General features: G+C 45.5%; 1 protein-coding gene across 1 annotated transcript; it reads left to right on the top strand.

Annotated features, from left to right (window-relative positions):
• The first annotated feature begins 37,235 nt into the window (after positions 1-37,235).
• On the top strand, positions 37,236-68,544 carry LOC150015292 (maestro heat-like repeat-containing protein family member 7). The gene is made up of 19 exons (XM_090268288.1): positions 37,236-37,273; positions 37,582-37,711; positions 39,531-39,626; positions 40,105-40,209; positions 40,437-40,572; positions 43,377-43,489; positions 43,831-44,007; positions 44,325-44,479; positions 46,613-46,751; positions 48,805-48,995; positions 53,671-53,808; positions 55,630-55,744; positions 59,822-59,962; positions 60,633-60,815; positions 61,425-61,583; positions 61,844-61,966; positions 65,595-65,697; positions 67,725-67,787; positions 68,336-68,544. The coding sequence occupies exons 1-19, from the start codon at positions 37,251-37,253 to the stop codon at positions 68,542-68,544; spliced, it is 2,499 nt and encodes an 832-aa protein (XP_090124414.1). The 5' UTR covers positions 37,236-37,250.
• The last annotated feature ends 3,184 nt before the right edge of the window (positions 68,545-71,728 follow it).

Raw genomic sequence — 71,728 nt, 5'->3', positions numbered from 1 at the left:
ATGGAGTCTCATATATGGTACCAGCTTGCTGGCTCTGTGGGAGGAGGTTTTAGAAAAGAGACAATGGCTTCTGCTTGCCTTGATGCCAGACACTTCAGTTTCTCCCTGTGTATGACTGGTGCCTTTCAAAATGCTACTCTGCTGCTGGATCTCAGAAGGAGTTAGTCTGAGTAGGTGAGTCAGTGTGCAAGTTCTTTAAGAGGAACTGCTTGGGGCTCTAACAGTTTCTTCCACCGACTCAATCCCCACTGGTTTTTGAAGCCAGAAGTGAGGATTTATCTTCCTGGGTTGGGGGGGTCTGGTATGGGGCTGGGACTCCTCCCTCCTGAGATACCTTTCTGAATTTTTATCCACCACACGTGGGTGAGAGACCAGTCCGTTTCACAGTCTGCACCCCTCCTACCCAACTCGACGGATGTAATTTCTGCAATTCCATAGTTGTCAGATTTCTATTCAACTCAATTTCTGACAGTTCTGGCTGATGGTTGTTCTATATTTTAGTTGTAATTTTGATGTAGTTGTGCAAAAAGGTGAGCCATGTCTGCCTACACCACCATCTTGACAGAATTCTGATGCTATTTTAGATTCACAGCAAAATGCAAAGACAGTAGAGAGTTCTTGTATGCCCATCATCCAGTTTCAGTTTCCCTAATGATACATCATTGTGGTACATTTATTAAAACTAAGAAACCAATGTAGGTACATTACTATTAACAAAAGTACATATTTTATTCAGATTTCACTAGTTTTTCTTTAATGTCCTCTTTCTGTCCCAAGATCCACTCGGGATAACACAATGCATTTAGTTGTCATTTCCCTTTAGTCTTCTCTGTGACAGTTTTTCAGACATCCCTTTTTCTGACAACCATGGCCATTTTGAGGTAAGATATTTTTGCAGACTGTCTCTCAATTTGGATTTGTCTGAGGTTCTTCTCATGATTAAATAAGGTTATGGGTTTTTCGGGGAAGAACTCAGCAGAAGTGAAGCACCCCTCTCATTATATCATATTAGGTGTACATGATATTTACTGGTGATGTTAAACTTAGTCACTTGGTTAAGGTGCTAGCCACGAGGTTTCTCCACTGTGAAGTTACCTTTTTAAAATTTTACTTCCTACTCTACCCTTTGGAAGTGAGTCCCTAAGTCCACCCCACATCCAAATATGGGGAGATGGTGACTGAGGTCTACTTCCTGAAGGGGGCAGTATTCACATAAATTATTTGGGATTCTTCTATAAGAAACATTTGTCTCTTCTCCCCAATTTATTTATTTCAATCATTTTTCTATATCAATATGGACTCAGATATATGTTTTATACTTGGATTATAATCTAATATCATATTATTTTGTTGCTCATATTGTTCCTAGCTTTGGTCATTGGGAGTTCCTTCAGTTTGACTCCTGTGTCACTCTGACATGTCCTGTTATTTTATTTTTTTCGAGCACTTCCATACTTTCTGGTACTACAAGCTGCTCCAGGCTCATCTTGTGTTTTTCTGCCCCAGCACTAGAATCAACCATTTCTCAAGGAGCCCTGATTCCTTTTATTAGACCAATGGTATTTAGAACTAAGATCTGGGTGTTAGGAGTGCTCGTTACTACTAGTTCTTGCTCATTTTAAAGACAATGTTGTAAAATTTTTCTTTGTAAGTTAAAATAATTGTAAAAGACATATTTTCAATGGTGTTTTAAATAATGGCATTTAAAAATATACCTGTAATTTTGTTCTTTTAACTGTACAAAAAAAAAATGAATATACATATCTTAGCAACTTGATATCCACCATTATGTCACAAACCGATTAGCCATTTATCCAACTTACTTCCTCTTCTTCATGGGCACAAAGCATCACTTGAGGTTAGATGTGGCCATGTAGACTGAATTCTGGACAACAGAATATGGAGGAAAGTGATCTATGTCACCTCCCAAAGTGGCCCATAAAAACTACCATTGAATGATCTGCATGCAGTTCTCTCTCTTCCCCATTCTACCAGCTGGATGTTGAGTGACTACAATGGGCAAAGATCTTCCTCCAACAACTGCCTTCCCATTACCACCTGTCTCCCCACCAACTATTAGACTTTTACATGAGTCAGAGATTTGTATTTAAGCCATTGAGATTTGATAATTTGCCTGCTTCAGGAGCTAAGAGTTCCTTAACTCATATAACCATCATTCATTTAAAAAATGTAACATAAATTTTAGATCACTTTTTTTCTACTTGAACTCATTTCTATTCTACTTCTCCTACAGTAATTACTCTAATGTACTTTATGATTGAAAGACATTCATGGTTATGCTATCATACTTTTCTGAAACAAAAATAAGCACATAACCTTTCATTATAAAAAGCATGTTTCCCCTGACCATAAGCTCTAAATATTTTAAATTTTTTATTTTTTACATACTTGTCATTCCAACCATTATCAGTATAAAGCTTGCTAAGATAATAAAGATATGTTACACATTAAAAAAAAATTTTTATTGATTTTAGAGAGAAAGAAAGGGAAAAGAGAGAAAGAAACATCAACTTGTTGTTTCACTTATTTTTGCATTCATTGGTTGATTCTTGTATGTGCCACACTAGGGATTAACCCACAACCTTGGCATTTGGGGAAATGTTTTAACAAACTGACCTACCTGGCCAGATTACACGGTTTGATAATTATTAAATGTGCAAGTTCAATTACATTAGAAATGCATTGCTTAATATGTTGGATAGGCCTATTTTCATTCTTTTATATGGATGATATAACTTAATGCTACAATGAGAGGGCATTCAGCATCAATTCTATTCCTGGTTTTGTTTTAATAGATATAAGCACTGAGAAATCTATTTGCATAAGTAAGTGTTTGGGAATGGAAAGTCTTAGGATAGCAATGTCACTCAATTCTTTGAACTTCCAAGTCATATTTTTAAAAATCACATAATGATCTATTATCAAAACTAATTTTTACTGATTTCACAAAGACAACTCAATTAGGCTCTCCTTTAAATGTTTTGAAAGAAAAAAGTTTAAAACCACCTGACTTACAAAAGGATTTGCTACCTAGTCATTTACTTTCTCTACATCAACAACAATATTCAAATTATGCTTCTCAATCACATGGAAATTTTTAACACTTGAAGAAATGCATCCAGAAGAATTCAGAAAGTGAGAGAGGTTTATTTTTATAGAATGGAAAAAGAACAGCCCTGGCTGGTGTGGCTCAGTGGATTAGGTTATGCCCTGGTCAGAGCATGTACCTGAATTGTGGCCTAGGTCCCGGCTGTGGGCCTGTGAAAGGCAACCAATTGATATGATGTTTCTCACACACATCAGTGTTTCTCTACCTCTCTTTCTCCCTCCTTTCCCCTATCTCTAAAAATAAATAAATAAAATCTTTAAAGAAAATAGAATGGTAAAAGAACAATGGTGAAAGGGGATGTAAGAAAGGAGAATCTACACTTCTATCACAGGTTCATACTCAGGCAGATCAATTTTTGAACAGTGTATATGTTAATTAGGGACCTAGAAATGGACTGCTTAAAAATTATTCATCCTGTGTGCCCTGAGAAATTCTTTAGGTATTTCACAAGGTAAGCATTCATGTCTTCAGGAACACTGAGAGGTAGGCTACGTGTCTATTTTGGGCAATTGAAGGGCTCTGCTCCATATTATAAAGACAAGTAGCATGAGTGGTTAAGTTTTTTTATTGTTTTGAGCCACTGAGAATTTAGGAGAACTTAGGTTCATTACATTGAAATCTAGATCATCCTCACTTAAGGTAGAAATTGTTATATAAAGTGAGGTGCTGCCGTACAAGAACCTAAAATATATTAAGAGACAGATGGCAAGTAGTGAAGGAACTGTTTTCAGAGCATGGAAAGATAGCAATCCACATTATGCAGTGGTGAAATATTTCATAAAACTATTGCCTACAGTTAACTTGGAAGACAGGTCATGTAATATATATGTAGCTTACAGGAAGATTGGAAAACAGAATATCATGTGTTCATTGTTATTGGCTGCATTTGACAACATATTATTAAAAAAGAGATGAGGTGAAAAAAAAAAAAAAAAAAAAAAAGAACTGACCAGTTTGCAAGCAAAAATGAAGGGAATAAAGACTCCACCAATTAGTTGACCTGAATGGTGTAGCTCAGTTGATTGGGCACCATCCCACAAAGTGAAAGGTTGCCAGTTTGATTGCTGGTCAGGGCACACGCCTGGGTTGCAGGTTTTGTCCTTAGTCAGGGCCCATTGGAGAGGCAGTCAATCAATGTTACTCTCCCTCTCTCCCCTTCCCTTTCCCTCTCTCTAAAAAAAGAAATAAACAAATAATAAAGAGTTAAAGATAAAATTAAGACATGCATGAAATGACAAAGGATAACCGAAATTCAGCCTCGAGGCAATGCATTAATTTAAGAGAATGGCTGTTTTACCAACTTTTTAAAAACTCCAAATAGATGTTTGGAGTATGTTAGCATCAAAGATCCAATCAACTAAGGCTGAACACAAGAGCTCAGGGCAAAGAGGTTAAGGGAAAGTGATTCTCCCATCAAAGCCTGATAAACATATGGAATTACTGTGGGGAGGGAGAGAGATGGGGCAGGGAGGGGATGAATAGGTACTAGAAAACACAGAATTATACCAAATAAACATTATGTTTAGAAAGGAAGTATAGAGGTGGCTATTGGCTTATAGAGCTGATAAAAATGACTAGTTTGGGTTTTTTCTCCTCTTGATTAAGTTTCTGAGAGAGCTGCATTTCTAAAGTAACTACTAGCCTGGACTAAAAGAGATCATGACTGTTCACCCTTAGATCTCTAACCATCTATGGGCAAAAAAGCAGACTAAGAAGACTGTTTACTCTCTGAGGAGAGCATATTCCCCACAACACTCATTCAAGATGTGGCCAAGGAGAATGGAAAAGGAAAAATGAACCACAAAAACAATCAGGAGCAATGGAGAACCACCAACAAGGAGTCACTGCCAGAGAGCAGAGTCAGGGCTAATGAAGAAACATTCCTCATTCTCCAGGGTGATAGAGGGTCTTCAAAATAGCTCCCAACAGGGTTTCAGAACTGCCACAGCTGAGTGTCTGTCTCTGCTATTGGATTCCTCCCAAATGGAAATCTTTATTGTGGTTATCCTGTCCATGGGGACAAATACCTTGTCCTTTCAGGCAGTCTTTAGATCAAAAAAAGCCACAACTGTCGCAAACGTAGAGATTACGACCCATCACTTAGAGATTCTGGATATTGAACTGGATGCCCCGACTAGAGCTTTTGGCTTGTTTACCTTGCGGAAGGGGTGAGTTATACTTTGCATGCAAGCAGGAGAATAATTGGTGATAACAAAAAAGGCAGAAGGAAATATTGCTATTCTCAGTCTTTCTGATTTTCTTCCTGCTAGAGCTATGAAAGGACTAAACTCCTTTGCCACCTTGAAGCTAGAAGTGGCCATGTGATTTGTTTGGGCCAGTAAAGCCAAATAGAAGTGATGAGTGTTACTCCCAGAAGGAAGCCTTTAGGAGGTGTTGCGCAATTTGCACTTCTCCCTTTCCTGGCCATGGCTCCTGGTGATGTTTGATAGTGAAACTTTGTCACCCTGTATCTTTTAGTGAGAGTGACATGCAGCAGAGCCCCTGATAACCCAACATGAATACATAGCATGAGTGAGATACACACTCTTGTTTCAAGCCACTAAATTGCTGAGGATGTTGATGTAGCGTAATCTAACTTGTCCTGACTACCACAGAAACAAAATAGGTAAACAGAAAACAGTTGTCTTCAACTGAAAAAGAAAGAAAAGTGAACATTTATCTTTTAGATTTTATTTATTTATTTTTAGGGAAAGCAGAAGAGAAGGAGAGAGGGAGAGAAACATTAATCGGTTGGGACCTGGCCCACAACCCAGGCATTTACCCTGACTGGAATCGAACCAAGAACCCTTCAGTTTGCAGGCCAGCCCTCAATCCACTAAGCCATACCTGCCAGGGCAGAAAAACAAATATTTAAAGGAAGAAAATCTAAAAATGACAATCTTTAAAATATATTTTCTTTTCAAAATGTGGCTAAGTGCCTGGAAACACAATCAATACCTGTAGAAAATTAGAAAACCATCTCTTCATTTTCGACCTTAGAGTTTGCAATGCACATTTTAGGAAATTTCATAACCTTAATACTTAAAGCCAAGCTGGAGTTGCACTTTTGCAAAGTATATTAAAAATAACTATGATCTTCAGTCAACAAAGAGCCAAGATGGAATGGAATTTTTGAGAATAGATTAATTAAATGATTCCTTAAAGTGGTAGCCAGGGTGATATTAGCATTGAGATTTCTATTGAGAATAGAGACCACATCCTTTATATATTCCCACCCCAGAATCTGACAGCACCTGACATGTTATAGGCATATTGTAAATATTTGAAGAACTGAGTTCAGCTAAACTCAGCTGCTCACTTGAAAATCTATTCACCAAGGCCAGCTTACAGGAGGTGGACTGTACTTAATCAGGGCTGAAGTGAGATCAGTGTAGAGGTATTAGGGGAGGTGATGCTGATGTCATGGTAAAAGGCAAACTAGGTTGTTACTCCCCATATCTTTGTTCCAAAAAGAACAAACTTTTAAAATCCTATTTCCTTCCGTTCATATTGCTAACTGCTCCTCTGTCCTTGTTGATTTAGTTTCATAAAACAATAGATTCTTCTTTTCGCCTACGAGAGTCACATCAGAGTTTGTCACATGCAAACAGAAGTGACCTACTACAGTCCTTCTTCAAGAAGATAACGTAACAAATATGAAGAAATAATTATAAAACTATGCCAAGTGGTATTGCGGAGCATATAAAAAGACCAATCCTAAAAGTCTAATGAAGTAGTTGGGTATAGTAGATATTCCTGATCTAGGCAAACAAAGTTTGAGTTTCTGTGACTTGTTGACCCAAGGTGAAATGTCTGAATAGTCAGTCTATCATCAGATCCATGTACATGAATGTCAGAAGTCCAGGAAAGCAAGAAGAGTCCAAATCCAGGAGTGTCAGTAAAGGCAAGAAGGATTGAAGGATTCAGTTGTTGAGCTGGTATTACGTTTTCATTTTGTGTGGAAGCAGGAGAGACCTTTTGAAGGTTTGTGTTTGCAGCTAAGAAAGGGAGTGGCCCACAGATGCTGGGAGGCTCAATTACACAGGGTGCGGGGCTTCTGACACACCAGGCTGGTGAGGCCTTTGCAGTCCTGGGCTGCTGGACCATCTGTAAAATGTGTTTGGTGTGGTTCACTGATTGGTTCTATTCCAAAAGAGCAATACAAGGTTAGCTTCCAGATCCCAGCCAGCTTGTGTACTGGGAAAACACTGTAGGCCAAACCTATGACTAGAAAGAATAGCTTTAAGTAAAGTATTTTAAAACTAAAAATATTATTTTTGATAGATAGTCTCTAAAATAAAATTATTTATATCTAACTACTCTAGGCAGCCCAACTGATGTATTTTAATTAGTTAGATGTACATTGAAAATACTTTTATTACAAAATATTTCCATATACACAGTAGAGAGAGAGTTTAGTATAATTAACTCCCACATACCCATCACCAATATAAATATTTATTATTTTACCATTTTGTTTCCTCTGTCCCTTTTATTATTTTCATTGCTTAAGTATTTTAAGGCAAATCTCAGACATTTTATGCTCACATACTTCAGTATACATTTTAAAAATCTTCGCCTAAGGATATGTTTGTTAATTTTTAGAGAGAGAGGAAGAGAGAGAGACATCAGTGTAAGAGAGAAACATTGATCTGTTGCCTCCCATATGCACCCTGACTGGGAATCAAACCCACAGCCTTCTGGTATATGGGACAATGCTCCAAACAATTGAGAAATCTGGCCAGGGCTCAGTATACTTTTTTTTTTTTTTTTAAGATTTTATTTATTTTTAGAGAGAGGGGAATGGAGGAAGACAGAGAGGGAGAGAAACATTGTTGTGTGAGAGATTGATTGCCTCTCACACACCCCCAACCGGGGACCTGGCCTGCAACCCAGGCATGTGCCCAGACTGGGAATCGAACCAGCAACCCTTTAGTTCACAGCCTGGTGTTCAATCCACTGAGCCACACCAGCCAGGGCTCAGTATACACTTTTAAAGAAAGGTCATGCTTTTTACGTGACAACAATACTATAATCACATTGTAGCCAATGGTGTCAGTGATTTCTTTCATATCACCTTGGCCATTATCATTTCAGTGTATACTCTCTGCCTGAGGGCTTTTACTGGCCACTAGAGCACATTCTGCCTGCACACCCTCCCTCCCCAACAGGAGCAGCACTCAACCAGGGCCTGATGGGAGTTGGTGTATAAGTACTCCAACTCCCTTGGCCTGGAAGGTGGAAATTAGCTGAGTTATATTCTACAGCAGTCGTTCTCAACCTTCCTAATGCTGCGACCCTTTAATACAGTTCCTCATGTTGTGGTGACCCCCAACCATAAAATTATTTTCATTGCTACTTCATAACTGTAATTTTGCTACTGTTGTGAATCGTAATGTAAATATCTGATATGCAGGATGTATTTTTCATTGTTACAAATTGAACATAATTAAAGCATAGGGATTAATCACAAAAACAATATATAATTATATATGTGTTTTTGGATGGTCTTAGGCGACCCCTGTGAAAGGGTCGTTTGACCCCCAAAGGGGTTGCGACCCACAGGTTGAGAACCGCTGTTCTACAGTATTTCCCAAATATATCAGTAAGATTAAGCTCCACTTGCCCACAGTGTTTAATTTGCTTTAAAGTGGTGCTTTTATTGGTTTTTATTTCTTCCTCATTTCACCTCCTCTTCCTCTTCCAGTGTTTCCTGGAATCTCCCTCTCAAATATACTACTTGCATTTGAATCTTTGTTTCCATGTCTGGGAGAACCCAAACTGAGAAACCCACCTAACCAAACTTACATTAAGTCCTTGGTGTCACCTAATACCCAGATCTAACATTCAAATTTTCCTGATTGTATCAAAGTTATCTTTTAATAGTTGGTTTGTTGAAATCAGATTTTTAAACAAATTGCATTTGGTTGTTTAAACCTCTTTAAATCTAGAGCACTCTCTTCTTCCTCGCCTCTTTTTTCATGCCATTGATTTGATTGCAAAGACCAGATTGGTTGTCCTGTAGAATCCCCCACATTCTGGATTTGTCTATTCGCTTCCTTGTGTTCCTTTATATCCACTATTTTCTGTAACCGAAGTTAGCTTTAAAAACTTTCAGATTCAAGTTTTGGGGCAAGAATACTTCATATGGCCCTGGCTGGGTAGTTGAGTTGGTTAGAGCATCATCCCAATACACCAAGGTTGTAGGTTCAATCCCCAGTCCTAGCACACACAAGTATTGTTAGGATAGATAGCAAACCAAGGGAGGAAGTAGTAGGGATACGTGTCCTACCCATTGACTCAGCAGTCCTTGAAATTCTATGTATTTTTTCCATTATCTGGGAAAGAAAGTCTTTGAAACTGTGCTTTTATCCCAAAGCCTGAAAGGAGAAAAGGCCCTAGGTGCCTAAAGGAAGAAGCCCATTAACACCTTTGGGTACTCACGCCCCAGTCCTGGAAAGCTGGCACCACCTTTACCTGTCAATCAATATGTAACTGCTTGACCCTCCCTCATCCTGCCAACTATATAAATCCTCAGAACAAAGGAACACTCTCTTCCTCTTGCCATCCCTGCTCTTGCCTTTCTCCCCTACATGCACAAGTCCCGTTTTCTTCCATGAGAACAAATCACCAATAAACCCTGCTTGCATGATAACAGACTTTCCGATCTGTATCCTTTACTGCACTGACTAGAAGAACTGAGTTTCTGGGATTTGAATGCATAAGTAAGTGTAACAACAAATCAATGTCTCTCTCTCTCTCAAATCAAATTAAAAAAAAAAAATAAGAATACTTCATAGTTAGTGCTGTTAACTTCATGTCAATCACTTTAAGAGACACGTTGCCTGGTTTTCATACTTTAAATGATACTAAGATTGATAAGCAGGTTCAGCTTGTTCATCTTGGAGTGGGTTCAACAGGAAACTATGCTGCTAAAAACCATGTTCCTTCCATGTCTATGTTACTGAGACTTTTCTGTGACTTCACAGGACAGCTACTGAATTCATTTAGAACATTTTGTAGGGTAAAATAATTTTAAATAGACTTTAAAAGCTAAAGTCTTAAGACATTAAATTTCATGTCTTGGAACAGACCCCAAACTATGTTCTAAGGCAAACTCTGTTCCCTCTTGCAGCTTGGATCATAATTCAATGCATTTTTAGGATGAAAACTAGATTCCCTCACCCCCTTTGAGGCCTCATGAATCCATTCAACAAATACTGAGTACTGCAATGTGCCAGGTAATGGAATAAGTATTGAGGATACAGGGGTAAGCTAATAGCAGTCCTTGCCCTCAGAGTTTACAGTTTGCAGGGATGTTACTAGTGATACAATTGTAAGCACATAGTAGTGGTGTTACAGAGCAGGGTCCCCAAGGAGATGGGAGGGAGTCTGACCATAGAATGATGAGGGAAGAGGTTATGGGGCCTGCATAAAATTGTACAAGTGGCCACAATTAGTCACCCTGCCTACTGCATCACAGCAGTCAAGGATTTAAAAATAAGGTGGCAGCCAGTTGCAGGGAGGACCATGAGGCTTTGAAAGGCAGGAGAGAACCATGCATGATCCATTGCAACATGGCACATGTTTTGCTGGGCTGTTATATGGAGGCTGATGACATCGTACCCCAGATCCTGAAGGAGAGAGCTGACAGATAAGGAATGGGGAACTATTGGGCTTGGTTTAGGTGTATAGCCTTTTGGGGAGCAAGGGAAGTGCTGGGTCTCATGGGAAAGCAGGGCTCTCAGCTGGAGTGCTCACAGCCCACCCCAGGTTGGAATATTGTAAATAAAGACCTGTTTTCCTCAACATTAATTTTTGGGTTTTACACCAAGACGCCAATGTGAAAGAACTCTCTTTTCATTCAGTAAGAGTGGTACATAATTTGGAGGGAGTTGGTCTTCAGGGAAGACTTTTTTTTTAACTTATTTTTATTGTTGACATTATTGCTCCCCACCTGCTCCCGCCTTTGCTCACCTCCACCCAGTCCCTGCTCCCCCGGGAAGACTTCTTAGAGGAAGCGATATCTAAATTGAAACCAGCAAGGTAATTTCTTAGAGAATAAGTGCCAGGAAAAACAAAGATTTCCTTTTCTTGAAATTACCATCTTTCTTCTTAAGAACAATATTAATGACATAATGAATTCTCTTTTGCTTTGGTCCCTTATAATTTCAATTCTACAAGTTAACTCTAATTATGTAGGACCTGATAGTTTGCATATCTTCATTCCAAATTTATTTCTGTTTTTTTTTTTTATATTTTATTTATTTATTTTTAGAGAGAGGGGAAGGGAGGGAAAAAGAGATGGAGAGAAACATCAATGTGTGTCTGCCTTTCGCATGCCCCCAACTGAGGACCTGGCCTGCAACCCAGGCATGTGCCCTGATGGGGAATTGAACTGGTGACTCTTTGGTTTGCAGGCCGGCACTCAATCCATTGAGCCACATCAGCCAGGGTCTTCCTGATCTTGATATTCTTTTAAATCTATTTCTTTTGCATAGGAGGATTTTATTTATTCATTTTATGAGAGAGGATAGAAGGAAGGGAAAAAGGGAGGGAGAGAAACATTGATGTAAGAGAGAAACATCGATCAGTTGCCTCTTGCAGATGTCTTGACTGGGGACTGAACCCAAATCCACAACCCAGGCATGTGCCCTGATGGGGAATCAAACCAGTGACCTTTTGCTTTGCAGAACGATGCCCAACCAACTGAGCCACATCACTCAGGGCAATCTTTCTGACTTTTAAATGTTTATATACAAAGGTGGGCAAAAGTAGGTTAAATTACCAGGCATCATTACCCAAAAGATAAATCACAAGTAAGAATATGAAATAATAATAACAATAAGAAGACAAATAATACAATAATTAATAATAATATAAGAATAAACTGTTTCACATACTCACAACTGTAAACCTACTTTTTACCCACCCCTGTATTTTTTGTTTCAAATTATATGTATTTTTGAAGCTACTTCAAATCCCAATCTCTTTTGGTTATATTTAAAAAGAGGAACAAAAAATTCTCACATTGAACTAGACCATGGATAAATCCAACTTTGGACACTATTATCATAAATGTTCTTAAAGAGGGCATATCTTTCCTCTCTGCTATTTGCAATTATTCCGAGGGAGAGTGCTGTAGGAGAAAGTGGAGTCAGAGAGATGCTTAAATCCCAGATCTGCCACTTTCTACCTATAAAACCTGGACAAGTTACTTAACCTGAGCTTAACCACTTTCCTCATCTCCTAAGTGGATATAACATCTACTTTACAGGGAATTATGACGACTACATAAACAATGTATATAAAGTGTCCAAATCAATGTCCAGCACATCGTTAGCTCTTACAATCAACATTATACATTAGGTACATGGCATGCATTCTTTCTTGGTTGCTATTGAAGTTTCCTGTCACTTATCAATTTGCTAAAACCTTTATTGAGTCTATCTGTTGTCAACAAGATCTGAATTAATTACGTAAGTTCATTTTTCATTGTGCCAAGCAGTACTTCCCAAAAAGAACCCTTATCATATTTTCCCTTCAAAAAGTATTCCTCTAATTCCACTAATTTGGGCTTTAGTAAATTTGATATTTACCATCAAATACTGATATATAATGTTTATAACTTTGAGTTTGAGTTCACACCTCCTCTGGCTTAACACACTAGTGCCCTCAAACTGCTCATTATAAAGCTGTTTCCCTTGCTCTGCTGTTCCCCTAATTGATTTCTACAGGCTTTAATTCTATAGCTTTCCCCAGTGTCCTTCCATCTGTGAAGACCAGAACACTCACAGTGTTGTAGGTGTTGAAACTCTATGGTTTACTTAATCATAAAGGCAATGTACATTAAAAAAAAAAGAAAAAAGGCAAGAAGCAAATGCAAAAGTGTAGAAAGAGAAGTGTCTTCCTTTGCACCCCCAATTCCTAGAAACGTTAACAATTTTAGGCCTTATTGACCTTTTCATCCTGCACATATATGGATTTTAGGGTTTTTTAATACAAAAAGAGGGTCAAGATATACATTCTGTTCTGCATCTTGCTTTTTCTCTCTCAACAATAAATTACAAATAACGTCCACAATGATTTTCCACTTTTAAAAGCTGGAAACAACCTAATTGTCCATTGATGAATGGATGAATGAATAAAGAAAATATGGTATCACAGACACAATATTATCCAACCATAAAAAATAAACAAAAAAGGAAAAATCATGTACCTTTTGCAAAAATATGGGTAAATCTTGACGGTATTATGCTAAGTGAGAAAAGTCAGATAGAGAAAGATAAATACTATATGTTCTCACTATATGTGGAATCTTAAAAAATCTGAACTCAAAGAACTAGGGTAGAATGGTGGTTGCCAGGTGCTAGGGGTGGGGAAAATGGGAAGATATTGGCAAAAGAATTTCAACTTCCAGCTATAAGATAGAAAGTTCTGGTGATCTAATATATAGTATGGTGACTATAATTAATAATACTGTATATATATAGTTAGCCGTTGAACAACATGCGTTTGAACTCTGTGTGTCCACTGACAGATGAGTTTATTTCAATAAATATACAGCTGGGCCTCCTCATTTGCGGGTTTTGCATCCACAGATTCAACAAACATTGGATTGAAGATACTTTTCGAGCCTTAGCTGGGAATCTGCAGATGCAAAGGACTGACTGCATGCACTGTTCCACGCCATCTTACATTAAGGGACTTCAGCATGTGAGGATGTGGGTATCTATGAGAGGTCTGGAACTAATCCCTCACAGATACCAAGGGACAACTGAAGTTTTGGGGGGAATCGAAAGTCACACACAGATTTTTGACTATACAAGGGGTTGGTGCCTCCAGCCCTCATGTTGTTCAAGGGTCAACTGTACCTGAAAGTTGTTAAGAAAATACATCTCAAAAGTTATCACCAAACACACACACACCCGCACAGGATAATTATGTGTGCATTATCTGTGGCTGTAACTGAAAGAATTGACCTTCAGTTTGTATTATTTCCTGAGTCTGCCATAACAAATTACCACAAACCAAGTGGCTTAAAAAAACTGGAATTAGCCCTGACTGGTGTAGTTCAATGGGTTGGGCATCTTCCTGCAAACTAAAATGCGCCAGTTCAATTCCCAGTCAGTTACTTATAAGTCTTTATCCATGGATTATGAGGATCTCATAGGGGAAAATAATCTGGCCTTATTCATCTTGGTAGACCCAAAACCTAGTGGCTATTTATTCAATAAATATTTACTGAACTGGGGTGCATAATGTACATCTTTGTGTTTCTAGTTCACAGCACAGTGCCAATGCCTAATAAACTTTAGTGGAGCTGTATTTCAGTCTTTGGCCAGTATACTACCAAAATCATGCAGTAGTATATTGGATAGCCAAAAGAAAAAGAAAAAATTCCATTTTCAAAAACTACAATATTCTTTTTGCCACACAACAAACTATACATTTACACACACAGATATTTATATGGATGCAGACATATTCCCTTGTCTAATACGCTTACCACTGTACCTGTGAAAGACTGCCATGTCAGGTAGGTTTTCTAATTTACGATTAAGAAACTAAGACTGAAAGTTTCAATAACATCATCAAGTACTCCAAAAGCAGAACCAATTCTAGCCACTGGTTTAAAAAACCACTTATTTATTGTATTAAATATTTAAAAGCATGAGATGGAAACTCTTCTAACTTAAAATTCCAGTCTGGGCAGAATTTTGGCGGCAGCTATAATTACTATATTCCTTTTGTAAGCTATGTTTATAATGCTGTTTTTCTAAGCTATGTTTATAATGCTGTGTTCTAGATTTTGTGATGTGTTCAGCATCATCCTTACCCTTTTATTGTATTGCAAGGGCTGGGAAACCTGAAAATTTCCTCAGACTCCTTTCCCAACAAGGTTCCTGTTCAGGGTTCTGTCAATTGTGGGCATGTGCAAGGGATTAGAAAGCTAAATGAAGACAGAAACTGTCTTCTACCTCAGGCAGTGGTGACACCAGCAGATATTTGCACCCTCTTCTAACAGGAGGCTCCCGTGGCACCTGGGTAGCTAAACACGGGCTCCTTGTAGTGAGTGCATCAGGGGCAAGGGGACGCAGGAGCACAATTCCTTTAAGTCATGGGTTGTATGGGTTGTTGCATGAGCTGAGTTCTGCAAGTGAAGGTTCCAGGGGAAGAAGCAGCTTCTTACGGTGCTCATTTCTGGGCAACATCACTTGCTTTTGCTCCTCCAGCCTTTCCAACAATTTAGTCTAATTTCCTATATTAAACCCCTCCTTACTTAAAATACCTCAAGTAACTTCCATTTTTCTAATTATATGGTATAACATTTTATCTGGCATTCCTAGAACCAAAGAATGTGCTATGCTGGGGTAGTTATTTTTCCAGATAAGTTTAAAATTTTCAGGACTAAAATACCAATTTTCCTAACCATTTTAATTAAGTGATTCATATATACTCCTTTCTCCCTAAACAGAGTACTTGAAATGCATTCTTTTCCCCTTTTCTATTAGTATCACCATTGAATATTCACTGAGTATCTACCTTGTTTTAGACTCCACATGAATTAAGCTCTGGGAACAGATGGTATGGGACACCAGGCTAAATTGGTACTGACCACAAGCTGGTACTTATAAGTTCAATTGCAAAAACCTTTATATACAGTGTGGGGCAAAAGTAGTTTTACAGTTGAATCTGTGGATGCAAAATCTGCAAATAAGGAAGTCCAGCTGTATATTTATTGAAATAACTTCATGTGTGAAACAGTTTTTTCTTGTGTTATTTATTATTGTATCATTTTCCATATGAACAATTGTAAACCTACTTCTGCCACACCCTGTATAAGTTACTAGAGATAGAGATGATATGATTACTTTCCCCTAGACACTCTCACACACACAAAAATATGTAAGCAAATAAATTATAGTAGGGAATGATAGCTACAACAGAAATGCATACAATAGGTTCAGACTGTACAGAGGAAGGGGTTACTGACTGTGCGTTGGGGGCATCAGGAAAGGCTGTAGATGAGGCTAAAATATAAACTAGATCTTGCAATATGAATAAAAATTTGTAAGGAAAAGAAAAAGAAAACATGCTAGAGCAGAGAAAAAGTATGTCCAAAGAGAAGCATAATATCCAGTTTCCAAAGATGGGGGGAGGTTTTCTTATAATTTCAATCTTGTCAGTATTGAAATACTATTATCCTGAATGTTTTTCTTTAAAGATTTTATTTATTTTTTTAGAGAGAGAAGGGAAGGAGCATGCAGCCCACGGTTCTAGCATCAGAAAAATAAAGCCGTATTGCTTCTGACAGTGAAAACGAGTGGGAGCTGCAGCAGTGGAAGAAATTGCCCATCTCTCATGAGAGTCTGTTTAGTGCCCCCCACCCCCCGCTCCCTGTCCTAGACTGTCTGCAACCCCCCCCCCATTCTGGGAACCATCACCAGGGCAACAATGAGAGGGATGTCAGTTACACAAGGGAAGCGGTGAAGTGATGGGAAAAAGGGCAAGTGCTGGGCAGGCGGCACTGTTCCCTCTCTGACCCCTACTCCACATACAGCACCACAACATGGTGAAACGGGTTGCCTAGCACTGACAAATACCTAAGGCTCTGCCCCTTACAACATAACAGGTGCGACAGCTCTACCTAAGACACAGAGACAAACACAGGAGGCTGTGAAGTTGAGGAGCCAGAGAAGTATGGCCCAAAGGAGGGAGCAGATCAAAGCTCCAGAAGGAGAGCTAAGCAACAAGGAGATAGCCAACCTAACAGACACAGAGTTCAAAACACTGGTGATAATGATGCTCTCTGACTTGAAAAACATGACTGAGTACAGAAGATGCATAAGGGAAGAAGTGAAGGTTATACTAAATGAAATGAATATAAATCCACATGAAACCAATGGTGAAGGGAAGGAAGCTGGGATTCATACCAATAATTTGGAACATAAGGAAGAAATAAACAGTCAACCAGTACAGAATGAAGAAACAAGAATTGAAAAAAATGAGGAGAGGTGTAGGAACCTCTGAGACAACTTTAAATGTACCAATATCCGAATCATAGGGGTGTCACAAAAAGAGAAAGAGCAAGAAATCGTAAACGTATTTGAAAAAATAATGAAGGAAAGCTTCCCTAATTTGGTGAAGGAAATAGATATACAAGTCCAGGAAGCACAGAGAGTCCCAAACAAGCTAGACTCAAAGAGGACCACACCAAGACACATTATAATTAAAATGCCAAAGGTTAAAGATAAAGAGAGAATCTTAAAAGCAGCAAGATGAGAGAGTTACCGACAAATAGGTACCTATAAGACTACCAGCTGATTTCTCAAAAGGAACTTTGCAGGCAAGAAGGGACTGGCAAGGAATACTCGAAGTGATGAAAAGCAAGGGCCTACAATCGAGGATTACTCTATCCAGCAAAACTATTATTTAGAATGGAAGGGCAGATAAAGCGCTTCCCAGACAAGGTAAAGCTAAAGGAGTTCATCATCATCAAGCCATTATTATATGAAATGTTAAAGGGACACATTTAAGAAAAAGATTAAAACTATTAACAGTAAAATAACAACAAATTCATAACTATCAACAATGAATCTCAAAAAACAAAACAAAAACAAACTGAGCAAACAACTAGAACAGGAACAGAACCATAGATATGGAGATCATATGGAGGATTGTCAGTGGGGAGGAGGAAGGGGGAGAATGGGGGAAAAGGTGCAGGGATCAAGAAACATAATAGATAGGTGCAAAATAAATGGGGCATTAAGAATAGTATGAGAAATGGAGAAGCCAAAGAACTTACATGCACGACCCATGGACATCAACTAAGGGAGGGGAGGGATTGTTGGAAGAAAGGGAGGTACCAGGCAAAGGGGGCAAAGGGGAAAAAATTGGGAAACTGTAATGGCATAATCAATAAAATACACTTTAAAAAAAAGAACATGATCTATAGTTTCAAAATTCTAAATAACAGGCCTCACCTACCAGGTCGATTCCTACCTGTGTAATAGTTTGTTATTGGGATATGAAGAAATAGGGGTTTTGCAATTAAAATTTTTAAGTTGGCTTTGGTTTTTGAGAACTTACTCCAAAATATTCCAAAATTCTGCAACATTTGGATGAGATAAAATTAAAGAAACCTAATGCCAGGTCACTTCTGTGTGTGTGGGTGTGTTTATGTGTGTGCGTTCACGGGTGCGTGTGTTTGTTTTCTCAACTTTATTACAGGGAGGGATGTGAGAAGGAAAGAGACTTAAAGATTTTTGTTTTCTTAATGCAAAATAATTTACCTTGTGTTTGATATTAGATGAGACTGCAAGGGTCGCTTGCTTCTCTGCTGGCCTGTTACTCCAGCTCGTGCATTCCAAACTCTGCTGGACTGAGGGGAGCGAGATACTGCTCCAGGTCACTTTTTTTTCAATAAGCTTTCAAGCATTATGACCAAAAGAAGTCATATATAAAACCTATACAATAGACTTTTTGAAATAGCTTCTATGATTATAGTTCATATTCTGCATAACCCTGAGTGATGAGTGACTCGTTTGGAGAACAGTGGGCAGAAATAGGAAGCTAAAAATATTACCAGACATTACCTCTGCTTCCTTAGAGTGAGCTCTACAATTATCTTGTAATAGTACACAATTTTGCTATCCTTGGACAGGCCTTTAATTTTTAAAATGACCTTCAAAGAGAGGTATAAAGATTCATCCCAGCGTTTTCAGAGTACTTTTTGGGGGAAAACAGAATGATGTAGCACAAAAAACAGCCTTTAGAATTACTTGGGATTGAGGTTCAAATTCTGATGCCTCCAATTGCTAGAGGTTATTTTATTATTTAATTTCTCTTATTTTCTATTTCCTTATTTATAAAATGTTTATAATAAAAACAAACCAAATTTTTAGGGGTTACCATTATAGTTCAACAACATATTTTAACCTAATGCTATTAGACTTACAAAACATACCCTATTCAGTATAATACACCAAATAAATGCTTCTGAAGTAATTACCATTGTTGTCTCTTCTTACCTTAAATATACTACTACACCTTATTACACAAATCCTGGAAGTTTGTTAATGACATAAATATGAAGTTTATGGTATATTTAATAGGCATTAAAAAAAGCCCCAAACATTTTTACAAGATACGTGCATAATGAAACAATTTTGAGTCTCCCATATTTTTCCCTAGTAGTTGAGGATTTTAGCTGCCTTAACAGCAAGCATGGTTTCTTATTCTATCACTAGATATAACTTTTTTGATACTATCTCTCTCTCTCTTCCTCAAATCTTCTTCTAACTCCACTCCTAACAGCATGTCAGTGAGAAACAAATGCTACTCATATAAAGGATACAAAAGCAAACATATTTGATCGTATGAAATGGAAATAAATAGCCATGGGCCACATTATTTTCTAACTCTGTTATCCAGAAATTAACATAGAGAAACAAAACAGACAAAAAAACGAAAAGAGCTGGGAATATTACGGAGGTTAAGACAGAGAGAGAGGTAACCTGAATCTAATCAGAGCTGCAGAGGAAGAACAAAGAAAGATGAAGAAAAGGCAATATTTTCCAATATTTCTGTAAATTTTTGAAAACCATTCATGAGCACCAATCTCTAGATTTAGGAATCACAATGAATCTCAAATAGGAAGAAAAAAATAAGTTCATAACTATATATGTCATAGCAAAATTGCAGAACACTAAAGTAAAAGACCTTAGAAGCAGCCAGAAATGCAGATTAACCCACCCCAAACCTAGCAGACTACTTTCTCAATAGCATCAATGGGAGCCAGAAGAAATGGAGCATTAACATTGATGTGATAAAATAAGAGACATCTCAGCATCCTACATTCAGTGTAAATATTTTAAAGAATGAAGATTAAATAAAGATTTTTTTTTTTGCAAACAAAAACGAAAAAAGCTTACTACTAACAAACTCTCATTAAAGAATTTATAAAAGCTATTCTTTAGGCAGAAGGAAACAAATCCCAGATAAAAGCCTGAGATTCAATTTAAAAAATGGTCAATCAAAAACTTAGTAAATGCAAAGGGTTTTCGGAGTTCAGGGAAAAAGAGTCAGCCAAGATATTAATGAGGTGTAGGTTAAATCTAAACAAATATTCATTGCATAAAACAATAATGTCTAATTGATAGGGTTTAAAAAGCAAAACAAATAAAATAAAGAATAACGTATATAAAGAAAAGAAATAAACTAAAACAGCAAAAAAAGAAACCCAATAAAACAAAAAAATGCTTTTAAAAAAATAATATATAAGTTGGGAGGTGGCCGATTGAAGTTAGATTTTTCTACGGTCCTTGTGTTCCTTATTTTTGATTTTTCTGAAGGAGGATAACAGTATTACTTAATTTTACACTTTGCTGTATGAGGTATGCATGTTAAAATGGCTAAAGTAACTCTAAAGGATAAATATAGAATATGCAACTTTCAATGGCATAGAAAAGGGGGAAAAAAGGAATGAAAAAGATGGCAAATGTGGTAATCCTAGAGAAAGTAAAAGAGGAGAAAAATAAGATAACGATAAGGAGAGTCTACCTCTGGCAACGCCAATGTGGCTCCTATCTATCAGAGCAACCCTCCTAGAGATATGAATTCTGAACAAAATATACAAAACAACTACGTGAAGCCTCCAGAAAGAGCTCAAAATCAGGAAGGATGTAGAGGGGAGCCAACATTTAAAAGAAGGAAGAGCTTCTACACGCAAAAATATGTACAATCTTACAAACATAATATTGAACCGAAGAAGCCAAAAACTTAAAAGGGTGTTGCTGTGTAATTCCATGTGTATAAGTCAAAAGCAGACAAATCTAGAGTGGCATTGGAAGTCAAGATCTGTTACCCTCTGTGGGGGATGGGAACTGGCAGGTTTCTGGGGTTGTGAGCAGCAGTGGTCTATTTTTCTAGATCTGGGTGCTGATTGCATGGGTGTCCTCGCTCAGTGAAAATGCATCAGCATTGAGAGTACGCGTAATTTCCTATATCTGTATGACGCTTCAGCATACAATTTAAAAATCAAAAAGGGAGCAGACACGAGGTGGACAGGCAGGCAGAGATGACTGAAAAGGGGCCTCAAAGCCAGACTGAAGAGCTTGCACGTGACCCTGCAGGCATGGAGACACTGAAGGGGTTAAGGGGGCATTGAGCTGTCAGGGAAGCTGCTTAGCTGCAGGAGGAATGTGGCTAGCAGAGGGGAGAGCCTGCCTTGTGGGACATTATTGAGAAGAGTGGCCGGAGAAGAGTGGGTCTAATGATGAGGACCGAAGCCAGGCTAGAGGGTGTGGGGTTGGAGGAACAGGAGAGATTTGGACGTAAAATTGAAAGAACTGTAACTGCACAGGAACCTCATTTTCTTTAATCTGGCCTTTTATTTTATTTTATTTTATTTTATTTTATTTTTTCCTTTGACCCAAGCTGGCCTCACCCAGCGCCCTGGCTCACCCACCTCCCTCCTCCTTGCTTAATCATTAATCCCTCAGGACAATGAGGTTCTGGTCAGCCTCCAGTAGTCCTGGGCCTAGTGACTACAGAGTTTTCAATCAAACTAAAGACAATATCTTGGCCTCAGTTGTGTTTTAGCTCCAGACCCGGAGAAGGCAGAACAATCCCACAGAACAAATCCTTGTGAAATTGGACAGAACAACTCCATGGCTGACATCAGGAACAGATGCAACGACCAATTACCCCCCTACTCTAGCACCAATCCATCAGTAGAGACCACGAGCCTAACTCCTTTAGTAACCATGATTAATGATTTTTTCCCTATATAATTCATCCCCCTGGAAGCTATTGGGGAGCCAGGTCTTTGAGCATTAGCTACCTGTGACTCCGGGCATGGCGCCATCGCCTTAATAAATCCTTACTTTCTTGGCTGCAAACTCCTGTTGGTGTCTTATTGGGCTTTGATGTGTGCAGGCAAATGGACCCCTTGAGTCTGGTAACAGGACTTGGTGGTTCATTAGGTGCATGAGACCAGGTGAGGAAAGGGAGGAGTCAAAAAGGGTTCTGGGGAGAGGCTGGTCACTGCAGCGAGTGAGGGGCTGAGTGAGGGGCTGCTGGGAGAAGCAATGAACTTGAAGGAAGGATTTTTGCTGAGAGAAAACTTAGCCATGTTCACAGGCCACAGGGAAGAAGCAAGTAGAGAAAGAACTGGGACAACACAGTCCCCTGAAGCAGCAGGAGGGAACGAGAGGTGCAGGGCAGATACGAGGTGGACAGGAGAAAATTCACTATGGTGGATGAGAAAAGGGGTAATATGGAAAGTAACCTCACGGGGAGATTTGATCATAAACTCCTAACTGGGCAGGTCACTGGGTAGTCACACCCCAGGCATGTAAATTTTTACAATTAGTAAAAGCTTTATCTTTGCTTCGAGCAAACCCTGTCCATGTCTTCTGTGCATCTGGGTCAGCAATTTTCAACCTTTTTCATATCATGGCATGCAGAAACTAGCTACCAAAGTTCTATGGCACGCGAAAAAAGTGTTTCTTGCTGATCTGACACACAAAAAAGTAAATTTTGATTCATTCACACTGGCTGGCTATTGTGTTGGTCATTGCCATATTTTAATTTGCCAGTCTAAGGGGAAAGAGGTCAGTACCCCTGACTAAATAGTCAGGTATTGCATGTTTTAAAAATTCTTGCAACACACTGGTTGAAAAATCGCTGGTCTAGGTTAACACACCTCTGAAATGCCTCTTTTCAGACCCCTCCTTCTAAATGTGAGGACCGCCTTTCAGACTGTTCATTACAACATGTAACCACCCTCAAGAGAACAGAAATCTTAGCTCCTGGAGTCCAGTTACCCCCTTGCTTTCTCCAATCTTCCTTTTGTTCTCTCCTTAATTTTAAATTCATAAAAGAAACTGTAAATGCATAAGAGAAACTTGCTCCCAAGCATATGTTGTCAGTTTGGGCTCAAATAAACTCATACAAATTTTCTACGGGTTTGGATGTTTCTTACATACATCCACACTCTCAGGCGCTGAGGTGCCTGTGGGTGGGGACCGCGTGTGATGAGGTGGATTTCTGGACTGAAGAGCTCAGAATATCACATGACTTACCCACACTATCCTGAGATTTCATGGCCTAAGTAAATGGGAATGCAGCTTAGTGGACAGTTTCCTTCCTGTTTTGGATGTGGTGCCCCATGTCGTTTTTCTGTCTCGTCGTCGTTGGCAGCCGTCCGTCTCGAGAGACGATGGTGTAGCTTCTTAAGAGTCTATCTGCACCGTCGAGAATGGCTGTGCAGTCCGACTCGGGAGTGACACGGTATCTGTCTCCTCCCGTGTTGAATCGACATCTTGCGATGACGCTGGAGTGTCCTCTCCAGCGAAGCTGAAGCTACAGAGCCTGGGCAGGGTGATATGGAGGGTCTGCTGTTGCCCATGCAGCAGACCCCCCTCTCTTCGCAGCTGAAGGGTCCAAGGGAAAGACGGAGTCAATACAGCTTGGCTTCAGGTGCGCCGCAGGAGTTGCCGGTGTTGACTACAATGTCAAACCGCCTTAGGGACTCCGGCTCCGGGTTTTCTGTCGGGGTTTACTCCCTTAGCCTTTCCCCTGAAGAGGTATGCCGCAAAGCAGCGGAGGTTTTTTGGAGTCAGAGTTTTCCTTCTCTGATGTGCCCTGACTGGAAGATCGAACCAGCGACACTTAGCTCGCAGGCCGACGCTCAATCCACTGAGCCAAACCAGCCAGGGCTCGTTTTTCTGTCTAGTCACTGGTTATCTTAATAGCTTCGTTATTGCTCATCCTTTAAAAAGCTTTTTCTTATCGTAGAATGTAGGTTTGATTTCCGAGTCTCCTGGGGAGGCAGGGTGGAGTAGGAGGAAGATAAGGTGCCCGGGCAGTGTCCTCGCTCTTGACTCTGGGCCAGTCTTTTCCCTCTGTGGGTCTGTTACCTCATCACAGACTACTTGATTGCAAAACCCTTTGCCCACACACTATGCACGGGGCTCCACATCAGGTCTGCTGCACCCCAAACTGCAATGTTCCTTAGAACCAGGCTGCCACCCCAAGATAAACAGAGACATACAGCCAGTGGGGCTTTTATGGGGAGGCTTGAGCACAGGGCAAGGAACTTTGTCTTCATTTGAGTGAGGTCATTGCCAGGCAGTGGTGGAGGGTCTGAAGACAGATCCTTCTTTTGGAAGTGTTACTGGTGGTGTTGGAAGCAAAATTGGACCTCGGCTCTTGGTTTCAGTGAAGAATCCTGAGCCAAGAACTCAAATGATAAGAGAAAGTTTATTTAGAAAGTTACAGAGGTAGTAGAAGTGAGCCAGCTGGGTTGCACAGGCTCAGAAAACAAGTTACAGAAGCAAAAGAAGGGCCCTTGGAGCTTAGGAGAGGGAAAGGCAAAAAGGTACGGTACCTGAGGGGTGTGAGAAAGGCTCACAGTAAAACACCAGGACACAGGACTTCAGCAGCTAAGTGAGGCAGTTATTCACGAGTCTGCAGAGTCGGGTGCAAAGCCAGCCAGGAGCCTGTGCGTGCAAAGTAGACAAAGAAAACTGGTTTTATAGGAATGCGATTAGCTCCCCTCCCTAACGCGATTAGCTCCCCCACCCTTCTCCTTCTTCCCTGTTTCTCCATTACTGGTTAATCTGGGTTCACAATCTAATGCAATTAACTACTTAACTCAGGGTGTGATTAATTAAGGGTAACCTACTTATAGGTCTATCTCCAACTTATTTGCAGTTATGTAGCTACATCTTCCTATTTCTCTGTGTTTGGTGATGACAATCTTCCTCCTTTTGATCCCAGAGATAGGTGTGAGGAGCTTCGGAATGTCATTTCCTCTCCCTGTTTTCACGATTCATCTGTTAATTATCTCCTACTGGTTTGAGAGTCACTGGCTTCTTATCCCTTACAGGGGGAAGACGAGGGAAAAGGAAAAGGCCTGGGCCACTCAGCAGTGGGAGAGTGTGTGCTGGGTCCTTCCTCTTGAGGGTTTTAAAGGCTGGGAGATTTGGGGGAGGTCTAGGGGAGATCTCAATAGAATGTTCATTAGCTTTCTGCTAAGGAGCCAAGATGAGATTTATTCCCCTGACTTCATCTGTCCTTGGGTGTGGTTGGCACTAATTGGATTTCTGTTATCTGTCTCCGTGAGTAGGGTGATTTAAGTTATTTATCCTCTGCTTAGGAAACCAAGGATTTCACGATTTACCAGATGGCTGTAAACTGCTTGGTCATTTAACTATCTCAGTTTGCCTGTTCCACTTGTCCTGGTCTACAAGCCTGTCTCAGAGGAACCCTTAACTGCTTTTCACCGGTGCGTTGGCATGAGCAAGGACCCCATTGGCTGGGAACTCCCGTGTCATCATGTCGACCTCACAAAGACTGTAACACTGGCCTGGGCTTGGGGGAGCCTAGGTAACCTGAGAGGTGACTCTGGAAACATTCCAGGAGTGGGGGCAGCCTTCACAGCCTTCACAAGGCAGTTAAGGACTTAACCCCACCCTTCCTGGGTAAAAGTCTCTCTCCTGAGATTTTAATTCGACAGTTGGAACTTCATACCTTTGTCTTAAAGCTGAATTTTCTGTTACCACATGGATTCTCCAGATGGAGGTAACGCATTGAACTTAACACCAGCAACTTAAAGCTCACAGAGAAAATTTTGTGAGTGTGGTGGGTGGGAGTTGGGGGCAGGTGAGGGGGAAGAGAGTGAGAAGAAGACTCAAGGAGGCAGTACCATAGGTTGGGGGACAGAGAAGGCAGACAACCTGGAAGCAAGATTTGGTCTTTTTCTCAAGTCCCCCTGCCCCCACTGTACCCTTACCCAGGGGGAGGAAGAGATGGTGAGGATGAATATTTATTGAGGGCCTGCTGGGGGCCAGGCCCTGTGAGCATCACTCTCTGCATTGTTCACTTTGTTCCCTACAGTAATCTTGTGGATTGCATATTAAGATTGATGCTCATTGTGGTAAGGCTACGTGCCCAGGCTAACACAGCTGGTGGGAGACAGAGCAGGTTTTGAATTCAGGTCTATCTAATTCCAAAGCCCGGGGTTTGTGTATTATAAGCATTGGGAGAGTTTTGCTGCTTTCATTGGTCTTTTCCTTTAGGATAGAGGCCTAATAGTGGCAGATGGATTAGAGAATGAGAAATGGGAAGACATAGATTCACTCAGTGATTCATGCTTGGAGAATCTCTGAAATATTGTAGGGAAACCTGAGTTTAGAGGACCTGGGCTTGAATCCTGCCTCTGCCACTTGCTGGAGACTTTGCAAAAATCACTTTATATCTGTGAACAGTCTGAATTAATATGCCAGTAAATAAGGTTAATGACACCTTGAAGAGCTGTCATTCATTCATTCATTCAATTTTTTATTTTATGAATATTTTCTGAACTTCCCCTGTGTGCTAGGCACTATGTCATGTTCTGGGAGAACAGGGATAACTGGACAGCTAGACACTCACTAAGCTCATTTTCTAGATGGAGAAGTATATGTACAAGTAAATAAACAGCAATCCTCTGATAAGAGAGTCGCTCATGTGAGGAAGGTTCCTCACCCACATTTGAGGGTCTCAGGAAGACTCCTTGAAGAAAGAGATTCTTAAGCTGGCATCTAATATGTGACTATATGTTAGCCGGGGAAGTGACAGAAGTTTAGTTGGGTAGCCTTGGGTAAGTTTATAGGAAGAAAGAAGAGTATTTGCAAAGTCCCCAAGTCAATGCACTTGAGGCACTGGGAGAAGTTGTGAATGGCTTGAGCACGGGGTGCAACTTAATTGAGAATGACTCAAGGATTGCACCAGGGACGGGGATGGATGTCGCTGAAGAGATGGAGGGGTGAGGCATATGGGCAGAGCTTACTGGTAACGGATACACATATCAGACAGCAGATCAGGGTGTCCATCCACCAGCTATGTGATCATCACTTTGGGGAGAGGAGGTAGGGAAGAGCTTGATAAAAAGGCTGATTCCTGGGCCCCTTCAGAGCTACAAAGTAGAGTTTCTGAGAGCAAGGTCCAGCAATCTGTCTTTTTTAAAAAATATATAAACTATACCCCCACCCCAGAATCTGAAAGCCTATGAGAAGTCACAGAGGAGGTCCGAGAGGGAAATGGTGTAGTTGGATTTACAAGCATTTTTTCTTTATTTGAGAATATCAATATTTCCACCTAATTCCTGAAAGAGTCTTGACAGAAAATCTGTAGTTGGCGGTTCTTTTCTTTCAGCAGCTGAAAAATGTATAGCACTTCTCTTTGGCCTCATGGTTTCACATAAGAAATCCACTGCCATTCAAAGGGATGTTCTCTTATAGGTAATGTTCTCTGGTTTCTCTGAAGATGTTTTTTATTTCTTTTCTTTTTCTTTTAGTTGTCACAAGTTTAATCATGATGTTTTGAAATGGATTTCTTTGGGTTTATCCCATTTTGGATTTTCTCACCTTCCTGAATCTGTATGTTTGTATCTTTCACTAAATTTGGTTTATTTTCAGCTACTATTTCTTAGAAAATATTTTTTTTCAGCATTCTTTCTCTTCTCCATCTGGAATTCTCATGATAAAAATGATTTATATATATATGTGTGTGTGTGTATATATATATATATATATACATATATATATATTTCCTCCTACAGATCTCTGAGTCTCTATTTTTTTCAGCCTATTTTCTCTTTGTCAATGAAATTAAGTAAATTTATTGATCTGTTCATCAAGTTCATTGATTTATCCTCTGTCATCTCTACTCTGCTATTGAGCTCATCTAGTGAGTTAAAAATTCTTTTTTAGTTATTGTGCCTTTACAATAACTTCTACTTTAATTCCAGTTATTGTATTTTTAATAACTTTATTTACTGATTGAGATTTTGTATGTTTATATGTTTCAAGAATACTCAAAATTGCTTTTTGAGGCATTTTTGACACTCTTAAAATCACAAATTCTGTACTTCTGATTCATCTCAGTGTTGGCATTAGTTGATTACCTTTTCTTAAGATAAGATTTTCCTATTTTTTGGTATGATGAGTGATTTTTGATTGTATCGTTGGTGCTTTGGACATCAAAAGGCTCTCGACCCTACTTGAATCTTCTGTTTCAGCAGGGAGTCAACCTTGGTCTGCTTTGTTCTTCTGGCACTGCTGGGGCTGCCTGTAGGGGCAGACGGTGCTTCCCTGGGACATATGTTGTCCTTGGAGATCCAGGAACTGTGGGACCTGGCAAGTTCTCTGCCACTGGGTGGAGGGCCCAGAGATGCAGGGCTCTGCTAACACTGACACTGAAGTTGGATTGGCCTGTCACTGCCTACATGTAGATGAAGAGTGGGGATTGGGGCACCTCACTGGGACTTCCCCTCTATTGGACTTCTCCTTTCCTGATCTTTTGGCCAGAAAGCAAGCTTTTCTTCTCCTTTTTCTCTCTCTGTGTGCATGTGTGTGTGTGTTTGTATGCATTCTTGGCAGAACTGTCTGGGTTTCATGGGAGATAAAAAGGAAACCTGGGAGCACTCACTATCATGTCATCCCTTAAGTCCTGAGGTTTCTAGCTAGTTCACTGACTTGTCTGTTGAGCTATTTTCAGGGTATTTAGTTGTATTTAGGAGGCAGGAGTAGGGAAAAGTGGGTCTATCCCCTGTTGTCTGTTACAAGCATTTAAAAATTGTGATACAATACACTTAGCATAAAATGTATTGTTAGTGACATTTAGTACCTTCGCAATGTTGGGTAACACCACTACCTAGTTCCAGGATGTTTTTTGTCAGTCCAGAAGGAAACCGTGTACCCATGAAGCATCACTTCCCAGTCCCTCCTTTCTCTGCGCTGGCAACTTTTTTGTCTGCTTTAATGTGCTTTCAGCATCTCTAGATTTGATTATTCTAGTTATTTTATATAAACGGAAGCATACAATATGTGATCTTTTGTGTCTGGCTTCTTTCACTTAGCACATTTTCAAAGTTTATGTTTAGCATGTATTTAATTCTTTTCTATGGCTGAATAAAATTCCGTTGTATGGATATACCATTTTTGTTTATCCATTCACCAGCTGACAAACATTAGGGGTATTTCTACCTTTGGCTGTTGTTAATAGTGCTGCTATGAACATGTGTGTACAAGTTTTTGTTGGGACACCAATTTCCAATTCTTTTGAGTATATACATAAGAGTAGAATTGCTGGATTGTATGATAATTCTATGCTTAACTTCTTGAAGAATTACCCAGTTGGTTTTTAAAGAGGTTACATCATTTTACATTCCCACCAGCAGTGGGATTCCAATTTCCCACATCCAATTTGAGGGCTCCAATTACTATACATCCTTGCCAACACTTGTTATTTTCCATTAAAAAATTATAACCATCCTAATGGGTGTGAAGTAGTATCTGTTTTTGGTTTTGATTTGCATTTCCTTAATGACTAATGATGTTGAGCATCTTTTCATGTGCTTGTTGGTTATATATATATATATATATATATATATATATATATATATATATAAAATATTAAAAAAATATTTTATATATATGGCCTGTTCAGAAGATATCTGACCATGTAATATGAAAAACAGAGACATTTATTGAAGAAGATACAGGTTACAAGAGACATTGTACACAGGACAATGATGCCCCAGTTCCCTTCAAAGTAGGCACCTTGGGACCTCACACAGTTCTCCCAATCACCATCAGCTGCCCTGTGGTATTTTCCTGAAACTCATTGGTTTTAGTTTTGGGGAAAGCCAGAAGTACCAAACCTGGGCTGTAGTGGGGCCGGGTCACCTGGGTGATTTGATGTTTCACCAAAAACTCTGCACAGGATGTGATGAATGAGCGAGCACATTGTCCTCATGAAGCTGCAATCACCTGCCGCTCGTAGCCGCAGCCTTCTGAGTCATCTGAATAGTCTCTTTGGAGGCATGTTCAAGCTGAATGCAGAACCGATGCAGATTCATGCTCTACTCGCTCAGTCCCTTTGGATGTGACAGCCACGCAGTACACATGCTCCCTCAGCGGTGGCTACCACCTTCACTGACTAGTACAGTGAAGTCTTCATTATTTACACATGTGTATTCCAGTCCACTTGCCTTGGCTACCAGCTTACATTGATGTTGCACAAACCTTTCTTGTTCTTTAACCATGGCTGGACTTTTTCCAGACGGACTATTTTTCAAGTATATATGTGTATGTGTGTGTGTGTGTATATACCCCCCCCCCCACTTCCTTTGGAGAAGTGTCCTGTTTAAGTCATTCGCTGATTTAAAAATTGGGTTGTTTATCTTTTTGTTGTTAAGTGGTTAGAGTTTTTTAATTTTTAATTTTCTCTCTATATTTTTATTTATTTATTTATTGAATTTCTTGGGGAGACATTGGTCAATAAAATCATATAGGTTTCAGGTGTATAATTCTATATGCATCAACTGTATATTGTATTGTGTATTCACCACGCCAAGTGGTGGATTCTAAACTCTTGTGAGATATATGATTTACAAATATTTTCTCTATTCTGTAGATATTTCTCTTCTTAAAAGTATTTCTCTTTTTAAAAAGATTTTATTTATTTATTTTTAGAGAGAAAGGAAGGGAGGGAGAAAGATAGGGAGAGAAACATCAATGTGTGGTTACCTCTCTCATGCCCCCAAGCGGGAACCTGGCCTGCAACCCAGACATGTACTCTGACTGGAATCAAACCGGCGACCTTTTGGTTTGCAGGCCGGTGCTCAATCCACTGAGCCACACCGGGCAGGGTCCATGTATATTTTAGAATATGTTTGTCTAGGTCTTCAGAAAAATCTTGCTCGCATTTTTATTGGAATGCTATTGATTTATCCATCTATTGAAGTTTTCCTTTATATAGGATATAGCTTTTACTAGAACTGAAAAATTCTCCATCAAGATCTATTATATTTTTCGATAGGTTAATTCCTATGTACTTTATAGTTTTTATCGCTTGCATGAATCATATCTTATTTTTTAATACAATTCCTCTTTTGTACTGATGATGCTTGATGGTGTAGAGAAATTTTGTTTCTGTATGTTGAACTTTTTAAAATACAACTTTATTGAGTTATAATTTAGATATCATAAAATTTCCCCACTTTAAGTGTATAATTTAATGGTACTAAAATACACACAGAATTGTGCAACTATCACCACAATCAATTGTAGAACATTTTCATCAACGCCCCCGCCCCCCAAAAACATACCCAAACCTCTTAGATATCACCCCAAACCCATTGTCCCCCAGTTCTAGGCAACCACTAATCTACTCCCTGTATAAATTTACCTGTTTTGGACTTTTCATATAAATATGTGGTCCTTTGTGATTGAAACACAGTAACCCCACTTAATTCCTTCCCCCTAATTTATATGCTGTCCTGGTAATGCATATTCATTATTTTCTCAATCCTATAACATTATTATTATTTTATGTAGTTAATGTTCTTATAGTTACCCAAATACTAATCTTTCTTTTATTTCATTGCTTATTGCATCTCAGACCTTCCATGTGACATTGATTTCCTGTTGCTTGAAGAGCATACTTTAGAATTTCCTTTAGTGAATTCTGCTGATGGTAAACTTTTATCGTTTTTTTGTCTGAAAAAAATTGCCTCTAGTTCTCTTTCATTCCTTTAAAAAATGTTAAAACAATGAAAACTTGAAGAAAAATTGAAAGCACAGTATAAAATTTTTTGTCTGTGAATAATTTGATGAAGTGGCCAAGTGATGTCCCACATCCCTGAATTTTGTTTTTTATTTCTTACAAAAAAGAACAAAGGTTAACCATCAAAATCAATAAATCGGTATTAATACACTGTTACCATCTAATTCACAGACCCCATTCAAATGTCACTGATTGTCCCGGTAATTTTTTCTGGAAGAAAGAGATCCAGTGCAGAATAACTCACTGCACTTTTTTGTCTAGTTTGTTTTGTTTCCTCAGTCCTCACCTCAGCCTTTCCTTGACTTCCATGTTCTTTTTTTTTCTTTCTGAACATGTGCTTTAATGAGCTGTCAGGCCAAGGGGGCAGCAGCTGAGCAGAGCTCAGGGCCTAGAGGGGAGTCACCCATGGCTCCCCTTTGTCACCTCAGGAAGCCTATTTTTTTCCTTTCAACCCTGAGAAAGTGTCAGAGGCTTGGCTAGCAGTCTTGTCGATGCTTTTCTGGGTGTATTTGGCCACCCCGTCCATGGCTGCAGCCTGGGCTACCCCTTCCACTTGCTGCTTCAGGTCCTGCAAGCCCTTGCTGGCTATGGCTGCAGGGGGCCTCTGAGGAGTCAAGGGTAGCTGAAGCCACATTGGATCTCCTGACACTCGTGTTCTTGATACACTTGAAGATTACAGGCCAGCTGTTTTGTAAGTTGTACCCAGGTTTGGGTTTGTCTGATGCTTCCCATGATCACCTTCGTGTCATGCGCCTTTGGCAGGAAGAGCATGGAAGGGAAGCTAGCCTTTTCTCATGGCGTCCCACCTGCTGGTGTGTGATTTTGGCTTGTTCCGTTACTGATGATGCTCACTTCAGTCACGTGAGTGAGATGGTTGCTGCCAAGGTCACCACTGTGAAGTCACTATTTACCACTTCGTAATAAATACCCTGTGAGGAGGTTATCTGAAACTATGTAAATACCCCATTCTTCATCAAACTTTCTATTTATTCATTTACTTGTTTATATTAGTATGGAGTTGTGGCTTCCTAGTTTATTCAATGGACTGTATCATGTGTTGCTGCCATTATTTATTGTGATACTGAAACTTTCTGCAGTTTGACCAGTGGACTCCTCTTCAAGCAAGCTTTTGTGCCCTTTGACATAGCCTCATTGTTGCTTGAGTTCTCTTGTTCTCCGTTTCAAGATGTCTCTTCCTTGTCTTCTAGCTCATCTTATATTTTTCCTGCCCAAGTCCTAGAATCAGCCCAAGGAGCCTTGTTCCTTTTAGTGGAGAATGGTACTTAGAAGCCAAGATCTTGGTGCTGGCTGTATTTACTACTATTGGGATGTCTCTGCTTCTTTCTCTTGGCTTAATCCTCCAGCAGCCTCTGGTGGCCAAGAGGGCCCTGAAGTTCTAGGCTCTCCTAGGTCCTCAGAAGGAGAAGACACACACTTTCTTAAATAAAGAGCTCTATTGCCCTGCTCACCCAAGAGCCCATCCCTGGACCAGTCACTGTGGCTGTGGGCACAGGACTCTTTTTATTGGCCAAGCTTGGGTTGCAGGCCCGCGCCTGTTTGAAGAGGGGGATAGGTGGGGCTTGAAGGATTCAGCTTCATCTAACTATATGGAATGGGTAACCCACAGGGAAGGCAGGAATTCTTTTTTACCAAAGGAAAGATGAGCAAACCTGGGGCTGACAAAATAGCAGGTATCTACTATAACAAATGAGAGTTTAATTATAAATTGTGATAATGGTTGAAAAAAGAGAGTAAGATGATGCACAAGAGGATCACAGTGGGACCCCCATTAACCCAAAGGTCAGGGGAGGCCTCTTTGAGGAGAGGCAGGCAAGCTTAGACCTGAAGGACAGGTGTAGGACCTGGGCAAGGGGGCGTGGCAGTGAATTGGTCCAGGTAGAGGAAACTGCCTTGTGCAAAGGCCCTGAGCCTGGAAGCTTGTCTGGCCAGTGTGGCCAGAGCATGGTGAGTGAGGGAGAGCAGCGGCAGTAAGGCTGGGGGTGGGGTCAGGGAGGCTGACCTGGCAGGGCCTTGAAGGCACTGACAAGGATGCTGATTTTATGCTCAGTGAACTGGGGCGCCATTGAAGGGTTAGGGTAGGGGGAGCCCAGTCTGGCTGCCGGGAGAGTGAGGATTAGAGAAGCCCAGTTGGGGAGGGGAGAAGGGACTGTGGCCCCCTAGGTATGTTATATCTTTCTACTCTTTTCTTCCCTCATCGAAACAATGACATGCAGAAGCCTTTGATGAAGTGGCCTCATGCCTGGTGAACATGGCAGGGAAGGGAGAGGATGACAACAAAATGACTCTGGTATGCATCCTGCCCAACAAACAGCTGACTTCCTGGGATGCCCCCCAGCCCCCACTCCCCAGCCCCAGCCCCAGCCCCAGCCCCAGCCATCCCTGTTTCTCTGCCCAGCTCCTCTTTTCTCCATGGTGTTCATCACCATCCAAAGCACAAGATGCTTTCCATCTTCTATCAGTCTCTCTCGCTATATGTATCTCCTGTGCACTGGGCATTTTCATCTGTCTTATTCCCAGCTGTATTCCCAGCATCTGCTGTGGTGCCTGGCATATCAGAGGTGCTCAGTAAGTTTTCTAAACAACTAAATGAATTGTGAGAGGGTCTGTAATGGTGACAGAAAGGCTGGAAATGGCCTGTTTCAGGACATAGGCCTGACCCAGGTCTTGGCCACGCACCAGGCCTCGGGAGGCCAGAGAAAGCCAGTGTCTGCAGGACTTGTTGAGGGCCAGTTGGGGCAGACGGGACAGGCTGGTGAACACGAGTATGACACACAGAATGTGGGCAAGGCTGGCTGACGGACAGAGTCTGGAGGTAGGGGATCCACCCAGGTCAGGACTTATAGGGGGGAGGCCCTGCCCTGCCCTCAGGCTGATTCAGAGGCCAGCTCAATGCAGCATGTGGGTGGGGGTGGGGAGAAGGTGACAGAACTATGAAGGGGTCTTGCATTTGGGAAGCATCTGTCTTTACCCCACGGCATTCTTCCAGTTGTCAACCTTGCCCTTGCCACACTAGCCTTCTTCTGTTCCATACCAAACTCATTCTTACCTCAGGGCCTTTGCACTTGTTATTCTGTCAGGAAGGTTCTTCCTATAAGATAGGCCTAAGTAAGTGAGGTCTGTGTTACATAATGTAGGCACAGCACTGAGCACGGTCCCTGCACAGAAAGAGTTTGTTACTGCAATCACTCAGCAAATTTAGGTGAGCCCTTGCTATGTGCCAGGCACTGTTTCAGGCACTAGAGATATACTAGCGAAATGATGTTCTACTTTGGAGAGACAGACAGACGCTCCTTCTTGTTTTTCACATGGCTACCTCTTTCTTGTCATTCAGGACTCAGTCGAAATATTATCTGCCCTGAGAGGCTTTCCTGGACAGTTGGTTCTAAGTGAGCCATCCCTCTCCCGTCACTTTAGTAGCCAAAGTCATTAATCGCTGTTTAACAAACTGCCTCAACACTTAGTGGTTTAAAAGTTCACTCTGACAGCCGGGGAAGTAAGGATGGAAAGGGCCCAATTTCTCATGATTCTAAAGTGTGACTGGGCTCAGCGGGTGGTTCTTCTGCTCTGTGTGGTGTAGACAGAGATCACTGGGGGAGGGGGCCTGGAACATCCAAGATGGCCCCATCTTCCCAAGTCTCTGTGTACCTGATGTTGCCATTCCATGGCAGCTGGGTTCCAGAGGGGAAGAGTTGCCAGTTCCTGGAAGGGTCAGGCCAGAAACTGCACAGCAGCACTGGCATGGCCTTGTGTTGGTCCAAACGAGTGGTGGGATGAGCCCAGAGCCATCTTGATAGGCAGAGTAAGAAAGAACTTGTGGGATCTTGAACCCACCACACTGTTCATCTGATTACCTGGTTTTGCTTTCTTTACTATATGAAGTTATTTTATTCATTATTTTATTTATTTCATGTTTTTTTCTCCTTCTTCTGCCCTAAGATAAGGAGAATGAATAGATGAATTGGACATTAGTAAATGTGTGGCCTCTCTCAGGTAGCAGAGTGCCTTAATCTGATTAGGACGTGTCCTTAAGAAGGGTAGATAGCAGAGGGCCCATAGGAGGTATTACTTATGGTGATATTTCAGCTTGAGGTGTGGGGGACCCTTTCTGTCCCCGCAGCCGCTGCTTCTCCCTTAGTTGACTGGCAAAGGGGGAGAGTTCTGCAGCCCCTGATATCTGTCCTCTTCCAAACGCTGGACTTCAAGGATTATCCACACACCCCTGCGGTCACCTTCTCAAGTCTCACCCACTCCCCAGATGTTCCCTTTGTGGTTTCTCATTTCTCTTGAGCAACGCTGGGGCTGGCAGCTGGCGAGGAGCAAGCTGGCATGCCTGCAGGCGGCGGGTGGCTGATGCAGGGGTGAGGACAGTCCCTGAAAGCTGGGTTCAGTGTGCCTCTCACCCTGTGTCTTTGCCCTCTGCTGCCCCCGAGGCTGAGAATGTCGTCACCCTCCAGAAGAGCCAGGATGTGCTGGAAGGTGAAGGAGAGAAGAAGACTATGGTGAAGAAGATGATGGTGCGAGAGCCACATCTGGTCTGTGGCATTGGGGTGGGAGGAGCGGAAGTCCTGAGTCTACCCACTGATGAGACAGGGGGCTAGGCGGGGAGAGGAGAGACGAGGAGGCAGGGCACTTGGCCTTGAGTCTCAGCTCCACCTCTAACTGCTCTCTGCCTGTCTAGAGGGAGCCCAGACAAGTCAGGTCCCTTCTCTGAGCCTCACTCTGCTCATCCGTGACAATGACTGTGTCACTGCTTGGGGGGGTGGGGGGGGTGGGCGGGGGGGGGGAGGATACAATCCAATGGTTCACTGTAAAGCTTTGTGTACCTGGGAGCAGTTTTATTACTTAATACCAAAAGTTAGTTCTGGTGGGGAATTTTCTTATCATTTTGCTAAATACAGTCATTTCTCAGTTATCCACCAGCATGTGCTGGGTGGGGATAAGCAGAGAAGTTTCCAAAATCATACTTAGCTTTGAGTCCCTTAAAGAGGGAGAATATCCTTGCCCTTGATACCTTCATTTAACTAATATTAATTGAGCACCTATTGTCTGTAGGTACTAAATCAAAAGTGAGAAGTAATTAGAAGAACATTTTAAAAGGAATTCAACTGGATTTCTTTCGAGGGCCCTTTGTGGTGTTTTTGCTTTGGGCTGGTCTGTGGTTTAAATAAACCTCCCCACCATGAGGCTTCAGAGACGCAGCTGGTTAGAACGTGGGGTGTTTTGGTGGCTTTGAACTGAGGCTCCAGACAGGTCTGAGCAGTGAGCTGGCTCCCCCCGACTGGAGGCTGCCAGAGCGTGGAGGTGGGGAGTTCTGCCCAGGCTGAGGGGCTGCTGTAGCTGCTCCTGGAGGGGTAGCCGCAGCCCTGGTGGTCTGCAGCGGCCTGCTCCCCTCATCGGCCCTTCTGTGTGCCCTGCTCAGAGGCAGATCCAGGAGGAGCCACTGGATTCCCTCTCCAGCCCCGTCCGCCAGCAGGCCATGGAGACTCTGACGCAGCTGAGGTGTCCACAGCCCCTCCCCGACCCCCATCTCCTCTTCTTCTTGCCATGGGGTCCGCCTCTGTCTTCTGGAGCCTCTCTGCTGTGCCCTAACCCCACTCCTGGGTCTTCTCCTCTCCCCGTGCCCAGTCCCTCCCAGGGCTGTCTGCCCTCCACACCCACTTCCCTCCTCCCCCCACCTCACCTCACCCTTCGTGGATCTGAATCTCAGGCCCACGCCTGGCACCCCGTCGAGGTAGCCTCGCCCCAGCCCTGCATTCATAGCTCCAGCCGCCCTCACTCTATGCCTTTGCTTTCTGTCTCCTCACCAGTCACAGCCATCCTGTGCTGGATCTTTGGGAAATGTCAGAGCTGGTGAACACATGTGTGAAGAGTGTGTTCTTCCTGCCTTCTGTGCAGGCCATGCAGGAGAAAGATGAGGCCAAGGCTGAGACCGTACGGGTAAGCAGGGCCCTCCCCGGTGGGTCCTAGGGTGGTCCAGGGTCCTCAGAGTGAGGTACATGGTAGGACTCCCAGCAGGGAAAGGAAGGGTGCTTGCTCGAGTTGCAGGGCCTGGGGCAATGTGCTGACCCTCTCTTGGTGTGAGAGGGATGTTTGGTGAGTGAACGGATTTTTGGAATAGGGATCAGTCCCTCATCTGGAGGGTTCTATTGACTTCTGAGCCCTGTCCAGTGAGAGGCCGGTGGGCAGGCATTGGCAAGGCCAGAGGAGGTAGCCAGGATTGACAGGAGGCTGGTTGAGGGCTAGGTCACAAGGAAGAAAGACTGGCTGTGGCCCAGAGAAGCAGGACCTCAAGGAGCTCAAACACATGGAAACCTTTCAACCTCTGCAGTTGTCCTAGGAGGAGCGGTCAGAGGTGACCTTTAGTGTAGGGTGTAGGGTCAGTGGGGGAAGTCAAGGGAGTGGTGTTTCGGCTCAGAGTAAAGCTCATTCATTCATTCATTCATTCATCCTTTCATTCATTGAATATTAATGGAGGGCCTACTAGAAGCACAGGGGTGGGATAGAGTAGGGGCAAGGGCAGGGGTGAGATAGACCTTATCAGAGAATTATGCAGTTAATGCAAAATTACAACACTGGTAAGTGCTGCAAGCAAGCAGTACTGCTGCTATGAAGAGCCTGGAATGGAGGGGACCTGGCCTAGGTGGGCGGGGGTTCAGGATTCTTGGTGCTGGAGCTGCGAGGTTAAAGAAGAGCTTGTTAGCTGAAGGGAGTGGCACTGGCAGAAGGAAAAGCATGCCGGGCAGAGGGAACAGCCTGTGCAGAGGCCTGAGGATGGAGAGAACCTGGTAACAGCAAGGATGACACTGAGGCGGTGTGGCTGGAGCCCAGGGTCGGGCGAGAGTGCTGAGAAGTGAGGCTGAGAGCTGTGGGGGCAGAGCATGTGGCGGTAAGAGGGCTCTGGGTCCCAGAGGTGGTGCCCTGAGATAAGACCCAGAGGAAGGGCGGGCATTCCTTATTTGGGCCCAGGAAGACAGAGGCCCCCTTGTAGTAACAGGTCCAGCCAGCAGAGGTCAGCGCTGCACAGTGCCGGGCTGCAGATGAGAAGGACCGGGGGGCGTAGCTGGAGAGTGAGGTTTGCTTGGTGGTTGTGGTGCAACCCTGGTGTGAATGAACAGACTCAGGAAGCCTGGGCAACAACAATGTGAGAGGCAAGCCTGGGCAACAACAATGTGAGAGGCAGACATGGGGAACTGGCAGGACAAGGGAAGGCGGAGGAGAGAGGGCCTTTCCAGAGTGGCTCAAACCCATAGCTCAGCCTTGTGTATGTGTAATGCCCGCACCTTCCTAAAACCCAGGCCTGTGGTGTGATTGACAGGGGAGGAGCCCGGGCGTGGAAGAGATGGCGGCCCTGAAGAGGCGACTTGGAAAACCTATTTAAGTCTAGGAGTAGCAATTAAACAAAGAAGCAGAGCGCTTCCCTAGAGACAATAATAAAAGTTTACCTAGCTCTTAGAGTTCTGGATTATTTTCCCACTCACCCTCTCATTTGTTGCTTACTTGGCCTATGGTAGATTCTTAGTGAATGTTGGGTGTCTGCTTCCTTCACTATAAGGTAAAAAGTGCAGGGATAATAACGACCAATTTGTGGATAAGGAAACTGTAACCCATGGAGGGGAAGTAATGTGTCCAGTATCATACGTTAAGTTAGTCTCGGGTGGGACCAAAGAGCAGCTTCCTGGGTCCACACAAGGGGTTGCCTGGGGTGAGGGTCTGCTCCAGAGGCCTGCTAGTAGCTTGGTCCTTCTCCTGTCTACAGACCCTTTACTGTCATACCTTGGAAGCCCTGCAGACACTGCTCAATGCTCTCTTTGTTGAGTGTCCCATCGCTGCTGGGCTGACGAGCATTTTGGAGGTGAGGGGACGGGGAGGAGGGGAAGGGTGGAGAAGAAAGGAGGATTGGCTTAGGAGGAGGGGGTGGTGGGGGCTGGACCCAGAAGGAGTGATTTGACTTCAGGACGTGATCTTGTGCCAGTGTTCTGCCTCCCTGTCCCAGACCCGTGCCTCTTCACTCTCTCCCTCCCCTCCATACTCCCATGGTAGCGGCCCCTGTATCTTTGCTCCGTTCATTCATGCCCCTGTCTTCTTCTTTGAGCCTCACGATTCTCCATCTTTCATCTCTCTCCTCATTGATCATCCTGCCTCTGGTCTTTCAGTCCTATTCTCAGTTTCTGGACCCCATGACTCCCTATGCTCTAAGAAGAAGAGAAGAACTGCGGGGAGTGGTCTTTATGCTCTCCCCAGAAGCTGATCAGTGAAGATTGGCCTGCCCACCCAGGCAGTAGGGGCTGGCAGCCAGCCTGTAGCTCTGAGCCTTACCCTTGTCCTCACAGCCCCTGGGGCCCTGGATGAACTCTGGAAAGGCCCATGAACGAGCTCGTGCTGTGAGCAGCAATGTCTCTCTGTTGAAGTGCGCGCTTCTCACTGTGCCTTACTTTGTGAGTGGCCTCTGGGAGATGGGGCGGGGGGCCTCCTGGGGAGAATATTCCCAGTTCTGAGGGAGCCTGTGCACCTGTCCAACCTGTCCAGAGATTCCCAGGTGGCCCTTACCATCCTCAGAGGGCTCCGCTATCAGGGACAGACATTCCACCTCTTTTTACCATTTACTGTATAGCATTATTGAACCTTTAAGACTCAGTCCCTAAGATTATTACAACACAAATAGGTATGTTTCGGATCCACGGGCCTGGGGCTTGTGCTGGGAAGACTCGCCCTTCGCGTCGGGGATCCCGATGAGGATATTGGCCGGGAGGCTCTGGAGGGCATCACCATCCTTTATACCATCCTGAACCTCCGAAAAGGTAAGTCTAGAGCACCTCTGAAGCAAAGCTTCTGAGCAGGCATTCAGCTAGGCACTTGACTAAGGCAGTAGCAAGGCACTGGTGGGTGGGAGATGGTGGAGACCAGCACAGGGTCTGATGGGGTATGCGGAGGTACAAAGAATTAGTCCCCACAGGACCAGGGACAAAGGCTATAAACAAACCTATTTTGATTGAAGCAATCCTTCTATCATAGCTTTTCCTCATCCTTCCAAATTTAATCTGTGACTCTCCTTTTCACATTCCCATGGAACCATGTATACTCAGGCATGATAGCCCTAATCTCTTAGTTCCTGGTCTGTCTTCTCCACTAGACTATAATCTCACTTGAGGACAGGGCAAGGCAGTGTCTTGTTCACCGATGAATCCCCAAGGGCTTGCCATGGGCCAGGCACGCGGTGGGTGCTCAGTGAATATTTATGGAATGAATGAACAAAGAACAGATTCTATCTTAGAACCACAGTGGTTCAAACCTGTAAGTGGAGAACATTCCTGGGATGTTCTTCCAGGGAGCTAGTGTTGCAGCATGGGCTGACACAGGTGCCCAGAAGGCACTGCACCTAGAAGTGCACCGTAACATCGATTACTTGTGTCCTTCTTTTTTCCACAGTCCCAACACTGCCTCAAACCAAGGGACCTTGGCATGTTGTTTAAACTGTCCTGGCTCTGGAGGCAGAGTGACCTAGGTACAAGACCTGGCTCTGGCCCTCCCTAGCTGTATGACCTCAGACAAGTACTTTCCTTGTCCAGGTCTAGATTTATTCATCTGTAGGAAAGGGTAAAATAGCATATAACTTGCAAGCTTTTTGAAAAATTAAATGAGATCATATATGTAAAAAGACCGGCTCAGTACCACACATTATAGGCACTTGTCAAATAGAGCTTTTTTTTTTCTTTCTTAAAGACTTTATTTCCTTGTTTTTAGAGGCAGGAGAAGGGAAGGAGAAAGAGAGGGAGAGAAACATCAATATGTGGGTGCCTCTTGCGCACCCCCAACTGGGGACCTGGCCTGCAACCCAGGCATGTGCTCTGACTGGGAATTGAACCAGTGACCCTTTGGCTGGTAGGCCAGTGCCCAATCCACTGAGCCATACCAGCCAGGGCAAGTTTTCTTTTCTCCATGCCTACAATGATGGTCTTATTAGTTTCAGGCCTTTGGGATCTGTCTGGTGTCCCTGCTTTTCTTGACCTCTAACATTTGGGACAAAGATTTGGCCCCTGGACTATTTTCGCTGCTGCCCAGGAACCACTCAGACCTCCTGAGTAATGGGTATAAGTCATGTCAATAATCAGCCTTAACGTCAGGAATAGCATAGACCAAGTTAGTATTGCTAGATTTTGCAAATAAAAACACAGAACACTCACTTAAGTGTGAATTTCAGATAAACAATGAATAATCTGATTGAAAGTATTATATATTTGAGAGATATTTTCACTAAAAATTATTTGTTTACCTGAAATTCATATTTAAGTGGTTATCCTGTATTTTATCTGGCAAGCCTAGGCCAAATCCACTCTGTTAGATTCTGCAGGAGAAAAGTGGTTTGTCTGGACCCCCTGACCGTAGGAAGCAGCAAAGCTAGAATACAAAACGTGCGTTTGCCTGATTCCAGGTCCCAAGCTCCTTCCCTTTACAAAAAACCCACACACTTGGTTCATGTGGTCACTCCACCTGATGGACCTTTCTCATGCCCATGTCTTGCCTACACTGGGAGATCCAGGAAGGACCCAGGCCAGGCCATAGTAAGGGCTCATAAAATGCATCTGAAATGTGTTTCCTTCAGTAGAAAACAGAAACCATCATGTGCCAGATACTATTCTATGCCCTGGGACACAGCAGTGAAGAAATAAATATCAATTCAATTAATCAAATAATCCACCCTGTTGAACTTACCTTCTTGTTGTCAGTAGACAACAAAATAAAAAAGTAATACCTATAGTAAGTCAGATGATGATGAGTCCTAAAGAAAAAAGGAAGCAGAAAAGGGGAATTGGGAATGCCAGGAGCAGGGGGATTGCCGATTAAGAGGCATTGCCATACGCCTGCCGGAATGGCAAAAACGAAAGGGACGGTGCCGCACGCTGGTGAAACCTGAGCCACTGGAGCTCTCGGGATCTGCGGTGGGAGCATCACTGGCCTCCACCATGGAGAGCTGTTTGTCAGTATCCCCTGAAGCTGAATCTATGTCTACCCAAGGACACAGCAATTTCTCTCCTAGTTATCTGCCTAGCAAATGTGTACATATAGTCAGCAAAAGACATGACTAGACATACTAGAGTGTTTATAGCAGCACTATGCACAATAGCTGGAACCAACCCAAATGTCCATCAGAAGTAGAACAGATACATAAATTGTAGTATATTCATACCATGGGAAACTGCGCAGCACTGAGGATGAATGGAGCAATGCTGCTTGCAACAGGGGCCATGAAGCTCACCCACATGATGTTGAGTGAAGGCCAGACATCAAGGATCGCATAATATATGAGTCCATTTGTAGAAGTCCAACAGTAAGGATATCTAATCTGTGGGCTGAGAAGTCGGAATAGTGGTTACCCCAGGGCAGGGGAGGGACAGAGTGGACTGAAAGAGGGCATACGAGGGGCTTCTGAGGTGCCGATCACATTCTGTTTCTTGACCTAGGCGCCAGTTACGTGGATAGGCTGAGCATTTGAAAATTTATTTAGCTGGGTACCTATGATTTATGCACTTCCTACATCTATGTTTAACAAGAAGTTTTAGAGAAAGGGTGATCAGGCCTCACTGAGAAGGTCCTCTTCTTACAGAAGCCAGGGATAAGAACGAGATCAATAAGATGGAACTGTATGAGAGCAACAAGCGTTTCCTGGGGCCCTACAACCCCGTCAGCCCACGCCAGAACATTCCGCGTGTGATCACGGTGACTGCTTGCTGCCTGCCAGCCCTGGGCCTTCCCGGGAATGGGGGAGAAGGGCAGCACCAGCCTGCCCAATGCCCTCCCCTCCTATCCCATCTTCCAGGAAGGCTTCCCTGACCACACGGGCCATCCTGAGTGCCCACGACCCCTCTGGTCTGAGCCACAGTGAGTGGGCTGAGTCACCCAGCTCTGGGGCCACGTCGCCTCTTGTTTTGCAGCTCCTCCCCAGAGATTGCGGGCTCTCCCTGCTGACCTCTGGGTGTGCTTGGCGGTGTTTATGCATCTGTGTATGGCTCATTCAGGGTCTGCCCATGTGTGCCAACATCTCTGTGCCTTTGTTTCAGGCATTCAGAGACTTCCTGTGGCCCCAGCAGGTGAGAGACCTGTTGCTAGCAGCCCTGGAAGGGCTGAAGGGTGCCTCGGAGGCTCAGGGGAAAGACTCAGGGGAGACGATGCGGCTGGCCTCAGAGGTGACACTCCGCTCAGTGCTGGAGCAGTACCAACACAGGACACGGGAAGTGGTAAGGCCCCTGGGAGTGGGGGCTGGGCTGGGAGACCCCACAGGGCCTGCTGGTCCCTCAGGTAAGGCAGGGGTGGTGGTGGCTGAGTTCAAGGTGAGGAAGAACTCACCCATCCAGTGTGGGGCAGTGGGGGTGGGCGGTGAAGACCAAGTAGCTCTCTTTCAGGGAAGGAGCAGGCACTCTGCGCACTTCCCCATTTCTCTCCTGTGTCCCCTTCTATCCTGTCACTCCTTTCCTCCTCCGTCTCCACGCCCCCACAACTCTCTTGGCCTCGCCATTGGCCCTCTGCGTGCTCATGGCTTCCCGCCGTCCTCCAGATCCCAGAAATCGTGGAGGCTGTCTACGTGCAGCTGAGCCACATCCAGGAGCCACAGGCCCGCAAGGTGGCCCTGCTGCCCGTCTCTCTCCTGGCCCGCTCCTTTATGACCAAGGTCGTGGACGCCCTGCTCCTGTGCCCTCTCCCACTAGACAGGTACCAAGGTGGGGTTGGCCTCAGAGGGTTGAAGCAGCCCCCACGCTGGCCTGGGACTCTCCTTCTACCCAGAGGAATCCCTTGCCCTTTCTAGGTGGCCCCTCTTCTGTGATCTGTGGTACTACGACAACCATTAGGCACTTCCCAAACACTGCTAGCTGTCTTTGCTCAGCATTAATAGTGCAATAACCCCATTCTACAGATGAGGAAACTGAGGCTCAGGGGAAGTTTCTTACCCTAGGGATCCACCGAGCCAGCAACAAAATGAGGACCTGAACTCAGATCTGACCAACTCCAAGGCCAGAGCTCTATAATGATGCCATAGAAAGGAGGCCTGAGTGATAGTCCTTACTCAGCTTTCAGCTGCTGTGTGGTCTTGGGCAGCCTGCTTGTCCTCTCTGGGCTTCAGTTTTCCCCCACAGGCCAAAGGAAGAAATAATCCCTGCATTCCCACTCCATATGGGTGGTTGTGCCGAGTAATGCAGCCAGTTGTGCCGGGCCTGTGCAGGAGGGCGCACCGTGTCCTCAGCCTTCAGGGAGCAGGTGGTCTGATGGGCCGAGGGGACTGTGGCCAATGGTGAGCTCATGGCCAGGAGAGACCAGTATGACTGGTGCAGCCTCCTGGCCCTGGAAATGCTCCCACACCTTTGAATGACTAAATCAAGGCAGAAAGCATGTGGTCCACATCTTAAGATGGTTGGTTGAGAGTGAAGGTAACAGAATTGTGCAGAGCTATGCAAATGGGGTGTGTCTCTAAGGAGAGTTGGTGTCATTCACAGAAGCCAAGGACATCAGTGGTGAGGGCTGGGGTGACACATATCTGTCCTCCCACCTGCAAGAATTTAAACCTTGTGACTGCACTGCCCAGCAGAGGGTTTGCTTCTTGGAGCCACTAGACATGCAGACTCACAAGGCTGCGGAGGCCACACTTGAAATCAGAGTCACTCAGGATATAGGACAGGATGGCATCAGGGGCTCCTCTTTGCAGGAGACCTTGCAGCAGGCCATGAAGCTGGCCAGACGGAGCAGGAACAAAATTCAAGGAGGCCCTTGCTCTCAGGTGACATGCCTGCCTGCACTTGTGTGAGCCTGAGAGTGAGGGACTCCTTACGTTTTGTGCCCTGGATGCTTCACTTCCCTTACCCCAGCCTTGGCCCTGGTTCCAAGAGTTGGTCTCGTGGGTCTCAGGCGGAAGGTGCGGGAGCTGCCTTAGCTTAAGTGGCTCAGGCCACACGGGAACTAGCATTTCTTCTAACAACTCTATAGACTTGGCTTCCAGGGTCCCCACAGGGACAAGCCCAGTCGCCCCAGGAAGCTCAATGCTACAATGTCCCCATCGGTTCTTATAGTTAATTTATAGTTCCTCCCAGCTCAGATGCAATTTACCAGTTGGGTCACTTTTACCATAAACAATGTTACCTAGCAACATAGTTGACATACTGTCTTTATCAGGTTTCCAGGGGAACAGAGCTGGAAAGTTAATGGGAGGCTCACCAGAAGGTAGAAAGGGCTGGGTTAACCCTATAGCTCACCGGCCCATCGGAATGCCCGCAGGCCGGTGCCGCCTGGCGCAGGTGCCTTCCCCTGCCTGGGGTACTGCCTCCTAAGGGACAGGGGCATGGGCTTCTTGATATCATGTGACAGATGCAGGGTCCAGGCCCCAAAGGGCTCCTTGGCCTAGGGGAAGGAGCACAGGCTTTGGGACACCAGACCCGGTCACTTCTTGATGATGCAACTCATGAGCTGTGTTGTCTTATACTGGTGATTGCACCTCTCTGAGCCTCAACTCTCCATGTCTAAAATGGCAATAACAACCCACCTTGAGGGTCATTGTGAGAATTCAGTGACCCTGAATGTCTTAAATGTCTTTTCGTATCTGTATCCCCAGAGATATGCTCAGTGCCTGGACGATAGCAGATGATCGATATTTGCTGAAGTAATAAATTGTCTGTAAAGCACCTGGCATAATACCTGGGAAATAGGGTTTTGTATCGCTGTTAGCCCCCTGACTCATAGGGAGTGTTTTCTGGACCATTCCAGGAATTTGCTAGCATGCCCATGGGTACCAGTGGGAAGCTGGGTTGCCCCAGCTTGGGCCTGGTCCCCATAACTATCTTACCCCCGACCTCCCAGCAATGGAGCAGAGATGTGGAGGCAGCTGATACTGCACAAGCCCAGCCGTCATGTCAAAAAGGTCCTGAACCTGCTCCTGGTCATCCTGAAGGAGGAGCCTGTCACCAAGAAGGGCAGGGCCTCCAGCGAGCCGCTAGCGGTGAGACCTGTCTGCCTGCCCCTTTTCTTCTCCTCCCCCCTCCTGCTAGACTCAACCCGCCCAGCTTCTAGGGTGCTGCTCTGCGAGCAGCTAGTTGTGTGGCCTTGGGTAAGTGTCTGTCTGTCTGCTCTTGATTGTGATCCATCAATGGCTGCTACTTACAGTTACGTCAGTGGCCTGGAATAGTAAACGTCTAACATTTACCTGGCACAGAGCAGATATTCAAGAAAGTTCAACTGATACATTTAACAATTCTTTACTGAGCACATGTAAGTTCTGGAGACTCAGCAGAGAGCAAGACATTCTGAGGGAGGGAAGCAAATAAGCAAAGATATGGGGAATGGAGGAGTGGGTGGTATTATCCTTTACAGAGGGAGGTCCTCCTGTTCAGGAACAGTCTGCGTCTTGCCCAAGGTCACACAGCCATTGAGTGGTGGTGGCAGGACTCAAACCCAGATCCCGTGCTTCCCCATCGGATCCCTCTGCCTCTCTCTCCCAGCATCGAGCTCTGTGGATCAGGCACCCCGTGCCCTCCCTGATTTCGGCATTTAATTCACTCCTCCCATGTATTCTCCAGTCACTCATCCATGCATCTTGCTGAACAAGCATAGTTTGAGCATAGATACGGCATGGGCAGATTTTTACCTTGTGGCATTAATACACCATTTGAGCAAGATTAAGCCAAGAGCAGAGCCTTATGCACATCACCAGAGGCTTTTCTCTACACCGCAGACTGTTTTCTTTGAATAAAGTATTAGTTTTGGGCTGCTGACAAGTGGAAAGGCTTTGAGTCCAAGAGACTCTCTTAGCTCTGCCACTGCCTCTCTGTGTAACCTTGACCAGTCACTTCCCCTTCCTTAGCTTTCCTAGTAAGATCTGTAAAATGAGTAGTAATAACTCCTGCCTCTCTGTCTTACCTGTTGAGAAGAGTGAGATAGTGGACGCGTGAAAGGGTTTCCTAAGCCGTGAATTACAAATAAGGGCCGTTTATTGTTCTCCTCCAGCCCACATTATGTCATTTATTTCCATGGGAACAAGTCATGGGCTCTTTCACTTCACAATTAAATGGGCCAGCTGCATGGTGGCGCAGATTTCAATCATTCCTTTAGGAAGCAGTCTCCCTTCTCCTTCAGTCACTTCTCACCACAGCTGTGGGGCTGGCTGGACGAGGCCCAGTAACCTCACCTTATGGAAGATGAGTCTGAGGCTCAAAGGGGGGCAGGGAGCGGTGGAGCCAGAAAGAGCCATCAGGTCTTGTGACCCCAACCCATCACTGCCTGCTCCCTGCCCCCACATTGTCCTGCAAGTTAGGGAGGACTCAGTGGGCCAGGTGTGAGGGGTGGGCCCAGGCCAGGACCAGAGTGAATGTAGGTGGGGAAGTTGGAGGGGGGCAGTGGTGAGTGCAAATTTGGTCCTTGGGAACCTGGTGGGACAAATGCCAATGAAGCCAAATTCCCAGGGCTTGGGAGGGTTGGTGTCGGGGGAGGTGTGTGAGGCAGGCTGTCATGGAGTTCAGAACAGGTCCTTCCTGGCTCCTGCTCCAGGCTGTGGCTTGTTTCTTTTAGCTGCTGGCCACATGGGGAGGCAGTGAGGGCAGTCCACCTTAATGGCCCAAAAGTAAAGGGTCAGCTGGGGAAGCACGGTCTGTGTGTCTGTGGTATAAAAGAGGAAGAGGAAGGGCACGCTCCAGCCATATCTGAAATCCTAGGTTCAAGACTCAGCCCTGCACCCCAGGGGCTAGGTGACCCTTGGGCAAGCCCCATCACCCCTCTGCTCTTGTCCCCTCACTGGCACAGTGGGATCAAGACCACCACCATGATCTTCCAGGGGTGTGTCAACATCAAAGAGGCAGGCTTTTGTTATAGCTCCAGCACAGGGCTCACCCACAAAGCCAGGAGTGGGAGTCAGGATTCGGGGAGATCTGGGCTTTCCCAGGCCACGCCAGAGTAGAGCAAAGATCCAGGTCTGACCTCCTAGAGAAGCAGTCCATCCCCTGCCAGCAATGCTGAGACAGTGGGCCAGGACTTCCCACACGCCTCTTCTCTGCCCCCAGGTAGCCAGCGGCCTGTGTGAGCTCCTGTCCGTCAACAGCTGCCTGGACCATGTGAGGCGCATCTATCCCCAGCTGCTCCTGGCCTTGCTCGTTCAGGTCCATTACCACATCGACCTCAACCTGTCTGGCCTCGTGGGTTCCCACAAGGACGCCAAGAAGGATGCACAGCTGTCTGCCTTCGTACCTGTGCGGTATGCTCCTGCTGTTCCTGGCTCAGGGAGGGCCCCCCCCCCCCAAGGGCCCTTCTGAAAGTCTTTAGGGCAATCGGTAAATAGAAATCAGCTGTGAGACTGGAAGAGAAAACAGAACCACACTTCTATGAGAGGCAATCATTTGTTCAGCAACTATTTGTGAGCCCTTGCTGTGTGTCAGACTCTGCTTAGTGCTGGGCTGCGGGAGAGAATCGGCCCTCCCCAGGGGGGTTTTATCTAAGGCCTGAACATCCGGTTTTAAATGATTAATTGGAGTAGGTAATATATGCACATGGTAAAAATCTCAAAAGATATTTTCTTCACCCAGTCACCCTCCCCAGAAGGACAGAGTTCTTTTATGACCTTTCAGAGGTGGTGTGTACAAAGATAAGCACACATTTATTTCTCTGTTTTTCTACCAATGGAACTGTGACCCTTACACAGTTACACATTTTTGCTTTTAGCATATATTATGTCTTGGAGATAATTACATATAGTGCCACCCATCATTTTTCACAGCTGCATAATATTTCCATGTAAAAAAATTAATTTCAATATTAATTTCAATGTACCGTAATTTATTTCACCAGAGTCCTCTTCATTTAGGCACTTTGAAGCCCTTTGTGATTACAAACAATGCTGCAGTGAGTTTGCTTGTCCACATGTCTGTATGTGCACACATGCGATCGTATGTATAGGAGGAATTCCTGACAGCAGGATGGCTGCAGCAAAGAAGGTCTCTGCATCTAAATAGTCAGGTGGAATAGGAATGTGTGGGGAAAAGGGTTCTTGACCAGTGATGTGATGGAAGAGGAATTGCAATATATCCTAAAGCACCGAACTTGCCAAATAGCCTCCAACAAGGGCACCGCCACCAGTGGTGTATGAGTGTCTGTCTCCTCGCATTTTGCCAGCACAATACTGTATAAAACATTTTCATCTCAGCCAGTCTGAGAACTGGGGAACAAAAGGTACAGTAGTCCCTCTCTATATCGCAGTTCACTTATCGCAGCCTCACTGCACCGCGGAATTAAAAAATATATATATTTAATTATTTATCGCGGATTTTTCGCTATATCACGGGATTTTGCGGTACTGTATACGTATGGTGTTAAAGTTACGTAGATTTAAGAGTGTAGAATAAATGTAAGGTTCCTACTTCACGAGGGGGGGTCTAGAACGTAATACCTGCGATAAGTGAGATAATACTGTATTTTGCTGCATTTTTAGTTTGTGTTTCTCTTATCGTGAGTGGGGTTGAGGTTGAGATGCTATTTGTGTTTTCTGTGAGGCACTTGTTCTTGTCCTTTGTCCAATTTTATACAAAACTGTTGGGAATTTTCCTTAATTATTTGTAGAAGTGCTTTATATATTAAGGACACGGCTCTTTGTCATTTATATTCTAGTTTGTTACATGACTGGCAACTATTTTATTGTTTATTTATTTTTTTGTTTGTTTGTTTTTGCCACTCAGAAATTTTAAATGTATGTAGACCAGTTTGTTAGCTTTTTCCTTTTTGGCTTCTCTTGCGTGTTATGCTCACAGAGGTGCACTTTGAGGGGCACAGGGCAAGCAGTTTTGCAGCTGGTCTTGGATTTGAGTCATGCTTCCACCACTTTGTGGTTTGCACTTTAGGGAAACTACCTTAACGTCTTGGTGGCTTGTTCCTTTGCCTATAAAATGGGGTAAGGGATTTCTACCCCCTAGGTGTGTTGTAAGGACTAAATAGGATGGCATCACAGCGGGACACTGGCACTCACTCCCCTGGTGCTCACAGGTGCTGCCATGAGGGTGTCACCCCTGACTCAGAAAGCTGGTGGCTGGAGGGAAAACAAAACCAGAGGAAAGTGGAGGGGGCAGTGGAGGAGGAAGAAGAGGAACACATCGTGGAAAAGTCCTGGGCTGCCGAGTGAAGACGCAAACTCCTGACATGGAGGGCTTCAATCTGTTGATGCTTGCACCAGGGAGCTGGAAGAGAGCCTGAGCGTCCACCCTCACCTCTGCCTCGCAGGAGGCAGCATCTGAGACAGAAAACCAGAGGTGGGCAAGTGCCATGCTGAAGGGGACCAGAAAAGCCACAAGGTGGTACCTGGGTGGAGAGGGCTGCATGGCGGGTCCCACCTGGAACCTCCAAGTGTGACCTTATTTGGAAAAAGAGTCTTTGAAGATAATTGAGGAGCTTGAGATGACATCATCCTGGACGAGCCAGGTGGGTCCTAAATGCAGCAATAAGTGTTGTTATACGAAGAGGAAAAGACGCACACGGAGGAGAAGGCCACGTGAAGAGAGACAGAGACCGGAGAGCCGCAGCCACAAGCCAAGGAACGCCATGAGTCACCGGAAGCAGGCGGAGGCCGGGACGGGTCCTCTCCTCGACCCTCAGAGGGAGCAGGGCCCTGCTGGCAACTGGATCTGGGATTCTGGCGTCCAGAATGGAGAGAGAATAAATTTCTGTTGTTTTAAGCCACCAATTATGTGGCCGTTGGTTGGGGCAGCCCGAGGAAACTAGGCACCGGGGCGTGGAAGCCAAGTGGGTCGTGGGTGCTCCAGGCACCGGTGAAGGAAAGGAAAAGCTCTAAGGAGATGGCTAAGTGCACAGAGACTGTCACAGCCTCCCGTGAGGAGAGGTGGGTGGAGGCGATGAGTGTGGGCCCCAGCTCTGTCACACGGACTTGGGTTTGAAGGGAGTGGGGGCGTCCTGCCGGACCGGACACCATAGATAGAGCTTGACAGTGCATCCCGTGCAGTTCAGCTTCCATGCTGTGCAGCAGCCTTGGGCTCTGAAGCAGCTGGTGTTGGATCCTTGCTCCCTGCCCGCTTCCCACCCCCCATCTCAGTGCAGGGACAGGGTAACACTGGCTCCATTTGCTGGGAAAAGCCAAGAACCTTCCAGGAAGGTGAAGCCCGCAGAGTTGGTGTTTGGGGAGCCGAAGGAAATGCACCCCCTACCCCGCAGCTTTCTCCCAACAGTGTACCTCTGCCTTTTTATGAAGCAGCACAGGACGGCCTTCTTTGAGCTTTTCCAGGTGTCTCTTCGGGAGTGAGGTGGGAGGAAGGGTGATGGAGAAGGTCATTTTTGTTAAACTTTGGAGCCTTATTGAGAAAGTGGTGAAGTGGGAGAAGACAAACTATGAATGATGTAGCTCTGTGTTTGGAAGCTTTGGCCTAAATCTACATTCTTTGTGGGCTGCACAGATGAGGTCAGGGGTCTGCTGTGACTGTCTGAAACCTCTTAAGTCACATTCTTCCCTGTTGAGCTTCTGAGCCCTGAGCTCAATGCTGTCACCAAACCAGTTAGCGAGAGGTGACCAACTGCCACCGGACATGGAGACACATAACAGAGAGCACACGCAGGTGGTTTGTTCTGTTTTAGTTAAAGGTGCTGCTAATACTGGAACTGGAAGGTACAACCTTCCTTCTCTAAACAAAATGCATAAATCTCAGCTTAGCCAGTGCTGGGAGTTTCAGGGGCAGAGGGAGGACAGTGGATGGGAGAGTTGGGGAGGGTGAGCCCTCGGCTGTTAGGGTGAACAACATCTGGGGCCTACCCCACTCCATCCCCTCGTGTGTGTGTGTGTGTGTGTGTATGCATGTGTGTGCATGTATGCATATGTGTGTGTGTGTGTAACTTTAAACTCTTAATGGCATGGCTGGTGAAGGACTGTCCCCGACAGCACATGTTTCAAAGAATCCGCACAAAGATTGCATGACTTGAATTTCTACACTGGACTCATATTCATTACAAAACCCCAAAGAGAAAAACTCAGAGCAAATTCCTGAACATCACCTGAGTTCCAAAATGCTTTGATGCCTTGTCCTGGATCCTGAGAACCACCAGCCCTGAGCATCAGCTGAACTATGCCCACAAAACCGTGTCTTAAACGCTTAAAGCAAGGGTTTGGCTTTCTGGAAAACTGTGTTTAAATGTAAACTTTATTCCACACATTGTCAGTTTTTATTTTACTAAAGGCTCATACACACACTCACAGATCTACACACGTGCATGTCCGCACACACACACATATACAATATATACCCATGAGCAGCCGGGGCCGTGCATGCAGGCGGATGACAGCCTCTGGCGGAGCCCTCCTCCTGTTCCCTCGTACCGGGGCTCCTCAGGTTCACCCAGGGCCTTCAAAGCACAGACCGGCATCCCAGCCTGATAGTCCCCGGGTGGTGCAGGCTCCCCAGGGACTTTTGTTGTGCACCTAGACTTGGGACTCACTCCTTAAGTGTCCTGAGCGAATGAAGGACTCAGGGTTGGACAGGAGACTGTGTCTGAAGGAGCAGAAAGGACTGTCCCATGGAGCTCCCCCCGCCATGGGCTTGATGGGGGTGGAGGGCAAGCTTGAGGCAGGACCTGGGAGGCGGGAGGCTCCAATCCGACCTCTCTGTTCAGTAAAGAAACTCAGGGAAAAGGGAGGGTAAAGCAGCAGCTCCAAAGAGAGGGACATCTTGCTTCTGTTTACACTCTTGTCCTCAAAGCTAATAATTGTTTGTAAAAAAGCCACTTTTTGTGGATCCACTGGACACCACTAGCTAATGATTAGCATGACAGAGAGGAACTTGTCTGGCCAGATGGGAGCTGATGGTGGGAGAGTCCTGGGTGGAGGGCGGCCCAGCCTGCTGGGGGCGGGGTGACATGAGGTCTCAGCCCCCTTATCTTGGCAGTTGTGTGGTCAAAGTGGTGAAAACCCTGCTGCTGAAGATGGGCTGCTCGTCCGAGGCCGCCTTTCTGGATGACCAGGGCGGCTGGGAGCTCTTGGGACAAGCGGAGAACCACCACCGAGGAGTGTCCCTGCTGGCTAGGTGAGGCCAGGGGCCCCCAAGGCAGGGGTTGGAGGGAGGGGAGGGACCTCAGCGTCTTCAGACAGACTTGGGTTTGCAGGCCTCTGGGCAAAACCCTTCCCTCAGTCCATCACCTCTCCTCTAAAACCAGCAGATCCCGTCTGCCTTGGTGGGTAGACAACACAGATGTGAACGACGGTGCACGCTCTTCAGAGCAAACCGGGTATCACAGGACCTGGCAACCACAGAGCACTTGGGTTGTTTATAAAGCACCTTCCCTCACAGCATCATGAATTTAATACCCCCAGTGCTACAGAAATGATGGGATGGCTGAGAGGGTCAGAGTGTGGCCTTGGAGGTGGTCTGCCTGCGTCTGAATGCCCGCTTGCTGCGTCCCATCTGTGTGACCCAGGGCAAGTTACATCCCTGTCCATGTCTCGGCTTTCCCTTTAGTCGTAAGGAAATAATAATAGGACCCACAGCCAAGATTTGGGGTGAGGATTAAGTAAAGAATTTGGCACGGCCCCTGGCATATGGTCAGAGCTCAGACACACAGGTTAGCTCTTACTATCGTTATGCTGCCTGGTGGGGCAGGAATTACTGATGCAGAGGACGATGCCAGAGAGGGACAGTTGTGTCCCAAAGGTCACAGAGCCTGGAAGTGGCCAAGCTGGGAAATGACCTGCTGACCCCAAATGGGGCTCTTTCCTGCAACCACACACAGCCTCCCATGGGGTCAGGAGAGGACAGACACCTTGATTTTAAAGATGTGAGTCCTGCAGGAATGCCTGCCTCAGCCCTGCACCAAGTGCCCAGGATGGGGTCTCCTTGGGGTCTCAGGATACAAGCACATTTATTGAGCACTTACTATGCTTGAGGCACCGTGCAAAGAGCTGTATGTATGTGGATTATTCCATTTAATTCTCACCGTGACCGATGAAATAGTACTACTGTTATCCCAGTGTTACCAAAGAGGAAACCAAGGCACAGAGAAGTTAAGTGACTTGCCAAAGTCACACAGCTAGTGGTGGGGCCAGGATTTGAGCCCGAGCTGCCTTACTCCAGTCTCTGTGCACAACTGCCACACTTCCTGGGTTCGCTGATAATGGAGCATAGTGCAGTGGTCCCCAGACTTTAGCAAGCAGGGCTTGTGGAAACACCGATTGCTGGGCCCCACTCTCAGGGTTTCTGATTCAGTCGGTCTGGGATGGGGGCCCGAGAATGTGAATTTTTGACACGTTTCCAGGGATGCTGATACTGCTGATCAAGGGGCCACGTTTTGAGAACCACTGACTTGGTACAACGAACAAGGCAGCTGGAGTGGGGGGCCCTGGGCTGGGGTGCCAGCTGTGCCATTTTTCCGGTTCTGTGATCCTGAGCAGGTTACACTCGAAGCCCCTGTCCCCTTATTTATGAAAATGGGAATAATAATGGTAATCTGCTCGAGGCTTAATGGGGACGATCAAATGCAATAACACTGTGAAAGCACCTGGCTGCTGCCGGGCGCTTAGTGAGCGGGTCCTCACACCCTCTCCTTCCGGCCTCCTCCTCCTGGGGTGGTCCTGTTCAGTGGGCAGTCTGAAGCCAGGCTGTCTTACTGATTTGCCCTGTGCTGTTGGGCAAGCCACATTCCTACTCTAAGCCTCAGTTTCCCCATCTGTAAAACAAAATAGTTAAACTAGATGGCCTCCGAGGTCCTGTCCAGGTGGGAAATCCTGGGAATGCAGAAGCCCAGGTGACCCTGTCTTGTCCATGGTTTCCAGTGTCTCGGCCAGACTCCCACACAGCAGGCCTCCCTGGGGCCAGAGAGCCTGAGGGACTGCTCCCCTTCCCCACCTGCAGGGCCATGGTGCACTGCTCCTGCCGGGACCTGGGCCGCATCCTCTACCTGCTCATCCCGCTCCTGGAGCGAGGCGACGAGAAGCACAAGATCACCGCCACCGCCTTCTTAGTGGAGGTACCAATGGGGCACTGCGTGCACGGTGGGGCTGCTCCCAGGCCTTCCCCTGAGCATAGGCTTCAGTTCACATTAGTGGTCTTTTCTCCTGCGCAAATAGTACTTAACAATTGACAGTCTGTGGTGAGCATGATTTCTCTTGAATAGGAAGAGCTCCTTCTTCCCTCCCTTTTCTCCTCCTCTCTCCACTCCTTCACCCCATTCCACTCTTCTCAGACCCCTTCTGTTCCCCAGGCAACCGCTATCCTTTGCTGGGCATTTCTGTGTGCCAAGCACCAGATTGGAGGTATAAACATACGTTTGACTCTGGCCTGCCCTCAATGAATCCGTGGTGCCACAAAGGAGCGAGGGGACATCCCCATTATAACATGGGGTGCTGTAGAGTGATGTGTGCTATGATGGGGATCATCAGGGAGGGCTTCCTTGAGCAAGTGACATCTAAGCTGAGTGAGTGTGTGTGGGGTACTAGGAGGGGGTTGCTGGGGAAAGATGAGTCAGGACATGGCTAGGGTCAGACCCAGAAGGGGAGACTGACTTATAATAATAGAACACGTACTGAGCACTTACTATCTTCCAGGCACATTCTAGGAGCCTTACACATACCGATTCATGTAATCCTCACATAATCTGATGGTGCAGATACCATTCTATCTCCCATTTCAGAGGAATAAACAGGCACAGATTTAAATAACTTTCCTAAGGCCATGCAGCCTGTAACTGGCAGATCCGGAATTCGAACACAGACATCTGAGCTCTTAGAACACTGTGTGTATGTGTGTGTATGTGTGCGCGCGTATGTGCGCGTGTGGTAAAATACACATGGTGCAAAAGTAGGTTTACACTTGTGAGTACATTATTTTTGTATTATTATTTATTAATTATTGTATTATTTTCCATACCAACAGCTGTAAGCCTACTTTTGCCCCACCATGTATATCACAAAACTTGCTACTTTTATAATTTTAACTGCACAGCACAGTGGCTTTAAGTGCATTCGTAGTGTTGTGCAGCCATCACCACCATCATCTCCCGAACTTTTTCATCTTCCTTCCCAAACTGAAACTTCCCATCCCCCCTCTCCTGGCCCCTGGAACCACCTTCTACTTCCTGTCTCTGTGAATCTGCCTTTTCTAGGTTTTGGATAAGTGAAATCTACACTATCTGCCTTATTATACTTATCATAAGGTTTTTTAGATTCACCCATGTTGTAGAATTTCATTCCTTTTTAAGGCTAAATCATATTTCGTAGTATGTATATATCATGTTTTGTTTATCCATTCATCAGTTGACGGACACTTGCAAAACCCACTCTCTTAACCTACCCCTGTGTGCCTCTTTTGACCTGCTGATTGCCATGGAGCGGGTCAGGGCTATCACTGGGGTCTGTACAGTGGGGCTCAGAGGCAGGAGGCTCAGTTAAGGAAGGCTTCCTGGAGGAGGTGCCATCTGAGACAGGCCTTGACTGGTGAGCAAAGTCTGCCAGGTGGACAGGAGGCAGCATGGCATTCCAGGTACTCCTTGCATATTTCCGCCTCTGCAGAAGTCCTCTTCTGGACTGTGAGTCTGCAGAACAGGGGCCATGCATTGCAGCCCCAGACCCAGTCCTCAGAGGGCTCCCAGATGGGGAGATTGAATAGAGAAGTGAGGGTCAGAGTGGACACTTTGCCTGGCTTTGCAGGCACCAGCAGAACATCACCTCCAGGATGATAAGCATGGGTCTTACTTCTAATTTTCCGCATGGTTCTGGTGTGGAAAGGGAAAATGCCATTTCTTGAGGGCCTACTATGTCCCAAACCCTGGGCTGACTGCTTTCATTTATTAGTTACCCTTCTAATCTGCACAGCAGTGCTGCAAAGGAAGACTTGCGAGGCTCAAGTTTAGGGGCATTTTTCCAGGTCACGCACCTCAGGGAGTCCAGAGAGCTTCAGACCATGTCTCCATGACTGGCTCTTCTATTGCAATCGGCCTTAGTCTTAAGTGGCTGCTGCACAGTTTCTTCAGGGAGGGCGTGGGAAGTTGGACCTTGCCAGATCTCGGGGGATGCTCTTGTGTTCACCACTCTAGACTTAATCTTCCCCAGCATTCGCCTGGAACCCTGAGCAGTGGCCCTTCCTCCAGGAGCAAGGGTCCTCCCCTAGGCTCTCCTACTTCCCAGAAGAGGTGGTGGTCTGCTCCTGGCCAGAGCCAGGCCTGCTGCATACACTCTGGAACTTTGATGAGGCTCAGATGTTCCTCCCTGGCTCCCCAGGCCCCTGTGCTGTGGGTGTCATGTGTGTACTTGCTTCTACCAATGGCCAGGAACTCCTCTAGGGAGCTTTGTGACCTTGGGCGAGTCACGGAACCTGCCTGTGCCTCGGTTTCCGCACCTGTAATGCGGGGATAATGAACTGCCCATCTCATAGGGTTTCGATGAGGATTCAGTGAGTTTACATCCAGCACTCAGAACAGTTCCAGGACACAGGAAGTGCTCTCTGTGAGTCAGCTCTGTTGCTATTATTACCATCATCATCATCTTTACTCTTTCCTGTATTTCTAGTGCCCAGCACAGAACCTGGTGCATAGCAGGCCTGAGTATCCTGTATGGATGGGTAGGAGCCCCTCTCCCCAGCTCTCTCTTCTCATTATACAGACACATGGTCTCACTAGTCTCAGTAGATATAGGGCAGGGTAACAGGTAGGAGAAGTGTTTATGAGGACAACTAGGCAGAAATTGAAGACCGGTGGTTGTGGTGGGTGGGGAGGGTGTGGAGGGAGAGGAAGGAGATGAGAGTGATGTCTGGTTTGGGGCTGGGAAAAGAACTGGGGGGGTGGGGGAGGGATCGGGGAGGGTCGGGGGGGGGGGCGGGTTGCTAACCCTGCAATGGAGACACAGGAGGAAGGGCAATTTTAGCGAGGAAAGGAACCAAATTTCATGTTTCAGGCAACAAGTGTCCCCTAAGCACATATGCCACAACACAGCTGTCTCAAAGGGACCCAAAGGAGAAACACTCGTTTTTGTCCTTAAGGAAACCCACAATGGGAGAGGGCAGGCAGATACATTAGCAGAGGGGAGCCCTAAGGTCTCCATGTTCAGGACCCTAGGGGTCCTAGGGGGGCCAGAGAAGGGAGCCAGCTGCCGAGGTGAGTCTTGGGGGCACTGTCAGACATGGCTTCTCAGGGGCTGAGTTCTAGATGGAGTCATGCAAAGTAAGCAGGGGCTAGAGCGGAGGTGGCTGCTGTGGCAGAAGGGCATCCTGTCCACCCTAAAGGGACAAAACAGTCTGGGTCATTCCATGAATGGTGCGCATCTTGTTTAAAAGATGGTTGATAGTGAGTGTGGCTAGAGGGCAGGCAGGCATGAATGGGGCCCCAGAGCAATTAGGGTTGATGGTGGAAGGCAATGGGGGAGAATGGAGGCTCTGAGCTGGGTAGTGACGTGTTCAGCTCTGACATGAGGTGCTGGACATCCGGTGGAGGTGTGCGGTGAACTGTTGGTTTTCCAAATTGGAAGCTCCAGATGGAGGCTGAGCTGGAGGCACAGACTTAGGAGTTATTTACCCAGGGACAGCAGTTAAGATTCTGAGAATGGGGGGCTCACTGGGAAGAGTGGGCAGAAAGGACAAGGCGCAGGGCCATCACCACTGAGTGCTGGGTGGAGACAGAGGACCAGTGGCTCTCACAAAGCAAACCTGGACTGTCCAATATGGTTGCCACCAGCCACATGGGACCTAGTTGACCCTTGTAATGCAGTCTGAATTGAAATGTTTCCAGAGTATAAAATTCACACCAAGTTTCAGTGTGAAATATATCAATAATTTTTATATTGATTACATGCTGAAATGATACTAGTTTGGATATACTGGGTTAAATAAGATGTATTAGTAAAGTTAATGTTACCTATTTCTTTTCACTCTTTTAATGTGGCTATTAGGAAGTTTAGGCCTGTACACATGGCTTGCATTGGACGGTGCTGACTGGGCAATAATTGTTCATGCCCCACACCCGGCCCCTGGTCATCCGGCGTGTGCTAGCAGTGCATGGGACCCAGAGGGCTGCCTATCCCCTCCGTCCGGGGAGTAATCACTGTTCCTCCCTTAGCTCCTCCAGATGGAGCAGGTGCAGCGGATTCCTGAGAAATACTCTTTCGGGCGGATGGTGGAAGGCCTGAACCACCGCGATCCCATCATGAAGATTCTGTCCATCCGAGGCCTGGCCACCCTGGCCCGCAAGGCTGAGAAGGTAAGCCGAGGGCAGAGGAAAGCCCAGCCCAGCTGGACTCTGGGTTGGAGGAAGGACGGAGCTGGCTGTCATCGACTTTCAGATGCCGGTGGCTGGAATCAGAATCGGAGCCTGTTTCTGTCCCTGCCTCAGCTGCTCCATCTGTAAAATAGATATCCCTTAATAATTCCCTAAATACTTCATTTGTTTTGAAGTAGTTTGTAATCCAGAGTTTTCACAATGTCCCTAATGTGTGAGAGGGGCTGGAGATGGCAGTAATTATTCCTGCTTTACAGATTAGGAAACCAAGGCTAGGATTGTTGGGACATCATTAGCATTTTTTAAAGTGCTTTGTTCTTTCTACTAAGCACTGTTACAGCTCATAATATATATATATATAGCAGGTGAAATGACAAGATGTAGACTCTAAAGCTAACTAATAATTATGCAAGGAAGGGAGTAGACAGCCAAGTGCTTCGGGTATTCAGGCGAGGAAGGAGTCGGCAGGGCCAAAGAAGGCTCTGGGGACAGCAAGAGCTTCAGTGAGGGTGTCCCAGGCCTGTGGGATGGCAGAAGCAAAGGCCTGGAAGTGAGCCTTGTTGCACTGAGTTCTTCTCGGTGAAGCAGAGGCTGGGTCTCCCACCTGTTAGCCCAAGTAGGAGGCCCCATCCCAAATGCTCCTGCCCCACAGACCACCAAGGTGCAGGCTCTTCTGCCCTTCATGGTGAAGGCTCTGAAGAATGTGGATGGGCTGCTGTTGATGGAGGCAAGCCAAAACCTCAAGAGCATCTTCAAGGGGCTGGACCACAGGAAACTGAATGACAGCTCAGCCTATGTGGAGCTGCTGCAGATCCTGCTGCCACACTTCAGTGATGTAAGGAACCCCCTTGGGTGTGGGTGGGAGGGGTAGGAGTTGGCTATAGAGGATGGTTCTTTACTGCCCTGCAGGTTGCAATACCTCCATGGCCCACTGGCACCTGGGCAGTGCCAAGTGGGCAGGGCCAAGTCAGCCCAGGGGAAGGGGTACCTCATTCATCATTCCAACTTGTCTGCATCTTTTTTGTAATAGGTTTGCATAGAAAGGTCCTTTTCTAATTGGCTCGCATGGAGGGAGCTCTTCTTCTATAATCAAGTCTCCCAGTGACTTGCTTCATTGCTATTGGTCCACCTACAGGAGGTGCATTTCTTATTGGTCCAGGCAGAGGGCTCATTTTCCCACTTGACTCTAAGACATGTCTTGGATGAGCAGGAGGCCTGGCTGGGAAGAGCGGGAGGAGCTCCAGACCTAGGCTCCAGCAGGGAGACAGCAGCCCCAGATCAGGCCCAGCAGGGGGCTCTGCTGTTCTCTGTCTCTGTGCCTCCTGTGCCTGGAGGGCCGCTCAGAACGAGTGGAAGGAAGGCCGGGGTGTTTCCCTGTGAGGCGCAGAGGCCCAGGCTGCCTCCTGGAGGAGGGAGCGTGCCTGAGCCTCCACGTCTCTCCCAGTCACGAGAAGATGTGCGCTCCTCCTGCATCAAGCTGTACGGCAAGGTGGTCCGGAAGCTGCGGTCGTCGCCCCGCACCCCTGCCATGGAGGAACAGCTGATCAGCGCCTTGGTTCCCCTGCTGCTGACCATGCAAGAGGGCAACGCCAAGGTGGGCCAGGTGAGTGTGCGCAGGCCCCTGGCCCTGCGGGTGCCTCTCCCTTTATGGAAACTGATCCGGAGTCACTAACCACTATGGTGAGAAGTCTGTTTTCCGAAAGCACCTGTGTCAGGATTCCTCTTCCAAACACCAGCTGCGCTTGTCCACTTCAAATGGGAATTGATTTTCCAAAGTGCCGTTTCACACGACTTTCTTCTGGAACATGTTCTGGCGGTCCCGGAACTCCACAGCTCTGGTATTCTCTTTCTGTTGGTCCTCAGTGCTGCGTGAAGACCCTGTCCCGCTGTTCTTGCTTCATGGCATGGGACTTGCCAAAAAGAGCTTATAGCCGGAAGCCCTGGGACAGCCAGCAATGGACGGTGGCCAAGATTTGCATCTACCTTGTGAGTGCTTCCAAGATGCCAGTGGTTCCTTATGAGTACGTTGGAGATGGGCCGTTCTTTCCTTTCCTCTTCTTTTTTTTTACATCTTGACTGGAAATTCCAATAGCACCCATGAGTTGTTGGCTCCTGAATGTTCATCTCGGTCTCTAACTTCTCTCCTTACTCCTAGTGTTCCCTTTCCAGGGGTTTACCAGACACAACCCCCAAACTGAACCACACGCACTGCGAGCTCAGCATGTCTCTTCCGAACTTATGACTTCCTGTTGCCATTTTGCTCTGTCCCTCTTGAGCCCCAAAGCTGAAACCCAGAATCAGCCTAGATGCCTTCATCTCCCTCACCTTCCACACTGGATCAATCTTAAATATCTTAAATACGTCTGAATCTGATTTTCCCTCCCCACCCCCACTGTCACTGCCTTTAGTTCAGGTCATGGATGTCTCTCAGCTGGGACTTGGGTCTAGCCCTCCAGTGGGTCTCCCAGCTTTTAATCTCACCTTTCCAATCCATTCCCCACTCAGGCCTCCAGAGTGGTCTGGTGAAAACACACATCTGTTTATCTTGCTGAAAGGGCTTTACCGGCTCCCTTTTCTACAACAGTAATTCCCAGAGTGTATTGTCCATAACACCAATTTTTTTTTTCTTTTATCCTTACCTGAGGACATGCTTATTGATTTTTAGAGAGAAGGGAAGGGAGGGAGAGAGAGAGAGAGGGAGAGGAACATCGATGTGAAAGAGAAACATCGATCAGTTGCCTCTTGTATGCACCCTGACAGGCCTGGCCCCCAGACCTAGGCACGTACGCTGACTGGGAATAGAACCCGAGATCTCTTGGTTTATGAGACGATGCTCCAACCAAGTGAGCCACAGCAGCCAGGGCTATGACACCAGTTCTATAGGATATGCCCTACTGGGGAGAAAGGACGTTCTCAGACGTCCCAAACTAGGTTTGGGAAACACTGCATTGTCATCTTCCTCTTGGGTGTTTGCAGCACCATCAGCTCTTTAAAGTCTATGAGATGTTCTGTGCTAAGGACACGTTTCATGGCTGTTTAATTCACGGTTTTCCAAACTTATCTGACCACACAGAACCCCTTTTCTAGGTAACACCTGAGAACATCCTAAGGTAGTAAAGTGCTGGATATGGCCCAGTACCTCCGCATAACTTTTAGGAAGCTTTGCCATCTGGTCCCATTTACCTTCCCTGTTGTCATGGGCAGGGTTCCCCTGGATGCAGACTCTAAGACGGATTAGCACGCACGGGGTTTATGAGGGTGTACCCTTGGGGTTAACACCTGCATAAGGGAAAGCGAGGAGCAGGAGTGGTAGAGCAGTCAAGCCTCCTCGTGGTTGCAGGGAGGCCTCAGCCAGCACTTCATGAGATTCCACAAATCGGAGTCGGGGGTCATATCTTTACATCCTGCCTGTCTCTGGATGCCAGCCCCCCTGGGAAGGGACGTGACCTTGGGTTAACTGTTTTCTTCAGCCAAAGCAATCTCCATAGCTGGGGGAATACATTTTTCAAACCCAAAGGGAGATTTGGACAGAGTGTGTCAGTATTCCCCCTACCAACCTAACAAATATATACAAAATGTCAGATTGGGAAGATGTTTCAGGACCACCACTCTCAGGAATGCTCAAAATCTCCTCACCCAGTGTCTAATATCGTTACCATCATTTTACACAGAGAGAAAACACCCTGGAGGAAGTGCTTGGCCAGGGCGCTAATTCAAATACCTGCAGTGCCCAGGGACTGGGCAGACATCATCACGAGTGACGTGGCAGTGGCAGTGCCTGTGGCAGCCTGCAGGGCCCAGTCCCTGCTGAAAGCCCGAGTGGAGTGCTCCAACTCACTGTGCAGCCACTCTTGCCAGGTCCTCGCCTTCACAAGAGAAGCTAGAAACCCAGATTTTTTTTTTTTTATTGGAGAGAGAAACATTGATTTATTTTTCACTAATTGATGCATTCATTGGTTGGTTCTTGTATATGCCCTGACCAGGGATCTAACCCATAACCTTGGCATATTGGGAAGACATTTTTTTAACCAACTGAGCTACTTGGCCAGAGTGAAACCCAGATTTTTATAAGACATTAATCAGCAATCAGTTCAGCTTGCTTAAAACACTGTGTGGGTCACCACTTGGCTGGCCACTTCTGGTCCGTGGGCTGCCAGCTCGTGACTCTGTCCATAGTTTTGTTCATGCGAAGGGTATGTTCTACCGTTGGTTTAGAAAGGGGTTGGGAACCTATTCATCAATTCATTCATTCTTTCATTCATTCACTCAGTCACTCATCCATCCATCATCCAACAGTTTCTGGGCACTTGCAGCATGCCAAGTCCTGTGCAGGGCACTGAGGCCCTGAGTGCAGTGAGACGGCTCCTTCTCTCTGGGGAGCTTAGGCTCCGGTGGAGGAAACGGGTATAAATAATTGCAACACAATGTCATAGGTGCTGTGACAAAGATTGTGCAAGATGCTGCAGAAACATCACAGGTGCTAGGATCAGCTCTGCCTGAGGTTTGCGGAAGCTTCAGGGAGAGATGGCTTCTGAGCTGAGCCTCAGGGGATGAGAGGGAATTCGTCAGATGAAGAGAGGGAAGGACGCTGCAGTTAGGAGCAACTGCTTGTATCAGGCACAGATCTGAGGAGAACTGGGCTACATCCTGGGACTGGAGCATAATGTGCATGGCAGGTGAAGGCAGTGCGGAAGTTGAGGCCGAGAAGGAACGTGATCATAGAGGCTTTGCATCATGCCCAGGAGTTCACTCCCTGATGTGGAGATTGTCAACAGGGGAGCGATCAGATCAGATTTCTCTTCATTTCCCGCAACAGCCTCTTAGCAAGATGTCTGCCCCCTAGTTTCTACTTGATCAAATTCATCCCAAACACCACTGTCAGATTATTTTGCCCAAATTATTGCTTTGCCATCACCTTATCAAGAATGAATGTTGGGCCCTGGCTGGTGTGGCTTAGCCGATTGAGTGCTCACCTGCAAACTAAAGGGCCTCTGGTTCAATTCCCGGTCAGGGCACATGCATGAGTTGCGGGCCAGGTCCCCGGTTGGGGGCGCGCAAGCAGCAACCACATGTTGATGTTTTCCTCCCTCTTTCTCCCTTCCTCCCCCTCTCTCTAAAAGTAAGTAAATAAAATCTAAAAAAAAAAAAAAAATGAATGCATGCCGGCTTCCTATTTTCTAAAGCATAAGTCAGCCCTCTGCCTGCTTGGCTTTTAAGGGCCTTTAAGAACTTCCTCACTTTCCAGTTTATTCCCACCTGCTCTGCCACTTGAATCCTTCACCCTGGTCAGACCTTTCTCCTTATCGATCATGTCCCTTGTGCGTAATGTGCATCCTCGCCTCTGAATGGACTTGCATTTTAGAATTTTCCTTCCAGCTGCAGCAGGGGGGTGGGTTGGAAGAGGAGACACTCAAGGCAGAAAGACCACAAAAGCGATTTTTGTAATCTGCCAGGAGGAGCTGAGGCCTGGCCTCTGGGGCTCAGGCAGAGATTTTCAGGAGGCAAGAGGCCAGGGCTTGGCTGCCTGACAGTCACCATTCCCAGCTTCGGGAGGGGTGGATGAGTAATTAGTTCTCATGAGGGCTCAGCACTTTGGGGGTTCTCTTTGTCCCAGGTGAACACCCACCGAGACAGCGCCTTCACATTTCTCAACCAGAGCCTGGAGTACGCCAAGAATTCCCGAGCCTCTCTCCGGAAGTCCTCCGTCATGTTCATAGGTAACCTACCTGGGCACTAGTGCTGCTCCTGGGGCTCTGCACAATCTCCAACTTGGAAGGAAGCTGCCAGCCCTTTGGGCACCTGGGTGGGTGCCTCCCCTGGGGTTTGAGGGTTGGTTAGGTTAGCAGATAGTTGTGGTGCAAATTAGAAAGGTCTTCTCTCCTCTGAGATCACTGCGTGGACCACAGGCTGGATTCAGCCTGGAGTCCTTGTGCAGGTCAGAACCTCGGCAACTATACACAGCAGAACAGTTCCCCCTGGAGTGCAGCCCGGGCCCTGGCGCAGCGGGGGCCTGCCACTGTGGACGTGGAAAAGTGACGTCAAATCTCAGCTCCATGATGCCCCCTTTCTGAGCTCAGTTTTCTCACCTGTGAGATGGGGAGCAACTCCTATTTCACAGACCAGACAAGAATTTTTTTTTTTTTTTTTTATATGAAGCCTGGCACGTCAAGGTGCTCACTCAATGTTAGTTACCTTCATTCTCGCCACAGTGCCAGCCTCTGTCTCTGTGTGGAAAAAACAAATAGCAGATTCCCCTCACCCAGAATCCCCTGCAGGACCCTTCTGATGACATGCTGGGTATGTCTTCTCCCAGCTCTACTCCCACTCCCCCCAAAATAACTACACACCCTTCACCAAAGACCAGGAAGCCCTGCTGCAAAGAGGCTTAGAGAGGATGATGCTCCCAGCCCTGTACTTTGTAAAGTGATGTTTCCTTGACTTCCCTCAAATCAGTTGCAGGTTTTTATCCATCCATCCATCCGTGGATCTCTTCAGTGGTTTGTTTAGCAAATGGTGGTTGACCCTCTACTCTGTGTCAGTCACTATGCTTAGCCCAGGGAAACAAAGAACCCTTCAGGGGCTGATGCTGTTCACGTGATCAGTGATGGGACAGAGGAGTCATGCCCGGACTGGGGGAGCCCTCAGAATGTGGGGGCCTGTTCAGAGGCAGCTTCTCCCGGGGAGTGACATTACTTCCTCAATCTCATTCCAAATTAATCACTTCTAAAAATGTTGGTGTTTAACACCGCAGGAATCTCCTCTCTGCCAGGCGCTGTGCTGGGGGAACAGAGTTGAGCAGTGCCAGCCTTGCCCACAGACAGCGCCCACTGTGGGGCAAGACTCTAGCCTCCATGCATGACCGATCTTTTGTGAGACTCTGAAGAAAGTTGGGAACACCTATTCTAGGAAAATGCATATCTGCATACAATTGTGCACATGCTCTAGGATCCTTGGAGACTGCCCTACCTCTCCCCAGGGAGTTGAAGCTGAAGAAACCCCTGGTCTGATGGGAGATTCATAAGTCACATGTAAAATACAACAGACCATATACAGATAGAGAGAGACTCACAGGGACTCTGGGAACCCAGAGAAGCATTTAACCTAGCTTGGGGGCAGGCGCAGGAACGATTTCCTGGAGGAGCAACTATGTTGAGCTGAATATTCAAAAATAAATAGGAATTAGCCAGGTAAGAAAGTGTAGGAAGGGCCTTGCAAGAGGTATAGGCCATTTAAGGATCTGGTGGCACTTTGGGAGCCAGGCATGCAGGCTGGGCGCAGGGGAGGGCTAAGTAACATCGCTGAGGAGCTGGGTCTCAGCCCCTCCATGGGCCCTGCCAACTGCCTGCCTGGAGGGTATGCCAGGCACTTGGTGTCTTTCATGTTATTGTGGCTCAAACTCCCCAGAGAAGGGGCAGCTGGGGCAGCACCGCCTCCAGTCTCAGGTGAGGATACTAAGGGCCAGTCTGACTAAGTGACTGCCTGGGGCTGTCTGTCAGAGTTGGCTACAGCCCACATCGTGCCCCTGTCCTGGTGCCATCCCTGCCCTTTGAGCCTGCCACCTCTCCCAGGGCCTCTCTTGGGGACTCCGTTGCAGGGTCAAAATGAAGTTCTCCTTTTGTGTCCTCATTGGCAAGGCTGGAGAAGGGTGGGGAGAGCTTCTCTGAGGAGGTCTGGTCCGAGGGTGGGATGGGGGTGGGGTCAGAGTAAGGAGGTAGGTATGCTCACCTCTCGGATTATTCTCAAGGGTCCCTGGTCCCCTTCATGAAGAGCGTAATGACAGAAGAGCATCTGCATGAAGTTAACGCCGGTAAGTTGTGCTCTGCGTTGGTGAGATTTCAGGGGCCAGTGAGAGAATGGGTAGGCTCACAGTGGGTCAGAGAAAAGGAAAGGGATAAGTCCCAAGGGAAGGGTCCTCAGCTCAATTCAGTTGTGTTAAGTCTTTATGCAGATGAGTACATGTTATGTACCATGGAGTCCCCAAGACAGAGGACATAGCCCCATCCTGAGGGAGCTTATAGTCTAAGAAACCAGACTCAGAGAACCAGACTCAAAATCACTTAGTTCAGGGCAAGCACTTCAGACTCTTAAAAGGGGAAGATTAATTTTGTAACTGGGAAAGCTGATGGGAAAACTGAAGGTAGGCTGGGGCACTCCAAGAAGACTTCCCGGAGGAGGCAGGTTTTGCTTCAGGCTTTGAAGTGTAAACAATTTGAAGAGCTGGGAGGAAGGTAAGATGAGGGGAGGTTGAACAAAGGGTGCCGAAGCCGTGTCATGGAAATGAGAAGGAAGGTAAGGTGTGAGACCCATGTGGAGACCTGGTCTTCACAAGTGGCCCCTTTCCTTCCCATGACTCAGCTCTGAAAAACTTGAGACACGACCCAGAAGCCTCAGTATGTATCTGTGCGGCCCAGGCCCAGGACCAGATCCTGGCCAGCTGCTTGCTGAACTCATCGCCACTGCCACATGGGGACTCAGCCATCATACATCGCGGGAGCCCTAGTGATGAGAACCTGCCCACTTCCCACTGGCGGCGCTGCTGGATCATGCGGGCACTGGGCTTCTGATCGATGTCCTCGGAGCAGTGTTTTCATAGGAAACATTATTTTTTAAATTTTTTTATTATTGTAAAGTTTCTTTTATCAATAAAATGGTTACAAGTTTATTTTATCCATTAAATGGTTACAATAGTTCCAACTTTTTCCCCTTTACTCCCCTCCACCCAGCACCCCCCCCAGCAACCCCCCTCAAGTCCATACCCATGGCTCGTACATACAAGCTCTCCCACTTCACCCTTTCATATATTCTTCTTCTTCTTCTTTTTTAAGTAAATAAGTGATCAATTATTTTAACAATAAAAAATAACAATCCCTCCCTCTCGGATATTAAGACCCTTTACAATCTTATAAAGGACAATGGGCGAAGGTCTCGAGCTCCTCTAGCTGCTTCAAACTGGACGTGGTCGTCGTCCCACCTCCCCTTGGGTCCAGAAATCCCTAATAAGAGTGGGGGTGTGGAGGGGAGGGTGGCCTTCCCGCATGGGGAAGGATCGTGCAGACTACAGGTCAGTTGGCTGTCTCCGGACAATGGCGTGCTTGGTTTAACAGGCTGGCATCCTTGTTGTGTTCTGGGGGCAAAAGATTTGACAAAAAGGGTTAAAAGACATCATTCAATCCATAACCACTACATGACAAAAGGCAGGGATTAATTTTTTAATGTTCCACATTAGGGAAGAAAAAAAGAAAAAGAAACAAAGGGCTTCTTTGAAGGAAGGTGTGCTAGGCACATCTCGCCTGTCCAAAACCCTTCTGCCCATTATACTTAGTTTGGGCTGAGGGAAATAGTTTAGGTTTCCGCCCTCTCAGATCTCTGGGCCCTTTCTGTCCAAGCCATTAGGATAGAAAAGAGAAACCAGTTTTAAAGTGAAGCCCACAGACCACCCCATTCTTCACCAACCCAGCCATTTAGTTCAGCCAAACCATTGAGTCTCGGGAGGCAGCACTGCAGAGAGGATTAAGTGAGGCTTATACATACAGACAATCACTCAGGTAATGTGGTCATAGGCTTATGCCCTTTGAAAACAGAAAACACATGTTAATTTATGTAACATAACCCACAAACAAGTCTCTAAATCTGTAAGACTGTCTTATTGGAAAGACATCCAGTTGCAAGGCACTTGACATTCTTCTTGCCTGCAACTTAAATATCTTTGATGATACCACAGACATGGTTTAACTTTCAAGTGAAAACATACTATAAATAAAAAGAAGCTTTTAAGACGGTTAGCTGCACTACTTTATAGTCTGCCGCTTATCATTGTGATTTTCCTTGAGTAATGGTTTTTCTCCCTAAGATTACCCTCCTTGTCATTAAAGGGACTGCATTAAGTCCATTTTTAATTTATCCTGTTCATTTGCATAAACATAACAAGAGCAGCAAATTATCACTTATGATCTTTAGTTCTGCTTTGCTGGAACTTACCAAGGAACATTTAGGGCGACCTTCAGTCTGCTCTTCAGGGCACAGAAGCTGGGCCACATACCTGGCATTCAGCCTTGCCTATACCTACCTGTGTTTTCCAAGTCTTTCTGGTTTTTCATTGTGCCTTAAGGTCCCTTCTAGCCATCTTTCAGGAAAACAACCTTCGTTCCTTCCCTAGAAAGATTGCTGTGGACCGCACAACCAGCCATGGTACCAGGCCTTTTATCTTGCGGGCTTTTATTACCTTTGAAAGTCATTCCCAGTTCCTCAGGGCTTTTTGGTAACAACCTAAGCCCAAGCATGTCTCCATTAGGCTTGACATTCCTGTCAAAGACTTCGTCAAAAAAAAAGAACCTCTATTAACAACTGGTCTTATTAGTTTTATGCAAATAAACTTATGTCATTACTTACTTCTTTAGAATGCCAAACTCTGGAGGGATCAGATAGGGAGAAAAATATACAATGTGAAGGAAAATCCTTGTCCGAATATTCAATGAACTGGCATTTCCTTTCTTAATATTTTCATTTTTTTCCCACTAAAAAAATGTTTGTGTTTGTTTTCCCATTACAGTTGTCCCACTTTTTTCCCCCTCTTGCTTCCCTGCACCCTGCCCCTCCCTTCCCCCACATTCAGTCCCCACTCAGTTGCCCATGTCCATGGGCCATTTATACATGTTCTTTGACTTGACCCTTCCCCTTCTTACCCCCTTCTCTCCCTCCCGCCTCCCCCCTTGTTACTGTTAGTCTACTTCTTGTTTACATACCTCTGGTTCAATTTTGCTCATTTGTTTGTGTTGTTCATTAGTTTCCTGTAATAGGTGACAGCATAAGGTATTTTTCTTTCGTTGCCTGGCTTATTTTGCTAAGCATAATTCTCTCTAGTTCCATCCATGTTGTTGCAAATGGTAGAAGTTCCTTCTTTCTTTCTGATACATAGTACTCCATTGTGTAAATGTACCACAATTTTTTGATCCACTCATCTACAGATGGGCACTTAGGTTGTTTCCAGCACTTGGCTATTCTAAATAGTGCTGCTATGAACATTGGAGTGCATAGGTTCTTTTGAATTGGTGTTTCAGGATTTTTTGGACATAATCCTAGCAATGGAATTGCTGGTTCAAAAGGCAGTTTCACTTTTAGTTTTTTGAGGAAATTCCAAACTGTTTTCCATAGTGGCTGCACCAGTCTGCAATCCCACCAGCATTGCACTAGGGTTCCCATTTCTCCGCATCCTCTCCAGCACAAGTTGTTTGTTGATTTGTTGATGATGGCCATTCTGACTGGTGTGAGGTGGTATCTCATTGTGGTTTTTATTTGCATCTGTCTGATGGCTAGTGATGTTGAGCATACTTTCATATGTCTATGGGCCCTCTGTATGTCTTCTTTGGAGAAGTGTTTGTTCAGGTCCTTTGCCCATTTTTTAATTGGGTTGTCTGTCTTCTTGGTGTTGAGTCGTATGAGTTCTTTATATATTTTGGAGATCAATCCCTTGTCTTGGATGTCATTGGCGAATATATTTTCCCATATGGTTGGTTTCCCTTTCATCTTGCTGATGTTTTCTTTAGCTGAGCAGAAACTTTTTAGTTTGACATAGTCCTATTTGTTTATTCTTTCCTTTATTTCCCTTGCTTTAAGAGATATATCAGTGAAAATGTTGCTATGTGGGATATTTGAAATTTTCCTGCCTATTTTTTTCTCTAGGACTTTTATGGTATCACGGCTTACATTTAAGTCTTTGATCCATTTTGAGTTTATTCTGCTGTATGGTGT

The sequence above is a fragment of the Furipterus horrens genome, unplaced genomic scaffold (assembly GCF_987537825.1).
Source record: "Furipterus horrens unplaced genomic scaffold, mFurHor1.1.pri manual_scaffold_3, whole genome shotgun sequence".
NCBI lineage: Eukaryota > Metazoa > Chordata > Mammalia > Chiroptera > Furipteridae > Furipterus > Furipterus horrens.
Note: the sequence above shows the minus strand (reverse complement) of the source record. Positions and strands in the feature narration are given on the sequence as shown.

Bases quoted from the DNA above. Each gene is read 5' to 3' on its own strand.
- LOC150015292 (XM_090268288.1), top strand. From the start codon at position 37,251: ATGGAGACTCTGACGCAGCTGAG. The intron at 44,480-46,612 runs GTACCAAGGTGG...CCGACCTCCCAG, and splicing joins TGCCCTCTCCCACTAGACAG to CAATGGAGCAGAGATGTGGA. The intron at 61,967-65,594 runs GTGAGTGCTTCC...TCTTTGTCCCAG, and splicing joins CCAAGATTTGCATCTACCTT to GTGAACACCCACCGAGACAG.